This window comes from Chondrus crispus, genomic scaffold (assembly GCF_000350225.1).
Source record: "Chondrus crispus Stackhouse genomic scaffold, scaffold_54, whole genome shotgun sequence".
Lineage (NCBI taxonomy): Eukaryota > Rhodophyta > Florideophyceae > Gigartinales > Gigartinaceae > Chondrus > Chondrus crispus.
Window position 1 is genome coordinate 315,631 of NW_005178519.1, and position 70,624 is coordinate 386,254.

The 70,624-nt window shown below is 51.7% G+C and overlaps 7 protein-coding genes; 3 read left to right on the forward strand and 4 right to left on the reverse strand.

Moving 5' to 3' along the window:
• Window positions 1-23,362: 23,362 nt before the first annotated feature.
• CHC_T00006924001 (hypothetical protein) lies at window positions 23,363-23,638 on the reverse strand. Its single transcript, XM_005710204.1, has one exon. It carries the CDS (start codon window positions 23,636-23,638, stop codon window positions 23,363-23,365), a length of 276 nt encoding a protein of 91 aa, XP_005710261.1.
• A 19-nt stretch (window positions 23,639-23,657) lies between these two features.
• CHC_T00009291001 (Sel1-repeat containing protein) lies at window positions 23,658-25,203 on the forward strand. XM_005710205.1 is given in 2 exon segments: window positions 23,658-24,734; window positions 24,735-25,203. 1 exon segment carries the CDS (start codon window positions 23,658-23,660, stop codon window positions 24,732-24,734), a length of 1,077 nt encoding a protein of 358 aa, XP_005710262.1. The 3' UTR covers window positions 24,735-25,203.
• A 443-nt stretch (window positions 25,204-25,646) lies between these two features.
• Window positions 25,647-25,850, forward strand: CHC_T00006925001 (hypothetical protein). Its single transcript, XM_005710206.1, has one exon. It carries the CDS (start codon window positions 25,647-25,649, stop codon window positions 25,848-25,850), a length of 204 nt encoding a protein of 67 aa, XP_005710263.1.
• Window positions 25,851-26,045: 195 nt separating this feature from the next.
• CHC_T00006926001 (hypothetical protein) lies at window positions 26,046-30,473 on the reverse strand. XM_005710207.1 is given in 5 exon segments: window positions 26,046-26,572; window positions 26,573-28,222; window positions 28,379-29,592; window positions 29,779-30,419; window positions 30,457-30,473. 4 exon segments carry the CDS (start codon window positions 30,471-30,473, stop codon window positions 26,573-26,575), a joined length of 3,522 nt encoding a protein of 1,173 aa, XP_005710264.1. The 3' UTR covers window positions 26,046-26,572.
• Window positions 30,474-30,608: 135 nt separating this feature from the next.
• On the forward strand, window positions 30,609-30,893 carry CHC_T00006927001 (hypothetical protein). The gene has a single exon (XM_005710208.1). The coding sequence runs from the start codon at window positions 30,609-30,611 to the stop codon at window positions 30,891-30,893; it is 285 nt and encodes a 94-aa protein (XP_005710265.1).
• Window positions 30,894-33,725: 2,832 nt separating this feature from the next.
• CHC_T00006928001 (hypothetical protein) lies at window positions 33,726-33,926 on the reverse strand. Its single transcript, XM_005710209.1, has one exon. The coding sequence runs from the start codon at window positions 33,924-33,926 to the stop codon at window positions 33,726-33,728; it is 201 nt and encodes a 66-aa protein (XP_005710266.1).
• Window positions 33,927-40,907: 6,981 nt separating this feature from the next.
• CHC_T00008921001 (Crossover junction endonuclease mus81) lies at window positions 40,908-41,369 on the reverse strand. Its single transcript, XM_005710210.1, has one exon. It carries the CDS (start codon window positions 41,367-41,369, stop codon window positions 40,908-40,910), a length of 462 nt encoding a protein of 153 aa, XP_005710267.1.
• Window positions 41,370-70,624: the final 29,255 nt, after the last annotated feature.

The following is a 70,624-nucleotide window of genomic DNA, read 5'->3' on the forward strand; positions in this document are numbered from 1 at the left end:
TCCCTTTCTATCCCTAATTCTACCTATTTTTCCCTTATCTTGTGTTGGTGTCATCGGCCTCGGTTGCGACCGAACCGGTGTAGGTGTTTCGAGCCATCGGGCGACACAGTTGACGTAGCGCTGCTACTGTGACCCATTTTCCGACGGAGATTGTTGCAACGACGTCTCCCTCGAAGGGCTCCGTCGTAGTACGAGCCAGTGTTGGTACCATCGGTGTCGGTTGCGACCGAACCGGTGTAGGTGTTTCGAGCCATCGGGCGGCACGGTTGACGTAGCGCTGCTACTTTAACTTCATCCCGTCGGGCTGCGTTGCGACGCCCCCGTCGAAGGCCTTGTCGCGTCACAAGGTGTCGAAGAAGCTCAACGAGCATTGGCCTTACAACCCAGTGGAACCGGGGTACCTACGTACGCGCCCCACCCCACACTCGTCGAGCAGATCTCTTTGCAAGTCTCTACCACACCGATCCCGGGCCGGGCTGTTTCTCTGTGCCCCCCCTATCAGGGATCTGAGCTACTACGAGTCGCAAGCTCGTTTAAACGGAGAAGGGAGCGTCGGACACTCCGTAGCGCTGTGCCATCGGCAGTTCTTCTTTTTGTTGCTGTTGTTGTTTTTGCTGGACCATCGGACCGCGGTCTCTGCCCAACAGGCGCATTGCACTACAACTACAGCCATATGCTTCCTCCAAAAATACAGTCTCACGTCGATTTCTCGAAAACACACCGTGCTTCGATCCCTTCTCGCCAAGGGACTCTGAGGTAAGACCGCCTTTCTCCTCTCGCTTCCATTTTCCTCATTTTTTTTGTGTGTGAGGGGCCTACCGTGTTCACCTCCCTTCCCTCGTCACTCAGTAGAATATCATCGCCTCTTCAATGTCCTCCTCGGACGTCTCATAGACTTGCTGACCGGCCTCCGCGGTGCGGGGTCGCGTCCCTAACCTCTCAAAAATAAAATAAAATAGAACAACACAAAAGCAATCACAAATAAAATAAAAACGAAACCGAACAGTTATGAAGGTAAGTGTGAAAAAGGTGGATTGTCCAGTCCATGTCCCCGTTCTTCCAGCGTTCTTTCTTTGCTTGGCACACCGTTACGCGACTTCTAACCTGAGTATCTCATCACGACGCTCATCTTACTCGTGCGCGCGCTGCTTCTACTTTCGGGTGGCTGTCTGAAGGCCCCTCACCTGGTTCGTTCCATCTCATAGTTCCCCTTTTCCTGACCCTCAGGTCGGCTCGCTCTGCCCAGTGCGGATTACCGCACTAACACTGACATGTGAAATTCTTGATTACCACTATCCTGGTTGCGCTTGCGCGACCTGCGCGGGCAAGGATAATCTTTTCCGTCGGAAATATGTGACGGCCGCGCTGCGGGGCAATTGCTCAATGGGTTCCCACGTTGCGTCCTTGAGGGTATACCCATACAATCTCACTTTGAGAATTAATTTCTCCCTGTCGTAGCCGTGGTCCACGATCTTGTCGATCACATACTCCTGACTCCCGGCTCCTTCTTCCTGCGTGTCCAACTGTCCGTCCCCCTTCCGAAGAGCCAGCGACTCATCCTCATCCTGCTCTTCCGAACCTCCCATCTCTTGTAGATCGGGCGGGGTCCTCGTAGCTTCCTGATTTATCAACGGTCCGTCATCCATCCTATCCTTCGTTTGGGCGGCGGGTCCTTCTCGTTTTCATCCTGTGTTGAGAAATTGTAGCGCTTGTCGTAGCCCGACTATCGGCGTGTAGTCCATGGGACTAGGGGCTAATTCGACTCTATCTCACGACACGCGCTCTTCCTGGTCGCCGATGGCAATGACGACCGTATTCTCAGTTGACTCCTTCACTTGATATGGACCCGTGGCCACTTGTGCCAACTTTTGTTTCGGCTCGGTGGCCGTGCCTTGCTCTTTCCGAAGGAATACGTAGGATCCTGAAGGGATGTCATACTTCGACTTGCGGAGCCTTGCGTCGAAATTTCGCTTGTAGCGCGCTTGTTCTTTCCGCGAGCTCTTACCCGCGCCTTTCATCCGGCTTTCCAACCACGACTGCCATTTCAGGTAGTACGCTCGATTCGAGCTAAATCCTTCCAAACTTGGCTGCGCTTGTAACGCAATGCTTCTCGGCGCCCGAGCTAACACCAGCTCGAAGGGCGCGATGTTCGTAGTTCGATTAACTGGCGTGTTGTATGCGAACGTCACAGCGTCGCTAAATAGGTCCCAGTCCTTGGGATGCTCTCCAACATATTTTCGCAACGCGGAAGTCAGCGTGCGGTTAAACCTCTCAACTTGGCCGTTGGGTTGCGGGTGGTACGTAGTCGTGAACACATTGCGTATGCCGAGAATCCGACAGACGTTCTGAAAGAACCGGGCCGTGAACTGTGTTCCATTGTCGGACAGCAGCTTGGCCGGTGGTCCGTACACGAACACCCAATGATGAACGAAGGCTTGTGCGATGTGAGCAGCTGATATCTTCTTCAACGGTACGGTTCGTACCAGTTTCGAGTATCGATCGCTGATCACGAGAATATACCGATTTCCTCGTTTAGTTGTAATTAATTCGCCGAGGATGTCGATGGCGACAAACTCCAGCGGAGCTTTGGGCGTGAACAGCTTCATTTCCTTCGTGTTTCTTCTTAACTTCACCCTTTCCCGCGCGCATGCGGCGCAATTCTTCGCGACTGCGTAGCAGTCTAGGGCCATCGTAGGCCAATAAAAATATCTTCTCAATGTCTTGTAAAGTTTTCTGCCCCCCGGGTGCCCTGCCAATTTTGCGTAGTGGCTTAGCTCTAGGACGCGGTCCCTTAACGATTGTGGTATTACCACTTGTACAAACTCCGCCGCGGTACGGCATAGAATTCCTTCGAGTTCCTCGGTCTCCATGCTGAACGTTCTCACCTTTCCGGCGTCCATTTCCTCCTTGATGCGGTTGCAGAAGGGGTCGACGGCTTGCTCGCGAATGAGCTCCTCCGGAGTGACAGCTTGCAATTGATCGAGGCGTTCAGGGGCGGTCTCCCCCTGAAGAGCGAGGATGTCGTCTAACCCGTCAAAACTGTCCTCGTCCTCCACTGTTCCCTCGGCCGGTTCGGCCATAAAGCATGGAATTTCGTCGTCGATTTCGTCGACGGTTTCTCCAGCGGTCCGTAATCTTGACAGGGCATCAGCTTGGCTGTTCGCCTTGCCCTTCTTGTACTTGATTTCGAACTCAAATTCCGAGAGGCGGAGCCTCCATCGGATTAATCTCCCGCTGGGGTCGGTTACGTTCATCAACCACCTCAATGAGGCATGTTCGGTATGCACAATGAAGTGCTCGCCATAGAGATATGGTCTTAGAGTCTGTACGGCCCAAATTACCGCTAGACATTTTTTCTGATACAGAATAGTTTCTCTCGGCTGCGGCTAACGTTCTTGAAAAGAACCCGATGGGTTTACGTTGCGCATCCGGATGCGTTTGAAATAATGCAGCGCCGATTTGATATTCGCTTGCATCGGTGTCTACCGAGTAGGGTAGGTCCTTCTTCGGCAGCGCCAACACCGGTGGCGCCAAGATAGCGTCTTTGAGCTTATGAAAAGCTTTCTTGCACGGTTCGTCGAATCCTTCCAACTGGACCGGTTGTCCCTTCTTCAATAGTTGATTGAGCGGATGCGCGATTTTCGCATAATGCGGAACGAATCTGCGGTAGACATTACAAAGTCCGAAGAAGCTCCTGAGTTTGGTCTGCGTTTGAGGGTACCTCACTTGTTCCAATGCGGCGGTTCGCGCGGCGTCAACTTCCAATGTACCTGGCCGAACGACATGGCCCAGGTACTTGATCTTTTCGACGAAAAATTCGCCTTTTCCAATACAGACAGTATTTCGTCAACGTGGACGACGTGCTCCTCCCAGGATTTGCTGAAGATGATGATACCATCTAGATATACCAGACAGCATTTCCAGCGGAACGGAGAGAGCAGGATGTCCATAGCTCCCTGAAACGTCGCTGGCGCGTTGGTAAGCCCGAAGGGCATTCTTGAAAAACGGTAAAGACCTGAGTGGCACGAAAAACCTGTCTTGTCGCGGTCCGCTTCCGGAATGGGCATCTGCCAATACCCTGAAATCGCGTCCAACGCGGAAAAGACCTTGGTGTCTCCCAACGAGTCCAAACACTCATCCATGCGCGGCAAAGGGTACGTGTCCTTCACCGTTACCGCGTTTAACCGGCGGTAGTCTACGCATAAGCGCATCGATCCGTCCGGCTTGGGCACTAATAAAACGGGCGACGCCCATTCTGACTGCACCGGCTCGATGACTCCTGCTTCTAACATCTTCTGTAGTTCTGCGTCCTCGACCTCCCGAGCCTTTGGACCGGCTCGGTAGGGAGCTTGTGCAATTGTCCTTGTGTCCGGGGCCAGTTCAATCCGGTGGACCGTGGTGTTGATCTCACCAAGGGTCCCATCCCACATGCCGGAATATTTCTTTAGCATCCGACGGAATCTTTCGCGCAGCCGGTCCGGCACGTGGCTCAGGTCGAGCTCCTCCACGTCCGGCGGGGGATGCTCAATCCGCCGCTCCGGCTTCGTAGTTGCCGTCGCGGAGAGCCCTTCCTCCCGTTCCTCTTGCTGGTCCTCGCGATCTTGTTCCGACGGTTCGCATCTTCTCTCGCCCGTAGGCGGCGGGGTAGAATTAGTAAATTTTTCCTCATCCCTTCCTTGAATTCCAAGTACCTCACCAATGGTGGTATTGCTCTTCAATACAGCCCTCGGGTGCGGTAGTAGTTCCGCCACCACTTGGCCTTTTTGAACCCTGACAGGGTACTTCCTAAAATTCGCTACAAGCAATCTAAAAGGTTTGTCAGGCTCAACTTGAACTACACCGTTGATGCTTACCAGTCCGTGCTTGTCGTATAGGGGTGCGTAGGGTTGAACGACGACCAACCCAGTCCTCTTCGAGGTGCATTCGACCATGCGTTGCGTCCCTGGCCCAATAGCCGTGGCTCTTGCCACCTTCACCCTGGGGGAAACTCGCTCCCCTTTTGCATGAGTCTCGCCCTCTCCGGTAACCAAATGCTTCTTCGATCTTCTCGCCGAGAATCGCCTTACGATCGGAACCTCCGAGAAATCCGCCAACTCAACTGTCCTCTTTCGTGGGTAAATCGCCTCCACGAACCTATCCCAATAGTCCGCTCCTAGAATTAGGAGGACTGCAAGTTTTTCACAAACTATAAATTCTACTGAAGCCACGAAACGTCCAAGTCTCACAGGCATTTTGAGTGTACCTAGAGTTCGGAGTGGCCTGTTATTCGCATCACCGATGTCTTGGGTCGGTCCGAAGGACACAAGAGTCTCTATTCCTGCGGGAAGCTCTGATCTCCGGATGAGATTAGGTCCCGCACCGGTGTCCAACACGGACAGTACACGGCTCATCAATCCGACGGTCGGTCCAATGTCCGCGAAGACTTTGTAGTTTTTCCTGGCAAGGACCAAAATTTTCTCGGGACATTCCCCGCGCTTGACCCTGTACCAGGGGCGTCTGACTTGCTCCAGCGGATCGTCCTTGCCTCTTCGCAGAATCTTCTTGACCCCAATGGGTCCTTTCGAGTGATCGATGCTTCCAACTGTCTCCTCATCGTCGACTGCCTCCTTCGCTAAAAGCGGGGAACGGAACTGGGTCTCGGACATGGTTCGCCGGACACATGTCTCTCCTTTCGAATTTTTTGAGATTCCCCTCCTTAGTTTTCCTGTCGCTGCGGATTTCTTCTCCAGTCCGACGACGGCCCCGCGGCCGGCCTTCCTGACGTCCGGTTCGAACCTTCGGCAGAGGCACTCGGTGCGCTCGCCGCCTGCGATTCGAACCATTGTTTTACCTTCAGGTAACTTGTCGACGGAATTCCCAACCTCTCCATCGGGGAGAGCCTCTCGTAGTTCTTCAGAACTCGGTGCATCTCTCGGAACGAGAGCAAACACGTAGGCGCTCCGTGCCCCTTCTCGTAGCAATGGTAGCATACGAGGCCATGCTTCTTCTGAGGGTACGGCGACCTTGGCGGTCCTCGGGCCGTCGGCCGGCCCGTCCAGCCCGGTCTTCTGAGGGCCGTACCCTTGTCTTCCATCGGAATTCTTGGCGCTGGCTTGTGTCCGCGCCCTCGAAACGCCAACACGGGTTCCGCGACCTCTGTATACGAGTACGTCGTATACGTGGGCGTCTGTAGCGTAGAAATCCCACTAGCCCCGCGATCCTCGTCTCCATATCCCTCGGAGGGGTCATAAAAATCGCCCTCGGCGACCAGCGCTCCGGCGTATCCATTTTCTTCCTGACCAACCGTACTAGGTTCTCCGGACGCAGAAAGTGAGTCGGCCAAGTGGACCGCGCCGCGGGTTTTTCGCGTGCGGTGCGAAGGCTTCTGCTTCCCCCCGTCCTTAGCGTCGCTGGAGCTTGGATGGTGACTCTCCTAGTCTTCCTCTCCTTGGCGCGGCTCGCCGAGCCATGCGCCTTCGCGTAATTAACTAGTCTCAAAAACGAAACGTCCCAATTGTCTTGTCGGTATTGCGATACCATCGGCTTGATACTCGAATCGAGTCCTTCAATAAACATCGTCATTTGTTCTTCCATCGAATAAACGTTTCCACATCGATTGCTCGCGTTCGTCAGACGGGTAGAAAATTCCATCTCGTCTTCAGACGGTAGCTGCTGCACTTCCCTTAAAGCGAGTACGACTTGGCGGATGGCTTCATCGGTGGCGAAGCTTCGCAATAGCCACTGTACGGCCTCCAGCCAGACGGATATTTTCCCATGGTGGGACCCCGCCGTTTGTGACACCGAAGTATACTGTCTCAGGGCGATTCCGCTGAGGAACTCCGGTAGCAAACGGATCGCTTGGCCTTCGTTCATCTTCTGGGTGTCGAATTCTTGGACGATCTTAGTTAAAAATCTAGAACTAATGTGCCATCGTCTCCTGTGAACGTATTGTCTCTCTTCACCTTTGGTGGTATGTCTCTTCTGATCTTTCGCACGGCGGTCCGTCGCTTGCCCGAAAAACGTGTCTGCGGGTTCCGCAGGCGGTACGTCCTGTACGAAAGCAACTTCTTGAAGAGGTGGTTGGTCGGATTTAATTCCTCCAACTCCTCCCATCGCGGTCCGCGCCGCGTCGCGATGTCATCTGGCTCCGCTTCGTGGTCTCTCCGCAAGGCGGACGAAGTGACTCCGCCTCTTTTGGAGCTCTTCTTATTCGACGAAATTCCATTTCCGTTTGTCGATCTTCGGTCAGAATTTCTTGAATGGTTCGACGAGCCGTCGTCACCATTTTCTTCTGAAACATTCGACTCCGAATTTGAGTCGCAATTTTCGCGGTCGTCACTACAGTGACTTTTCTTCTTCTTTCGGCCGTTGGCCGACTTGGGGTTCTTCCGCTTGGAATCCAGGGTTCGGACTGACTTGTCATTCTTCGTTGGACTGTCGACTTCTTCTCCGTCGGAGAGCGATGGCGCGTCCAAACTTGGTTCGGCCCGGCCTGCAGATTGCTCAAGGTCCTTGAATCGCCGCGAAGCGCAGTAGAACCGGTCGTCGAGGCTGTTCTTTGTCTTGGCCAGCGTTTCCAGGGCCTGATTGGCGTCTCGCCGCGCTTCTTTCGCGGCGAACTTTAGCGAATCCAGCACTTCCGGATCTCGGCCTGAGGACGCATCGGTGCCTAAATTCTCAACGAGAACCACACGGGCTGTCAGCTCTTCAAGCGCAGCGTGAAACTCGGATTTTAGCAACTCCTGTTGCTTCTGAAAAATGCCCAGAAGTTCGTCGAGCTTGTTCTTCGTCTCCTGACGAATCTCCTCGCTTAATTTTTCGAACTTCTCTTCCAGGCCGTTTTTCTCAACGGCTGTCCCCGAAGGGGACGCTTCTGCAGCTGGATCAGTAGCCGAATTTCCTTGGCTTCGCGGACGAGGTCCTCGCGGAATCCTCGACTCTTGCGCTGATCCAGCCCTTCTGACCCCAGGACCGAGGTCCTTGGGTTGGCTTGATGCCATGGTCCGTTCTTAATAAACGAGACCTATCGAACTAATTTACCTATTTCCGACTTCTGTGTTCAGTTTCCAGATTCTAGGTCGGGAGACCACTTATGTAGTGCAATGTGCCTGTCAGGCCGAAACCAGGGTCCAACGGTCCAGCGACAACACAACCAACCAACAACAACCAACAAGAGTTGCCGACGGCACAGCCCTACGGAGTGTCCGATTCTCCCTTTCCCTTTAAGTGGGTTTGCGGCCCTTTCCAGCACAAGTCCCTGATAGGGGGGGCAAAAGGAAGAGGCCCGTCCCGGGACGAATGGTGGTAGAGTCTTGTACAGGCAGCTGCTCGGCGAGTTCGGGGCGGTAATTAGGAAGCCGGGCCCGATGGGTCGTAAATCCAATGCTCGCGGAGCGCCTGTTATACCTTATACCTTTGATAAGGTCTTCGACGGGGGCGTCGCAACGCAGCCCGACGGGAATTAGCAAACACGTAGCAGCGCTACATCTCCGTACTGCCCGATGGCAAAGTACCGACACCGGAACGGTCGCAACCTGTATCCAATGGAACCAACACTGTCCTGTATACACAACAGGACCTTCGAGGGAAACGTCGTTGCAACAGCCTCCGTCGGAATTAGCAAAGAAGTAGCAGTGCTACACCCACGTGTCGCCCGATGGCCAAGACACATACACCGGTCCGGTCGCAACCAAAGCCGATGGCACCAACACAAGATAAGGGAATAGAAATAGAGATAGAAATAGAAAAGGATAGGTGAAATAAAGGAAAAGGAAAAGGAACCCCCGAGCGCAAAGGATAACGTAATCTGTGGTAAAAGGGAGCGTCTTGGGAAAGACGGACTTCGACCAAGGCGATATTCAACTCTGGCAACTCGGGTTACCTTTACTGACTTGGTGGTCAGAGGGCTAAGGTATATATCGCCCCGCCGGAGCCAGTACAGTAGCTCCCGGCGCTAGATCCTAGATCTAATCTAGTGTCAGCAAAATTAATGCCAACTAATTAACTAAATAAAATAAAATAATTAAAAATTAAAACTGTGCAATTATTCACACGTGTGTCCCCCAACCCGGACTACTTTTCATATCCAAATATTTCCTTTCTTTTCACCCCCCTTTTCAGGTGCGTATTGCACTACACGCCCACTTGATGAGGAAGTCGGTCGTTCCGTCCCCCATCACGCGATGTTTCAGTAGCCGTTCGACGGCGTACTGTGTGCCCTCGGTGACCTTGTTGGCAAGGTCACCCGGGGTGGTAGTACTTGCGCGTGGCGCGCTGGTATGGGGAGGCGCATACACGCAGCGGTCTGCGGAGACGCGCTCGGTCACCCCATCACGATCGATCGTGATCGTGCGTCGGTCGTTGGCCAAGATGCGATATGGACCAACGGCCGGTGACGCGAGCTTATTCGACGTCTTTGCCCCGTCGGTGGGGTTGAGATACGCGTAGTCGCCGGGCTTGAGGCGCGCGTTGATCCTCCGAACGCGTTTATCGAAGTCGCGTTTGTAATGGGCCTACGTCCGACGCAGGCTTCCGTAGGCCTTCTGTATTTGTCGTGTCGAGGGTCTTGAGGAACTCTGCCCGCTGCGTCCCCTTATCCGGAAGGGGAGCGTCCCCGTCGGCTCTGCGGAGAGAGAACTCCGGCGGGGGTCTGCTAAGCACGAGCTCAAGAGGTGTCGTACGCGTGGTTCGGTGTACGTGGGAGTTGTACGCGTAAGTCAACGGTCCCACGTACACGTCCCAGTCATCTTGATGTTCGTTCACGTAGTTACGAAGCATCGACGCGATCGTGCGATTGTAACGTTCAACCTGCCCGTTCGTCTGGGGCTTGTACGCGGAGGTGTACATGTTCGTTATCCCCAGGACGGGGCACACACTCTGAAAGAACTTCGCGTTAAATTGCGGACCGTTGTCCGATAATAGCGAACGCCGCACGCCATACTTGAAGACCCACGCGTCGCAGAACGCGATCGCGACCGTATACGCCGTACTGGTTCGAAGCGCGACGACTTGTGTGAGCTTCGTGAAGCGGTCCGTTATGACCAGGAGGAATCGTTTCTCTGCCTTGGTCTTCGGGAGTGGTCCCAGGATGTCTATCGCGAGACTCTCCAGCGGACGCGTTGCGGGGAACAATCTCAATCAGTTGAGATGTTTCCGAGCTTAACGCGATTCATCGCGCAGGTCCGGCACCCTCGCACGGTAGATGCGACGTCCGCGGCCAGGTGTGGCCAATAATTGTCGCGACGGAGCGTTTGGTACATGCGGATCTGCCCGGGGTGTCCTGCGATGGCCGGGTTGTGGCAGAGCCGCAGCAAGCGAGCTAGTAAGGTCCGAGGCACCACCACCTGTACGATGTCAGGGTCGAAGGGGTGTCTGCGCTTCAGCACCCCTTGGTGGTCCTCGAAGAACGCGGAGTCCTTGGACTCAGACTGTCTTGCCATTACCGTTTGGTAGAAGTCGTCAACGCGTTCCTCGTCGGCTATCTCCTCCATCGTAAGAGGGGCCGGCAGGTCGTCTTGCGGTGGGGCGACCTGGGAGTCAGACGCGTCGGCTTCGGTGCCTTCTACGCGTTCGATATCGGTCACGTCAAACTCTTCGGTCTCCTCCCGCATCGTGTGGGGTCCTTCTAGAGCCGGGGCTTCGTCGTCGCCCCTCGGCTCGTCGCGTGCTCGAGCACACGTTCTTCTTTGCGTCTCGGTTTGCTTCCGCGTGGTGACGAGCACCTGGACGGTCTTGTAGTCACACTTCGCGGTGCAGACGTGATCCACGAGCTCGTCCGAAACGTCGCGTACTGCAGTGCCCTCGTCGAAAGTGGGAATGTCGTCATCCACCTCGACGACTGGTCGAGGGTCGTCGGCGACCCTCGGCGAGATGAGACGCGATAACGCGTCCGGAACCTGATGCACGCGTCCGGGGCGGTACTGAATGGTGAATTCGTATTCAGCCAGACGTAGCCGCCAACGTGTGAGTCTTCCGGAACTTTCGGTGAAGGACATGAGCCACCTTAACGCGTCATGATCTGTACAGACGGTGAACTTGATGCCTTCTACGTACGGCCGTAGTGTGCGGACGGCCCACACTACGGCGAAACACTCGCGTTAAGTCGCGCTGTAGTTCCTCTCGCTGACGTTCAGCGAGTACGACCAGTAGCCGGCGGGGCGCCAGTCGTTGGTCCCGTCGTGCTCCTGCAACAGCGTGCAGCCAAGCTGATACGCGCTCGCGTCCGTATCTATCATGTACGGTCTTCCATACCGCGGCAGCGCGAGTATAGGTGGGGCGATCATCCGCGACTTGAGCTCTTCGAACGCGTGTAGTTGCAACGCGGTGGATGGTCGAAGTCGGGTCGGCATCTTTACGCGTCATATCCGTCAGCGGACGCGCAATTTTCGCGAATCCCTTGACGAAGCGGCGGTCGACGTTGCACGCCCCGAGGAACGAGCGCACCTGCGTCAGCATCCTCGGGAACGTGAACGTGCCGAATGCGTCGGCCGCGGTCTCCGCGACGCTGAGCTTACCTGGGGATATAACGTGCCCCAGGTAATGGACCTTGGGCTGAAAGAAGCTACACTTCTTGAGCTTGAGGGAGATGCCGGCGCTCCCCAACAAGCTCAAGACAGTGTCGAGGTGTTTTGCGTTCTCCTCGTGCGTACGCGAAAAGACGATGACATCATCCAAATAGACGAGGCAGATCTGCCAACGGACGCCTGAGAGAATGATGTCGAGCGCGCGCTGAAAGGTGGCCGGTGCCCCCTTCAGCCCAAACGGCATCCGTAGGTGGCGAAAGGTCCCCATGTGCGTGGTGAACGTCGTCTTGTCGCGGTCCTCCGGCGCGACTGGTATCTGCCAGTAGCCGGAGTTGCATTCTAACGTCGTGAAGACTGCCGCGTCGCCCAGCGAATCTATACAATCGTCTATACGCGGCAGCGGATACGAATCCGCTAGCGTCTTCGCGTTCACGCGCCGGTAGTCCACACAGAACCGAAAGGTTCCGTCTTTCTTTGGAACTAGGACTACCGGAGAGGCCCACTCAGTGCTGGCGGGTTCGATGACTCCCGCATTCAGCATCTTGTAAACCTCTTTCGCGACCATTTCGCGCATCGCGGGCCCTTTCCGATAGGGCATCGAGCGGATGGGCTTCGTGCCTGGCTCGAGAGGGATACGTTGTTCCGTCGCTCGGATCGTTCCGAGCGTACCGTCCCACAAGCCCGAGCGCTTGCGTAGCATCTCGAGGAATTGTCCGCGTAACTTGTCATCGGTGATGTATGACAAATCCATTCCCTTTTCCCAATCCGTTGCGGGATTTTTGGGATCCTTATTTGGTACGCGTACAGTACCCTCCGTCTTCGGGGGCACTACGCGGATCGTGCTTCCGCGTTCGCGATCACCTCTTCGGCAGAGCTGGGTCGGCCAGCTCCTACCTCACCAACTTGGTCGTCCAAGTCGGTAAGGTGCAACGCGTGCGCGATCTCCTCCGCGACCCGGCGCTTGGGCGTCAGGATCGCGAGAGGGATTCGCTTCCCGTAGCCAACAACGGTGTGCTTTGGTAGCCGCCTTGTGCAACGCAAAAATTCACGACGACGGCCTCGAAGGTCTGGTGCGGTAGGACCTCGGCTACGCCGTTGGTCAACCTCACCCCGTGGCGGTGCTGAAGCGACGGCTTTGGTTCCAAGAAGACGAGCCCCTTCCCTGCGGTCGTTACGAGTACGTAAGCTTGTGACACCGCAGGGATGGTAACCCAGCGGGCAATACGGATCGCCTGCAGGGCTTCTTCGCGTACGTCAGCTCGGCTCATCTGACGGCCTTGTCGTTTGGTCGGGGGAGACGGCTCTCCCCTCTCCTCCACAATGGCAATGGAGCCACCTTGACGGAGGTCGAGCTTCTGCGCGTCGACATCGATACGACGCACGTGCGCGTCAATGAACACAATCCCAAGGAGAACGTGAACCCCGAGCTGGTCCGCGACGACGAACGGAACCCGAAACGTCGTGTTCCTGAGCCGGACGGCCAGCCGGACAACCGCGCTAAGCTTGAGCGGGTTGCTATTCGCGCCTGCCAGCCGTGGCAGAGGCGCGTAGCGTATTGCGTAACGCGTCCAGTCGGGAGGAAGGTCGGCCTTCCTCACCAGATTGTATCCCGAGCACGTATCAACGGCGATAGTGTGGGGCTTGAACGCGTTGTCCTCCGTGGCTATCGAGCCGAGGACATTATATATCTTTGACGTCATCAAGCAGATGACGCCGTCGACAACTTTCGGCGCGGTCCGATTGGCGAGGTCGTTTCGCCTGGGGCGTCGGCGGCGGCTCTTTCCGCGTTTACGCGTCCTTCTTCCTTGGTCGCGGGACGTCTGTTGTTCGTTGACGTCCGCACGACTAGTCGCGTCCTTGCGTGGTTCGCGGTCTTCCCGCAGCTTACAGCCCACGGGGGCTCTGGGGGTTTCTTCTCGGGCGTCGGGCATACGGAAGCCACGACGTCCCTTATTTCCTGCTCCGGAATCACGCGAGTCTCGGCGTCTTCGCGTGGGGTCGTGGGGGATATTATCGGTAAATATCCCCCGTGCCCTTGTCGGGCTCGCGGTGACGGGTCGATGGGATATGGACAAGACGGCTCACGGGACCGTGCGAACGTAACCGTCTTTACGCGTTTTTGAGCTACTGGAGCTATCGGAGCTAAGCGCGTCGCTACCGATAGCTGGCGCGCCTCCGCGTCCCACGACGAGTGGGGGCGCGGGAGTGGTCCATCTCGGTCTCGTGGCTTCGTCGAAGTATTCGGATACTTCGAGGCCTTGATTGACCACGTCCGGACGTTGTAGAATTTGCGGGGCCGCGGGTGCCGGATCTCCTTCGCGTCCCCCCCTGGGCAGGGCATGCGTATCCTCTGCCCAGTCCTGGAGGTACATTATCGCGTTCTGTACCCCCGGCGGGAGTGGGGAACGGTCCCGGTCTCCCCTTCCGTCTTGACGCGGATATCGCGTGTCCGCCTGGCGGAAGTCGCGTCTCCGGCGTTGGTCGAGTTCGTTACGACGGTACCCGCCACCGCGGAGAGCGAAGCGGGCGCCCGCACCCGCTCGACTCGGGTACCTTTGACGCGGAAATCGGTCTTCGCGAGCCCATTGCTGGAGGAGGTTGCGCATCCCAGGACGCGTCTCCAGTACTTGTAATTCCTGTACGCGGTGAACATCCGTTGCTCGGGCGACAGAAATGGACACGCGTACATGGCATGTCCGTACGTACGGCATAGCCAACAGACGTACGCGCTACCGTCTGTGGATGCGAAAGATGCCGCGTGACGCGTCTCCTCTTCGGTTAACTTGGGGACGCTTGCCAATATGTGATCCCCCTCTTGACGCGAAATGTCCAGCTCCTGCACCTTGTGGTCCGTACCACTTGGCAGGCGCGGAGTATGCGCGAACGCGGTGGCGAAGCTTCCAGTCGACCGCGTTGACGCCGATGTGGGAGGTCGACCTCCCCCTTGCTCCATGCCTCGCGCGATGAGGACAGGGTCGGCCTGCCACTCATCTTCTCCAATATGGAGGGCTTTCGCGGGTGAACTTGTCGTGTTCGACCTCGATGGTCGACCAGCTCTCCCTGCCAGTTTCGGATGCGGCAGGGGTAGGCCGCGACGTGCGCGGAATGTAGTACCTTTCGCCGTCGCTATACGGCGGATGCTTGAGAGGTCTGTCTTCTGCGATCCGAGCAGTCGTGGCACCGTCTCAGCCACGGCGACTCGGGTCGCCGGGGCTAGTCCGCGCACGAAATAATGCGCGAGTGTTTGTTCCGTGAACACTGCGGTGCCCCGGAACGCGGCGGACTCCAAACGATCCGCGTACGCGTTCTCCGTCTCGTGGGGATGCTGTCGCGCGGTCGCGACCGTATCATACGCTTCACCTAACAAGTCGTCCGTGAGGTAGCGTTTGATGAACTGGTGACGAGACCAGGCCAGCTTATGTCGTCGTGAAGCTGGCCAGCGCGTAGTCCGCGCATGGTGTAACTCGTATACAATCTTTCCGCATCGCGTTCAAGAAAATGCGCAAAGACGCGGACGGCAACACCTTCGGTTAGGTGTTGCGCGTTGAAGGTGATACGTATATCGTTCAGGAGCGGTAGTAACTGAATCGCGTCAGTGCCGTCGAAGCCGCGCATCGTGGGACGAATCCCACGACAGCGCTGGACGTACTTCGCGATCCGTCCGGCGTCTCCCGAGGTAACGAGCCTCGACGTATTTTCCAACCGATACATGCGGTAGTTCGCGACATCGCTGAACTCCTGTATCATGGTATGGACGGGCTCGACGTCGGGTGCCGCGGGTCCCAACGTCCCGAAAGGGGTGACGGGCAGCGTTCGGATATCGACCGGACCGGGATGCGCGGTGAGGTCCACCGGCTGGTAGCCGCCCCAGCGAGGATCGAAAGAGAGAATCGGTTCTCTTGATCCGCGGGCGGCTCCTCCACGGTCCTGGTCGTTCGCGTACGGTACGCGTCTCATCCCCCGTATGTCTCCGGCGACATACGGGAGGGCTTGGGTTTCGGATGCGACATTAGCGTCCATTGGTGGTCTTGGGCCATCTGCGTACCGACTGGATCCGGCACCAGTCGGTCGAAACTCCGGCGCGACTGACGCGATCAGGGGAACAGTGGCACCGGGCCCCCTCGTAGGGGCTCCAGGAGACCTGTTGGTCGGGTTCTGTTCCACCTCGCCAGCGCGTCTCCACGTTGAGTTGAGTTCCGCGGCCATATGGGCAAACGCGTGTATTTGCTCTGCAGACGGGAAGGGTTGTGCGTCACGTGGTCTTGATGGGGCCGACCTCTCAGGGCGGCCTTCCCTGTCCTCGACAGGGGAATCGAGACGCGAATCCTCAACGAGCGCTAGCCGACTCTGTAGCTGGTCGACTAATGCTCGGAGGTTCTCCAAAGATTGGGAGACGCGGTCAAACCTTCCTTCGCGAAGCGAGCGTAGCTCTTCCATACAGCGCGTATATACCGCGTCCGAGACGCCAATTCGAAGCAAGGTTCGGACGTCCTCGATGTATTCCGCGATCCTGTCATACATCGCGCGAGCGCGTCTTTCTGAAAACCCAGGCAACAGTTCGCGGTCGGTAGGACCTGCGGCGCCGCCGCGGAAGGGGGCGCGCAGCGCGCCTGACTCAGAGGCGCGGCGCGCGGTTGACTCCATATTCGCCGGTTCCGTCTGAATCGAGTTCGCAGTTCCTTCTTCCATTTCGACGCGCGCGGACGCGGATTCGAACGATATTCTTCTCGCGATAATCGCGTGACCTTCTAGGTCGGTACAATGAGTGTGGAGAGCCTGCAAATCTTCTCACGACCCATCCCGCAATCTCATTCATCTTTTGTTGAAGTTACGTATTTTTATTCCTTAGAGTTGCTGCACGAGACCTAATTTATACTACTTTGTATCTGCAGATACCATCTCAGTGCGGTCCAGATTATGTGAGGTAATCGGCCTCAATTCTGCTGAATTGAGGGAATCAACACTGTAACTTATTAGATAGGGTCATTAAAAACGGGTCCGATTATACCGAATCCACTCTATCTTCGCTGTCAACACAGTACAGTGATAACGTGTTACGCCTTACCTTCGTAGAACCAGGGAGGAAGAGTTGAGGTGTACAGGTGTATCCTCAACACTCCCCCTCATCCGAAACTCTTCTGTTTAGCCGATTCGCTTGAGGGTGCTGTCGCATGCCCATCATTCGAACCAAGTGCTTGTGCTCTTGAACAGGTAAGGACTTTGTAAAGATGTAATCAGCATTTTCCTTACTTGGTATGTAGTTTAGTACAACGGATCCATCTGCAACTTTCTCCTTACACAGGAAAAATTTGACAGCGATGTGTTTTGTTTTCTCGCTGGAGGTGTCCGTATATGCTAGGTTCAGTGCTCCTTCATTGTCTCCAAACAAGACTGTAGGAGGTATAGCTTTCTCTTGCTCAAAACATTCCCGTACAAGGCGCCGCATCCATATGGCCTCTCTCACTGCAAACGACATTGCCATAAATTCGGCCTCTAGGGTTGACTGGGCTGTTGTCGATTGCTTTTTGCTGCGCCAGCTTACTGCGCCACAGCCAAACTTGAACGCAAATCCGCTGACGCTTTTGCGATCTTCCTTGTTGGCTGCGAAATCTGAGTCCGTATATGCATGTAGACCGGCCGTATCACTCTTGACATACTGCACTCCCATAGTGCGAGTGTGCGCGAGGTACCTCAGGACCCTCTTTGCAGCTTGCAGATGCTGCTCGTCACAGTAGTCTAAAAATCTTGACAAGTAACCTGTGGCGAAAGAGATGTCAGGGCGAGTCGTGTTACTCAAGTACAGTAGCGATCCAACAAGTTTCCAGTACTCGGACTGCGTTGTTGACGGCTCTTGATTCTCATTGGATCGCACCTCTCGAGGTCGATGCTCGGCGGTAGGGGACTGGAGACTTGCCTGCATTGCTGCATCCCAAATGCCCGAAGCAAATGTTCCACCATGGGACGTGCATGCAGTTTTAAAACCCCCTTTTCTCTGCATCTTTCTATGACAATGCCGAGAAACTTGGAGATGTTTGGCTCGATGCGGATCTCAAAACGGCTACCGATCTGCTGGGCTACAGTTCTGAGTACTTCCATTCCTTTTCTAATCAGCAATATATCGTCCACGTACACAAGTATGAAAACGGTGGTTCCTCTTACAGTGAGAATGTACATTGTGCTATCCGCTTCTGAGCACCTTCCTCCAATAGAGATGAGGTAGGCGTCAATCATCTTGTGCTAGGCCCTGGATGCTTGTTTCAGTCCGTATAGGGCACGTAGAAGCCTATAGACGTAAGTAGGAAATTTAGAACTGACATATCCGGGAGGCTGTTCTAGATATATCTCCTCATCCAGTTCGCCGTTGAGGAATGCGGCTTTGACGTCTAGCTGCAGTAAGTCGAGGTCCTGTTGTGCCGCAAATGCTAACATGAATCGAACTGTACTGTACTTTGCCACTGGAGAGAATTCCTCTTCAAAGTCAATGCCGTACCTCTGGGTAAATCCCTTCGCCACAAGCCGAGCTCGCTTCCGACTTACATTGCCACGTGCGTCCGTTTTGTTCATGAAAACCCACTTCGACTTCACCGGTTTCTTTCCCTCTGGAAGCGGAACCAGTTTCCACGTTTGCTTCCCGAGCTGCGCAAACTCAGCGTCCATGGCTTTCTTCCAGTCATGTCGTTCACTGCACTGTACTGCCTGGTGGTACGAGAGGGGTGCTTGAGATCCATCATTTCCCATATGATGAAGAAGCGCAAACATCATTGTCGAATCATGCGGACTGTAGAAACGTGTCGGTTGTGTATCTCTCCCGGATCTGCGTGGTCCCGGGGGATGATATGTGACCTCTCCAGGAGTTCCAGGTACAGTATTTCCCTCCGTGTCTGCACCTATGTCGTCGGTGGTGTTGGAGGGAGACGTTGGTATTTCGACTTCAGTATCCGAGGTCTCGTCGTTTAGTGCGCTTTCGAATACTTGCGTGGACGTGTTGTCCTTCATCACGTGTGTGCAAGTTGCATCCTCTATAAAGTGTGCATCTCTTGTGACGATGACTTGCCTCGAACTGGGAATGAATGTCCTGTATCCATTACCTGCGGACACGCCAACGTAGAAGCCCTTTTTGTAGCATAAACACCCCCAGCGATAGGGGTGTATGCACAGTTCGACCGAGACCCTTGTCGATCGGGAGACGGGGGTGAAACGGGACACCAGCTAACGGCACCGAGCAGCGGGCCCGGGTACCGTGGTAGAGCGGGAACGGGGAGGACGCCGGTACGCCCGAGCGGTTCGACGCCTCGACGCCCCGGCGCGGTACTGGGTAACGATCCAGTACCGACGGGCGGTGGCGGAGCCGGCTCGTGGGCGTACCGCGCGCGTCCTCAACCCGCGCTCGGTGCCGCTTCTAAGGTAATTAGCGAGCGTTACCTTAGAATAAGGGGGAAGTTGGACCTTGACGGTCGGTGGGTGACAAGTCCGTGCTTGTCCTCCTCCACCCCGCCCGATCCGCTCCATATTTAATATACAAAACAATATATAACACTACAGTACCGAAGTACTGTAGTGGACTACTGTAGTGCAGATCGGACCGTACTGTAATACTGTCAGCCATCGTGGCTGACAGTACACGTGTGTGCGCGCGCTTCCGTCCCGCGCGGTACACGTGTGCCTGTGTGCACGCGTGCGCCCGGTACCCGAGGGGTACACGTGGCCACGCGCAGTAGTACTGTAGATCATCGGGCTATACAGCACTAGATCCCGTTGTTGATCTAATCTAACTAAAAAGCCCCAGGGGGGGTTATACTACACTTTTCAGCTCGAGGCGCAAATTTATCGGTGCGCCTTGGCTTCGGGATATGAACATATGCTACTGAACCGAATTTGCGAATGTGCCCGAGTTTAGGCTTTCTTCCAACCACGGCCTCGTAAGGAGTATTATCAGGAATACTGCAAGCTGACGTGTGTACGCGATTACGTAGGTAGTTTGCGTGATACACGTTCTCCAAGCGCATCCGTGTTTGGGAACGTTTCCAGTGGAGGCTAAGAGAGTTCGTGCCATGTCCATAACTGTTCGGTTTAGGCGCTCAGCTTTGCTGTTGGACTCTGGAGAGTAAGGGACACTGAACTCCTGCCCGATTTCTTTTTCGTACCAGTCGTTGAGCTTCCTACTAGCAAACTCCTTCGCATTGTCAGACCGAATGCGAGCGACGCGAAAATTCCTTTCTCTACAAGCGGGGCTGCGTTCGAGCTCTTTTACAGAGTCCTGTATGGCTTTGGGAGCCTCACCCTTAGTCCTTAGAAATTTGACAATAGAAAAGGCGGTACAGTCGTCGTAAACAAGCATGAAGTACCAGTGTCCGGCTAGTGAAGGCGTCGACATTGGTCCCACAAGGTCCATGTGCACGAGGGGTTGAGTCTGTTCTCGACTGGTGGATGAGGGTCGAGGTACGCGAGTTGACTTGGCCATCTTGCACGGTTCACAGTGTGAGAGTTTCTGCACTTGCTGAAGTGCTACTCCCTTGACCATTGGGAGTGTTTTCTCCATCGTCCTTTGCGAAATGTGCCCCATTCGAGCATGCCAATCATCGGAAGACAGTAGTGAACGCGGAGAGTGCGTCTTTTCCGGGCATATAGTTGCCTCATACAGCCCCCCTTGTTGGTGCTCAAAGCCTTGCACAAACACCTTCGACTCATCCCGGGGTGTCACTTGACAGATTCTGTTTTGGTTGTCATCTGTGTCGAACACCACTTTCAATTCTGCTTTTCGCATGCGACTTACAGAAAGTAAGTTGCATACCAGAGAAGGCACATAGAGCACGTCTTCCAGTCGAATCGTTTTAGTTTCTGCACCTACTGTACTTTGGCAGACAATTGATCCTGAGCCAAGCACAGCAGCGGGCTTTCCAGTGCCGACTGATACATTGCGTCCTTCATACGTTTTCAGTTTTTCAAACGCTGACCGATCATTGCACATGTGGGCTGATGCCCCTGAGTCTATGTACTGTACCACTTGTCCTTGAAAGTTCCTTCCAGAATTGTTCGAGAACATTTTACAGTAGACATGAACGAGACATCAAAATACGCGGCTTAGTTCTGCCTCGTGTCTTCGTTCGGCTTCTGAGACCTGCGCGGTGGACGACTCTGTCTGCGGATTTGGTAGTTCTTTCGACGGTTGGCTCGCTTTCCAGCTAGCTGCGGTCTGTAGGATGTGCTTTCGGGATTATAGTAGCATTTGGTCTTGTCATGACCACTGCGGCTACAAAACGTGAACTGTGCGCTGTTGTTCCTTACGTGTAGTGCAGCATTGCCCTGAAAACCAATCTTCCATTCTTGACCTTCGCACTTCTCAGCTTCTGCAGAGATGAGAAAAGCTACTGCCTCATGGTACGATTTACCAGTGGCCCGGATGATACCAGCAGAGATGTCAAACTGTGGTGACAATCCCCTGAGCAGTGCGCGGCGCTTCTCCATATCCGGTATGACGTGGCCGATGGAAGCCAGTTTATTCTCGAGGTCCTGTAGTCGATTCACAAATAGACTGATGCTTTCTTCTTGAAACATTTGTGCGTTCTGAAACTGTTGCAGGTACACATCTATTCTTGCCTCTGACACTGTGGCATTCATTTCTTTCAAAATGTCCCACATCTTCTTCGGGTCTCGTATGGAGATCAACGCGGCGCTGACAGAATTCTCGATAGAAAGGATAATATTGGTCAACGCCAAGTCACTTCTACGCTCGAATTTCGCGCGGTCAGTCGCATCAGAGGGTATCTGTTCTTCCCCTGTGACGATCTGCCATAATCCTTTCGCGCGCAAGACGAACTCGAGTTTGTGTGACCAAAGGAAGTAGTTGTTCGCGTTGAGCGGAGTGAAGCGGTACCTGGAAGTATCCACGGTCTCCTGTCGGGTGTTATCCATCTCGGTAGATACCCGAAGTGCGATATCAGAGATGTTCAGTAATGTGTGTAGCGTCTGGGCACCAAAACCTGTTGAAGTTGTGTATTTTTATTCCTTAGAGTTGCTGCACGAGACCTAATTTATACTACTTTGTATCTGCAGATACCATCTCAGTGCGTTCCAGATTATGTGAGGTAATCGGCCTCAATTCTGCTGAATTGAGGGAATCAACACTGTAACTTATTAGATAGGGTCATTAACTACGGGTCCGATTATACCGAATCCACTCTATCTTCGCTGTCAACACAGTACAGTGATAACGTGTTACGTCTTCCCTTCGTAGAACCAGGGAGGAAGAGTTGAGGTGTACAGGTGTATCCTCAACAATTTTGTGGGGTTTCCAAGTCCCTCACAAACTTGACAAGAAGGGACTCTCTGCGGCGTAATTCTACAGGAACCTTTTCGAAACCGGTGTCATGAATAATGACCTTTTCGGGATTGTACAAGTAGTGATCCACCCATGCCTGGTACATTTCCTGGATATCGAGAGGAGGGGGATGCTTTATCAAGTACTCTCTGTTTCACCAGATGACGATGCCGATAGACTGATATAAATGTGGCTTGCTCTTGATGTGGTCTTTAGAGAACAACACAGCTTCATTTTGAAACGGAAAGCATCCCGGCGGAGATGATATAAGCAATGTTCCTTCTGTTGTACTTTCCGCAAGACGACTCGTGACGTCGTATTTCTTACCAATTGGCAACACTGCACACCTACAGTACGGTTTAAGACGTTTCGTTCCTTCTTCAAACTTGTCCATAACTGTCTCAATGAGGTTAAATTCAAAAGGGGGGTTGGCGGCGCCCCCTTCAATATGAGTTTCGTTCTTTTCTCATGTTCCGACAGAGCCAAAAATTTCGTCCTTGGGATCCAAACTACAGTAGGACCGTAGTACACCGCTTTCGTTGAAACAATCAGCAAATAGCTCTGTTGAGACAGAACAAGAATGATACCACAACTTGTAGAGAGAGGGCGAGGCAATCCAAGTATTATTGATTACGTTCGAATTAAACTTTCTGGCCCCGGCATTTCCAATTTCAAGTCGAAATGAATCGCTGTGCTGTCCAGGCAACAACAGCTTGTTTACATTTCCTTTCTGTACGGCATCTGAAACGATATTGTGTTGGTAGTTTGCACCATCTTCTTGGGTTTCTACTGTTCCGTATCGATTCCAAAATCGGGAGGATATTGTCCGTGAGATGAGGAAAGTGCGACTCTGACCTCCATCGCAGACTGCTAGTTTAACTTCGTAAAATGGATGGAGGGCCCTATATCCCCTTATAGAAAGCTCAGTGATTGAAACTGTACAATGATGAGGCATTGCATATAGAAGAAAATTTTGATCGATGCCTGAAAAACAAAGAGGAATATCTCAATACGCGTGTTTTCAATCTGATCCCCACCATGCGGAGCGGCAAAGGACGCCGATAGAAGCTTTTCTGGCAACACAACAGCACGGAAATGCGAATAATGAGGAATGTGGAATGCGTATAACGTAAGTTGACAGCGGTTCTGGGGGATGCTGATGAAGTGTGGATGGCGCTGGTGGCATGGCCAGAAGGCCTATCCAAAGTACATGGTCAAAGTCAGGAAGTCATTATTCGTATTACCTCGGGGTTTGGTCGCCTGGAAAGACAAAACGAGGGAATGGCGTTGAGAGGTTTTGCCAGTTCCCATTCAGATGCGCTCTCAGGGATGTCATCTTTGGGACGAATGCATGTGATGCGTGCACAAGACCGTTACAAAGCTCAAAAAATGAATAATTATTATGCATTCAGGTATGGCATTTTGACATAGCATATGAGTTTTGCATCATTTTATTTCGAAATCACCGAGATATCACCGACTTAGGCCTGTGCAAAACCAACACCCTCGGCATCTGGATCCCCGCTCGCTGATCATCCTAGCATCACACTGAGCAACACACTTCAAGGCAGCAAGGTGTGGTAGTCTTCAAACTCGATATTTGACGCACCTGTGTGTCAGGTGGCGAGCGATATTTAGCCTGGCGCTTGTCTACTCGGGCTGCGCCGTTTTTGAATCCTGGACGGCGACAATCAAGCTCTGTCAAAGCCATGGCCGACCTACCCGAAACAGTGCCGGAGGGCTTGCCCGAAAAAGCTGTGAGAGCTGCTGAGCTGGAGAAGCGCGCGAGTCCTATGCAACTCAATGACGGGCACGACATGGTCAACCTCGGCAACCGCATGAGGGACGGAGGCGGAGGAGTTGAGAAAGATGCGACAAGAGCTGTCAAACTATACGAGAGGGCGATTGAGGATCACGGTCATATCGCCGCGATGGTGAGCCTCGGCAAACTACTGGAAAAGGGCGCGGAGGGAGTCAACACGAATGCAGTCCGCGCTGCAGAGTTGTATGAAAACGCGATCGACAAAAATGACGTCAGCGCGATGGTGGCGCTCGGCTTGCTGTTGGAGAAGGGCGCGGAGGGGGTCGAGACGAACGCGGCTCGCGCAGTGCAGTTGTACGAACGTGCGATCGAAGAAGACTTGTGTGTTGACGCGATGTACAACCTTGGCAACCTCATGAGAGAAGGAGGCGACGAAGTTGAGAAGGATGAAGCGCGGGCTGCCAAACTATACGAGCGGGCGATTGAGGATCACGGTCATATCGCCGCGATGGTGAGCCTCGGCAAACTACTGGAAAAGGGCGCGGAGGGAGTCAACACAAATGCAGTCCGCGCTGCAGAGTTGTACGAAAACGCGATCGACAAAAATGACGTCAGCGCGATGGTGGCGCTCGGCTTGCTGTTGGAGAAGGGCGCGGAGGGGGTCGAGACGAACGCGGCTCGCGCAGTGCAGTTGTACGAGCTTGCGATCGACAGAAGGGATGATGACCATGCATTGGAGAATCTCGGTCTGCTTCTGCACCACGGCGCGGAAGGAGTCGAAATGGACGAGGTCCGTGCTGTGGGGCTGTACGAGCGTGCGATCGAGAAATCGCGCAGCGGTAACGCTAAGGTCAATCTGGCTGATCTACTGAGGATAGGAGGAGACGGAGTTGCAGACGACGATGCGCGGGCTATGAAGCTGCTTGAGAGTGCGATTGAGGAAGACGGTAACGCTGACGCGATGGCGCATCTCGGAACCGCAATGCAGTACGGAACGTCCGGGGTGCGCCGTAACATAGGGCAGGCGGCACGGCTGTACACCATGGCGATTGAGAAAGACGGGAACAACGCAGTGGCTCTGCGCAACCTGGAAGTCCTGCAAAGGGGCGGGCTGGGTGGCAGGACCGGGGCCGTGAGACGACTCCATGGGTGATTTCGTCCCCAACATCAAATGCCTTCACGGGTCCGGAAGCACGTGCTGGGGGTTGAATCAGAGACGCGCGGGCACTCCCGGTAAGTGAGAAGAAGCGAGCGTGGAAGAAACGAGCATGGATGAAGTGAGAGTGGCAGGTGCAAAAGGGGACGTTTGCATAGTTGCGTGGAGAAGTCGGGGCTGGATCCAAGGCAACTGGAATAATTAACAACCGTGGCACACGTGTAAATAAGTATCATACAGTAGACTACTGTACAGTAGGCCGCCTTTCATGCAAATACCTCTCGCACAGGAAATGAGTTTGATACTTACAGTAGAAGTACTGTGCAATTGGAACTGATTGAGAATACCAGTACAGTGGGATACACGCAATAGTGCCACCCCTTGCCACATCCCAGAAGGTGCTAATAGCGGAGAGTGAAACGGAGGAAATATGCCCTCTAATGCTTACCTAGATACGCTTTAGTCACAGATAATCGCCCAGCACTGCTTGCCTCTCTCGTGATCTGCTTCCCTGAGCCCGTGCATTGAGAAATGCTTTCCTCGCGCATCGTAAGAGCATCTCCAGCGCTGCAGCTAAATCTATTCCAATTAGGACGCGTGTCAGTTTTCTAGCTGGTCGCTGTCTTTGGGCACCCCATGTTCCAAATTGTTTGCAATGCGCTATGCCGAATGCGCTGCTCGTCTCCATCGCGCGCACTCGTTAACCCGCAGGACGACATGGACTCTCTGGACGACTTTGGCGCCCTAAAACCGATGGCGCCGCACATTTTCTTGAGTTCATTGAACAGCTCAACAGACTAGCTTTGGAAAGGGGTAAGGCGATCCAAGGAGGTGTTGATCGCCATACTGAGGGACTTCGTCGTTTGCGGAATGCTGGAAACGCGGGAGACGTCCTGAATGTCCTGAAAGATGAACGAAGAGAAAAATCAGAACGACTGCGCGCACAACCAAAAGGCATCGATCGTCCCAGGCTCATCAAACAGCTTGCGCAAAAATGCTCTCTTCATTTACAACGCAAGGTTCGAATCAGTGCGTCTTTCGTGGCCCTCTCTGTGCCAAGTCTTGCGCCCTGGCTCTGGCCCTCGCCTTTGCCCTCCCCCAATTCTAAACTAACCTTGGAATCATTTCCTTGTTCCGTGCCCCTCCCTGTCCCAACCCCCTCCCGCCCTCGCCCTCTGGCCCTTTCGCACTCTCCCTCTTTTTCCCTTTCCACTGTGAAGAGTCATTTTGGAGTGCTTAAAGCATTGTGGGTCTGTTCTACATTAATAATACCAGACCTCAAGTCCACGTGTAAGACAAGTGAGATACTGTACGTGCAAGTGTGTACGGTACACAGTGAGAGGATTTTCTTCAGAGACCCCGCACCGTGCCTAATCAGACCCTCACAACGGATACGCGGCCTTTCCTTCACAGCTACACGCAGGGAAATAGATGCTGCCGGATCCTCCCCTTTTATCTATTATTCTACCCCCGCCCTTTCGATCCGGCCCCGTCTACAGTATTTCAAGCCTTCTTCCTTCAAACAAAGTCTAACGTTCAGAGCAGCACAGGGAAGCATGACAAAAGGGAAGGCCTTGCGGTTATTAAAGATTGAGACATCACACAATGACTACGCAGCCCACGGACGCCCATGACACCTCGGGCGGCGAATTTCTTTTTGAGGATGGCTGTCGTGGGGACTGCTCTACATCATCCTCACCATTCAGATCACTTCAGCAAGTCTCTACAGTAACAGTACATGTGCATACGCCTCATATTCTACGTACAGCAAGTTCGGAAAACCAGATGACTGCTTACGCATCTCGCTACGAGGGCAAACTGATGCGTCTTGGTGTTCATTCTTCGTCGGTCGCTTCAGTCAACTGGTTCTTAACCAGATTCGCATACTCTCCATTCGGAATGCGCAGCAGCTGTTCATGTTTTCCGCTTTCCACAATCCGACCCTTTGACACCACCGCTATCACATCGGCGTTCTTCACTGTAGACAACCGATGCGCGATGGCCACCGTCGTGCGTTCTGCTGCTGCCTTGTCCAACGCGTCTTGTACAACTCGCTCCGACACCGCATCGAGTGCAGAAGTTGCTTCGTCCAGTAGAAGGATTCGGGGCTCTCGCACGAGCGCTCGAGCGATTGCCACGCGCTGCCGTTGCCCGCCTGAAAGTCTTTCCCCCCGTGCGCCAACGACAGTGTCATATCCGTCTTCCAGCTCTGAAATGAATGAGTGAGCATTGGCAGCCTTCGCAGCTGCTATGATCGTGTCATCTGTCACCGGAGTCCCATCAGAGTGGTCCAGCCCGTAGGCAATATTGTCCCGTATACTCCTATTGAAAAGATCAGGCTCTTGGGAAACAAGACCCAAGTTGAATCGCAGGTGATTCAGGTTGTACTCTCGGATTTCAGTATCATCAATTCGAATAGTCCCTTCGCGAGGATCGTAGAATCGCTCCAAAAGGGCAATAGTCGTAGATTTTCCACATCCACTAGCTCCAACCAATGCTAACGTTTGGCCCTGAGATACTTCAATGGATGCCCCTCGAAGAACGTGAACGTCCGGACGCGACGGATACTCAAATCGCAACCCTTCTGCCGCCAGATGACCGGAAATTGAAGACACCTCTCCAGTCTTCTTACTTGGGTCAATGCCCGATTCACGATCCAAAAGGCGGAAGATTTTGGTAGCAGCAATTTTCGCCTTGCTCACATCACTGGCTTGACCACTGGCATTTCCAAGCATCATCCCGGCGAAGAGAAGTCCCGTGATCGCTGTCATAAGCTCGGGAAAATCGCAAAATCCATCGCGGACAAAGATCGAGCCAATCCAAAAGCTCACAGCCCAGAGTGCTTGAGATAGAAACTCGGAGATACCGAACATTATCCCGGCAACCATTGCTGACTTGCGCCCATTCCTAATTGGAATCTCAAGTGCTGCGTTATACTTTCGCATGAAGACATCCTGCACACCCACGGATGTAACGGTATCAAAGTTATTCACTGCCTCGGACGCAATAGTACCCGCCTCTGCGTACATCTTCTCCGAATCAGCGTCAAAACCTGTCATCAGTTTCATTTGCAATGCACCACAAATAGCCATAATCGGGAAAACGCCCGTTACCACGAGGGCTACGCGCCAGCACGCTTCATATGCTATAGCAAACCCAGTAACAATTGTGCTCAAAGCGAACGACATGAGACCCAATGTATCCCCAGTTACACCCTTCACCAGCGAGGCCTCAGTGGCAAGTCGTGTTGTGAGGGCGCCCACTGAGTTCTTCCTCTCATCGAAAAATCCCATTTCCTGTCTCAAGATTGCTCTGAAACTTCTCCGCCTCAGTTTCAATGTCAGTCGCTCTCCACTAATTCCCAATCCAGACAGCTGACAGAAGTAGCCGAAGAAAGAACCACCCCCAATCGCAACGAAGTAGAGACACCACTTCCGAATCTCCCCTGGAGTGTTATCTGCCGGTCGCATTATGACAAAAATGACCTGGAGTGTGGACAATACGAAGTGTAACGTAACCACATGCAGAAGACATAAACACGGTTAGCAACAAGAACAATGGAACATCGCAAAAACAGACGAGACGAGAATCAGGATAACCCAAAGCACGCCGAGAACAAATCATTATCCGTTCGATCTTACCCTTGAGAAGACAATAGACATGACTGGAAAGGCGGAACCGGCAACCGCCGCTCCAACGACTCCGATCAAGATCCAATACCACTCAGCTCGGTTGAACGCAAAGGCACGCATTAGAATACCTTTGTCGACATCCGCTTCACTTTCTCTTTCCTCATCAGATTCACCGATAGGTTTGTCATGTCGAGTCTTGGAAACTGAGTCCTTAAAGACAAGGGCCTCTTCCCTAAACTCAGATTCATCAGCGGGGGTTTGTTGGATCTTTTCAACGTTCTTCGCTTCAATCTTCTGGTGTTCAACAAGCGTACGGTATGCTCCGTTGTCAATGTCAATAAGACCTTCATGAGTACCGGCCTCCACGACGGTCCCCTTGTCGATGACAGATATCACGTCTGCGTTTCTCACGGTGCTCAACCTGTGCGCAATCATGATTGTCGTGCGTCCAGCAGATGCCTTTTCTAACGCCTCTTGCACGATACGCTCTGATTGAGCGTCAAGAGCAGCAGTGGACTCGTCCAGAATCAATATCTTCGGGTTTCGAATGAGGGCTCGCGCTATGCAAATTCTTTGCTTCTGCCCACCACTGAGCATTGCCCCACGTTCACCGAGCATTGTGTCGTACTGCTCCGGCAACTTCATGATGAAGTCGTTGGCGTTCGCCATTTTCGCTGCACGCACAATATCTTCGTGTGTAGGTTCCCTGCGCTGCATGACTGTCTTCCCCTCGATTTTGTCAACTGCAATATCCAGTCCGGCACCAAGCGCTATGTTCTCACTGATCGTCATTGCGAACAACGTCGGCATTTGGCCCACATATCCCATCTGGCTGCGCAGCCAGCGGACGTTTAAGTTGCGAACGTTTACGCCATCCAAGGTAACTTCACCTTGCTGCACATCGTAAAACCTCTCAACCAGACGCACTGTGGTACTTTTGCCGCATCCGCTCGATCCGACAAGCGCATGAGCTGTGCCTGGAGGGACATCAAGGTTGAAGTTGTTCAGGACAAACTCTTTCATAGCATCATCTTCCAAGTCGTCGATGATACGTGAGGCATAGTTGAAAAAGACGTTCTTAAACTCAATGCGACCCCTAAAGTCATTGATAACTTCACCTTCATCTTCCGTCAGGGGGTTTATCTCAGACGGTCGGTCAATAACCTCATACACGCGTGGGGCAGCCCCACGAGCTACCGCGAAAGCCTGGAATGATGGAGCGGCTTCATCGCAGAAAAAAAACAAAACAAAAACAAAAACAAGGACAACAAACGGCGAAAATTCGTCTTATCGAAAACGCAGGAGGTTAGGCAATCTTCGCATGCGCGCAAACGTAATTCTTACCCGCATTCTTCGATTCGTGTGACCATCAGCAAGAAAGGAGAAGAGGAAGAAAAGGCAGAACTCACCTTGCCCGATCGAAACACAAGCGATAAAAACGGAAAAAAAAGTGGTGAGAACATCCCCCGGATCCAATTTCATTTCTCTTACTCTCCACGCACCGAACACAAACGCAACCGCATACGTAGAGAATATAATGAAAAAGGTAACGCCCATGCCTAACCCGCTGATAACGGCCTTCTTCACGTCAGCCTTGTACGCGATCTGCAACTCCTTCTCATACCTCCTCGCCTCGCTCTCCTGGCCACCGTACGCGGTAACAGAGCGAATGAGGTTGATAGTCTCATTAGCGACAGCGCCAGCTGCACCGTAGGCTCCCAAGCCATCGCCTGTAGAAGCGGAAGCCATCTTTGCAAAGGCCCCACCGGCCAAGACGAGCAGGGGGGCGACGGAGAGTATGACGAGTGTGAGCAGGGGGCCATACACAAAGGCAACGATGACGCCAATGACAAACATGGACGTAAACTGAATTGCACTGGTAACTTTATCTCCAATGCCCGCCTGGATCAAATTGACATCACCCGCTACTCGTGCGGTAAGCTCTCCACCATCGTTCTGATCGACCCAGGTGTAATCTTGAGACATTAGGCTTTCAAAAAACTTCCTTCTGAGTCTCGCACAAACGCGATGTGCTACCATGAGTTGCAACCTGACCTGAAAGAGGGACGTGACAAAAGCGATGCCACCAATGATAAGAAACCATTTCGCGAGACTGCCAACCTCGTCAGTGATCTCCCCGATAAGAAGTGGATCGACGTTTCTGCCCGGCTCCAGGTCACCGAATTTGTCAATGATGCCACCGAAAAGGATGGTGAAAACGGGGAGCAAACCCCCGTGAATGGCGGCGCAAATACAGGCGACGGCCATTAAAATACGCTCGTTGCGCGTAGCGAAGCGGAAGAGGGCCGTGAACTTGACGGGCGGCGGTTTGTTATCGTCTCCAGAGCCATTGTTCTCACTGCTCTCGACGGGGGTCTTTTTGAAGCGAGCGAAGAAGCCTTTCTTGGGAGGGTTAAGGTTGTCTTCTTGGGTGCCCGTGCCTGTCCTGGTGGAGGGATCAGTGGCGGGGGGCCCAGCTTGGTCTGCCATGGTGAGTGGCGGGGAACCACGGGCGGGCCGTTAGAACAAACTGGGGTAGAGGTGCGGGCGAAGACCAGAGTCTGCGGTGTGTATTGGCGTCAAGGGAGGAGGACGTCTGAATCGGATGGGAAGATGTGTTAGGAGAAGGGGATGCGGAATAAACTGATGAATACAGAGACCTGTACCGTAAGACTAAATACATTGCCGCAAAATATCTTTTTTCAAGTTACGTTCTGTTGTAAACGGACTTGCAAATTTTAATGGAAAAAGACAATAATGCACTGCGCCATACAGTACCGCACTGTACCACAGGTCGGATCTACTGTCCATCCTGTCCAACCAGCGAGCCGCGAGAGCCTGCCTTGCAAAAGGCCGCATTGAGGAACATCCATGGCATTTGTAACCATTGGCTCCCGCTCTCATATCTCAACCTCAGGTTTTTCACGCATCTATTTTTCCCCATCCCAAAACGTTACGGCTGGTGTCCCTTGACATTCGCTCCACTCACAAACACAACAACCTTCTACGTAAAGCTGGGAAAATCGCGTACACATATGAGAATGGTGCTGCAAGCCAACGTGCCTACGTATAAATTTACCGGGTACAGTATACGTAGGCACGTTGGGTCGGTATACTATACCGCTCCGAGCAATCAATTGGCGAAAATAGCTTTTCCGGGCAGCCCGTGAACGTTCAGAGAGGAATTGCAAGCCCCAACTATTGCACAGTACAAAGGGTACCCTTGGTACAGTATACCCTTCAAGGGTAGCTGTTGCGCCAGATGACGATAAACAAACCTGGATCAAAGGCATTTTAAGGGTACCGTTGAATGGTACCCTTGGGTACTGTACCGTTGCTGTAAAGCGGGAGACGGAACCGTTGCTGTGCATCAATATACTGTATTCTACAGGGTACAGTACCTTTAAAAACACGGTGCATACAGTACTGTAGCAATAAAATTGCGCAGGTTAGGTATACTGTACTGTATCATCATGCGCTGGCAGTTGAAAACGTTTGCATTGCCTGAATTATCCTTATGCAGCAATCCCCCGCTGCGGGGTTTTCAATCCACCTTGGCATTTGTAACTTACAAATGCCGAGGTGGATTGAAAAGGTTGCAGAAGTTTTTTTTCAGAATTAGTGTTGGTTGTTAACAAGTTGTTAACCCAGGATTCGACTGACCAGCGAAGCGAGATACAGACTACCTCTTACGCAATACTGTACAATGTTACAAAAGTTCGCAACGCACTCCAACGCACGGTGGTTTGCAATGCAAGCCACCGTGCGCTGGAGTACATGGACACGTGTGTTTCCCTGGCTGTTGCCCAGCGGAATCGTGACGTCGATGCTTGTTGACATCAACAACTCACCATTTCCGGTTGACGTGTTCGAGATCGAGTCTACGTTTCCGGAGCAGTGCCGTACTTTACAGTAATGTATCTTACAGTACTGTTGAGGAATGACTGAGAGAGATACAGTACTGGTACCTTGCTGGAGGTCTGTCCGCAAAACACGTGGTGGGATTTTTCAAACTCGGGTTTACTTTAAATTTACGTCCAGCGAGTTTGTGGGCAAATGGAAAAAAACAACGCGTTATTTTACGGACAACGTTACTGATTGACCGTTACTGATTGAGATCAACCTTTGTAAAATCCCGATTTGGTCAAAACAATTCGCGATTTTAGGATTTCAGGAAGCCCCCAATAACTATAGTTAATGTTAACTTAGATATTGGGGGCTTCCTGAAAGATCGTCTGTTAACATTAACAGGCGACCTTTTTTTCGGGTCACGCAAGTTTGCACTGAGGATGACCAATGACCACAAAGGTCAGACCATTATACAGTATGAACAGGCTCCTGACAAACCGTATGCTTCAATGGGTTTATTCTGAGAGTCTCAGACTTGACCAATTCTTGTGCGACAACAGCTCCTTTCTCCCCGAAGATCTGGACGTCCATCCATTTGAGAGTGGCTCTGGAGTAGTTGTCTGCCTTGTGTCCGCTTGACTAATGAAGAAAAGTAACTGCAATTCAGGATCCTCTAACCGATGGACGTCGTCGAGCAACAGAGTAGTCTCTCGTGCTTTCGCATCACACAGAACATTTTCGCTTCTTAGCTGGCAAGACCACGCCAGCGACATAAATACGATCTCGTATACGCTGTACTACCGTAGTGTAGGAGAGGTTCCCAATGTCAAGCTGCAGAATACCCACGCATTCCCTTGGCAGTACGCCACACTATTCTATGAGAAATAATAAAGCATCTCAAGCATATATGGTATTCTCGCAGCAGGATATTAGCACGGATGTTGTTTCTGTTGAGCAAACACTCCTGAACAAATTACATGACCTTCAAATGCTTCCGTCCCGATTGTCTACTATATTGATTAACTGTGCAAACGACTACTCCAATAGCTTTTCTTAGCTAACATCACGCAAAGATGGAGATCTGTACCAGCCTTCCGTGCCGCACACAGACTTCCGGTCTGAAAGCGCTGTCAGACAAGCATTGCTGAACATCTTTCAAGACTAGAATCTCACAGCAAATCCTATGAATATCATTTCTATTCGTTTCCTTTGGTTCACATTAGAGATAACATTTTGGTACGTGTCGGCTTCTCAGGCTGCATCCATCGTGCAAATGAACGGTTATGGAATAAGTGCAAACGAACACATGTAGAACCTGATAAGCATGTGAGAACTAGTGACATACACCTTGACTTCAGTTTGACCGGCTTCATTTGTCCGACTCATCGCTCTTTCCTTAACCTTTCACTGGAGCGGTGAGCTCCATTGACCCACCAGCCGCCTCACTTGCGTTTCACACTAAGCAAAACCACTCTTCGCCCATATTTATTTTCGAGGCTACTCTCCATCACGGTCGTACAATTCCGCTCTCGCATCCGTGCAAGGGGGAGTCAGAATTTCTTCTGGATTTGGAACTCGCAATGAACGCGCAATCGGACCTGTCAGGTGGTGCTGAATCCCTTGCAATGTTCGAGGTGGCAATGCCGTCGGAGATATCAAGTCTTCTCAATTTTTTGGTTCTTGACGTTGTGTTCTTGCCATTCATCATTTACATGTCTGGAAAACTCGCAGGGTACGTAAACACTGACATGCTTGAAAAGCGGGGCGTCATCACAATGAAAGAATTCGGAATACCGTTGATAGGAGGTGGCATGGTGATGGCTTCGGGGTGGCGTCGCACCTTGCTCATTTTGCTACGATTTTCAGTTCTTGTAGCCGTCGCTGTGAGCAACTTCGGTCTCGAAGGGCGAAACAGTATTGGGCTCGTCACCAGAGCTGGCGATGTTCGAGTACCAGGGCTTCTTTCGGACGCGACAAATACTATTACGGGCGTTGTACTGCCCCAGGCCCGTTGCTACAAGAAGATAGATGAAATTACAACCGTCTACGGATCAGTCATTGATGGTAAGTGCTACAAGGACATACCAGATTACACCGTAGTCCGTTCCAGGACGTTTCACAAGTCTCTTAATGCCTCTGCGAGAAATTGCGTACCGTCTTACAATTGTGATAACAAACCATACCCGACAACAACGTACCGTTGTGATAGGTCAGACATAGTCTGCCATGGAGTGCCGAAGCGTGCGGGCTGCAGCAACCAAGACGGTATGCAAAAGGATGCCTTCGGTTCTCTTGAATGCCGGTCGGTATCGTATGGCCCACAAGATGATTATGCATTCTTTTCCGTGTCCACGGAAGATGTTGCAATGCCAGAAACTTCTGGCCCCCTGAAGGACTGTTTCGCACTTGACGTGAAACGTGCGGACGTCGAGAGATGGAATGAGACATATCCAAGAATCACTACCATGGTCCCAAAAGCGATCTATGCATCAGCATACGGGGCTTCAAAAGAAGTTCAGGTCACAATTCCACGTGATGGTCTCCCTCTCCCCGTGACTGGTGTTCGTATAAGGTGGGTCATGTCAACTGCATGGGTTGTTAGTGTGGCGTTGGTATTCAGTATGTGGGTCCTCTTCTATATCTACCAAGGCCATGAGGAGATGCTCCATGATGAGCGCGGTTTAGTTCAAGAAATGAGAAAAAGATTAAGCTCGAGTGAAAATCTAAGAATGATTGACATCAAGGCATAGTTTCTTTCACAGGAAGAGCACGAAATAAAGGTCGGTATGTGCCATCATATCAGAAAGCATACACCTGCGCCTCGAAGAAATAGAAAAATTGTCATGAAGAGGGCAAATTCCCTAAAAATGTATGGATCGACGCTCGACGTCGCCGCCGAAAGCCGCAGAAGTTTCGACTAGTGACAAATGCAGTCGTTGTCACGAGCGATGCACACCAAAGGTAAATTGACGTAAATCTATGTGACATCACGCTCCCTGCCACCTTCCAACATGGCCAGGTGAGTATGGAGTTTGCTCTCCTTCAAAGTTATATGGGAATTCTCATACCGTAATTATTATTGTACTGCCTTTTATTTAGAGAATAGCAAAGCACATAACTTCTATTCAAACCTCGATGAATGACTGAGCACGCCAAAGGGAGACTGAATTCATAAACGTGGATTGTTCAAGGGTCGGGGCACCTAATTCTGGAAACCAGTTTCCGGTTTCCAAAAACACTGTAGTTGCTTTTGAGAGACGAAAATGGTGATAATGAGACAAAGGAAAGGAGTTAAAGCTGAAGGTGGCCCACAGTATCGTTTGTGCGAAGACCTCGGATTTGTTATCTTAATTAGTGGAAAATCACATGGATTAAGCAGCAACGTCTGACCCTCACTTATCTCAGAATTGCAAAAGATTCATTCATTTATGCGGTTTTGAATATGTTCATAGATGAGCCTTATTGCGTTCTCCCGTGTTGCACTTTTCATACATGCTGGTTCATTCACACTAGTGTCCATCCGACCAAGCGTTATCATAACATACAGATCCGCGAATTTTATTTCTTTCAAGTTTGACGTCCACGGTTTCTATTTTTCTTTGGAAGGATGACTCGTTCTAAAATTATTGCCGAGGTTGGAACCGAATAGAAGGCACTCAAGGTCATGTTTCTATGCCACTGGTATAAATTTAGCTTAAAGAAAAATGCGTGCTGTAAGCTGACTTCTTCTTTTGAACACCTTTATGTGCACGTTGGTTTTCGCTAGAATCGACAGGCAAGTGCTGTACCTGTCGAGATGGCCTTCTGGTTGCAAAAAACATAAGTGAAGAGCCCGTTGCGCTGTCTAGAAAAAATAAAAAACTTTTGTTCTCATATGAGGACTAACGGTCCGATAGACACTAGTCGGGTATTAATCAATTGAGGTTGGCCTGGATGAGAACTGCGGATCACAGCAATCGCAGTATTTTCGGGAACGCTACTGCCATTCCGTGGACACTACTGTGTTCCTCTGCCGCAGTTCAGTCTTCATTATTTGAACCTCCGCAGCAGTTCAAATAATGAAGTGACCCATGAGTCTGTCGCACAACACTTGGTATTGCAACGGCCATCAATCTGAGGAAACGACATGATGCTGGCATGATGTGTTAAGGTTTCTACATCTTTACATGATCCTTGTGTGCTGGAACCAGGAGTATTACGAGAACATAGGCAGAATTGCAGTTGGACAGCAGGACCAGGAGGTAGAAGATCGAGATTAATCTGGAAGCCAAATCTAGAATGGAAATGTCTAATTGGCTGAGAGATTCCTTTGCATTGCTGTGTGATGCATATGCATTTATGTTCAGTTTCTACAGAACTGGACCTGCGGGTTCTTTGTCGTCGCTATGGATAGAAGTATGTGTTGTTCTAGACAACCTGTATGCGTTGCGCTATTCTCAAACCCGAGTGGGAATCCGGGAAGCTACAGATTTAGTATAAAGAGTACTGTAGTCGATCGACTTTTCAACAAAAATATATATTAAGTCATCTATTGTGTCAAGTGAAACCCATTTATTTGTCTCTGAATCCCACTTCGTATCTTGATATCTCTGGTGAGTGTATAGATATTACGTGCGAACATAGGAGTTCCAAGACACGGCTTCTCAGCTCATGCAATACAGTATATGCTGAAGCTAAACTCGAAAATTTAGGTGCATCAGCAGAACGTTTGTCTCGAAGGGTATGGCGGTGTATCTCTTTTGATGAAGACGGAATCAAAAAATTTGATCTTCCTGGAATAACTGGAGCTTCTCTCTCCCCATTTTTTACTCAAAAAAAATAGTACTCCCGACCTCTCCCCCTGGTAAATCATTATCACCATCACGCATTCGCAGTATTTGCACAGGCTTTCCAAGGAGTTTGAGGAGGCCGTTTTCATCATGCGCAACTGCCTTAGAGCCTACCCAGCAATATTGGAAAATAACGTAGGCTGTTAAGGCTAAGCATACAACGGCAGTCACAGAGGCTGGGGCAATCCATAAGAGGCTGATATCAGTGACAACTCTTGGTTCTTCCAAAAGAGTGACGTTCTGCATACGCTTTACCCCATATGCGGCGGCAAAGATTGATAATGTCGCTTGGTCTACTGCATTGTTCCATATTTCGAATGTTTCGTCCCAATGTGCTACGACTTCACGTTTCGCCAGGAATTCTCTACATTGATTCAATTGTGCCTGCGAGTCCGAAGCAATATTGCCTGATTCGCAAATGTACCCGCCCCCTTTTTCATCATCGTAGATGATTCCAAAACACGACTGAGGAATGATGCCCTGAGCATCAGCACAATCTTTGTCTTTGGATACACCGTCGCAGTAGAGATCAACTTTCTCACATTTGAATACTGTTCTTTCGCAATTCTTTGCTGTCATTGTGCAAAGATCCATAGGGACGGCTCGTTCAATACGAGTTGCGGACAACTCGTAGATAATAACGTAGTCCTTTATCTCTGGGAAGCACTTGTTGTCGATCACAGAGCCCATGACGAACCGATCTCCTTGAACTACATTGCATTCCTTGTAGTCGCGAAGAATAGTGAGGATGTTTTCTTCGTCCACTTTCAAAGGTCCCGGCACACGAATAATAGCTTCGCGCCTCACTGGATTCGGTATTGTTCGTCCCTCTATACCGAGATTTGCCACTGCCACAAAGATGACAACGGCCAGACGAACTCCGATGAGGCATCTTCGCCACCATCCAGGAGACATGACCATGCCACCACCAATGACAGGAAAGTTGTACTCAACCAGGTTGACAGTGCTCCCTTCGCTGATGGCCTTCTCATTGAAAAATCCTGCAAGTTTGCTTGACAAAAATAAGGCGTAAGAAAGGAGAATTATGTCTAAGAAAAAAAAATTAACAACATTCACAACTTCAGAGGGGACTCCAACTCGGATCATGCCAGTCTGCGCAAACCAAAAAGCCTAGTATTGAAGTGCAGAATGCGAGGGTTGTGGTCGATGAGGCCAATGCATCTGGAACTTGCCGATATCTTGGGGGGATATGAGCTCACTCATTAAATCTAGAAGAGAGCGGCGAAAATGAGGCTGATGAAATGTTAGGCTCCATTCTTTGTACAGTATTGGCTGCAAATATAACTGTAAATATTACCTCAGATGTGTGGTGGAAAGCTGACGCACAGGGAAGGAATGCACCTGTAGCAGCTCTCCTTGTTAATACAGTAATATGCTACGCGAGGCATGCAGACTTCGTAGAAACAAACGCATATCGACTTCAGATATTTCTATGTTGGAGAAATTATATGAGAGATAAAATAGATTTAAAGACGCGAAAGTGTCAGAAGGAAGCTGAGGGAGCACGGCCTGTCCGATAATAATTAAATGGGAGAAGAGTAAAAGCATGCCGCTGGTGCAGTTTTATTGAGTACCATGTGACCCCAGCATCTGGCAAAGTCAAGTGTAACTCTCCACTCTGTCTCATACGGTGAACCCTTATGCTAGAACTGTATTCTCGCGATAACTGCAACCGTTTGTTGGACGACCCTTTCATGGAGATATCGCCTGTGGTTCTCATGGTTTTAACACCGTTGGCCAGAAGTTGAGAGAAGCCCAAATGCGCTGTAGTTTCTCTTTTGCCTCTAGAGGAAAGTCTCAGGAGTGCGGATTACCACACTACAAATTTTCGCACGAGGATAGAATAGTCTTTGCAACTGCCTGAATGATGTTGCGTATCTCAAAATGATCAACCGGAAAAAATGCCATTATTTGCGCATTGTCGCGATTACCGAATAACGCGAATAGTGCGGTCAGAGCTGCTATCATGGAAATGCGTCCTTCAATAAGGTTCTCCGTAAAGCCACGAAATCGCGTGTTTTCGGGGCGTCTTTTGGCGGCGTCTTCGCTCATATTTTCTAAACGCATAATTTTCAGACAACTCGTTTGGCAAAACTCACATCAAACCGAAAACTGGGGGCATGTGAGTTTTCCACGAGTTTCGCATCCGCCTGATCACAGCAGTGCCGGATCGACCCGTCTTGAAGGAAAACAAAGTGGGGTTTCCGCTCTTTTCATCAGCACAAACGAGTCTCAGACTGCACGGGTCGTATCGATATGCGTCATGGACGCCCCTATCGCTTCATCTGCGCAGATTCCATCAACGGATCAAAGCGCCACATGATCTGCCACAAATGCCTCCGAAGCAACCGCGAAAGATAGATGAGTAGAAGTTTCTAAAAAGCGGTCCTCTCCAATTGGACCCCCCCAGCCTGTCAAGAAGACGAATCACACTGCACTTTCGACTAATAACCTTTCTATCCTTGTGGCGAGCTACAATATTGGCTTCAGCGAGTATTCGCGCAGGTGCACGTGATCCGTCGGGCGGCACCCCGATGTACAGTGCCTCCTACGATATAGTGCTATAGCGTGACATTGTGGTTCCACCCAGATAAGGCAGCACCCCAATAGGGCACTGCCAATAGGGCGGCTCGTAGTCAGAACCAAATAAAGCCGCTGTCGCCTCCGCCCCAACACGTCTGTATTTCTGATAGTCTAAACTTTCCCATACGAAGCCCATGCAAAACCAATGCATGCATGGCGATTTACCCATACTTGCACGAGCAGAAATTTCCCAAGTGTTTCCTATGCGGAGAAATGCGCCATGATTGCGTGGACGTGCATGGCCTGGTTCATGGGCTTGCATTGGTAATTTGCATGGGCCTCCATGGGTTTGCATTGGCCATGTGCATGGGATTGCATTGGGAATCTGCATGGGCTTGCATGGGATTTTCCATGGGCTTGCATTGGACACCTGTATGGGCTTGCATAGGATTTTGCATGGGATCACATTGGGAATGTGCATCGTCTGTCTCTTCGGAAATGAATGCGGCCTTCCAAAACGTCTAGTCCGGGCCCTAGTATTTACCCGTGAAAAACTTGACTTTTTGATTGTCAAGTGAACGTCCGACTAGACCCGGACATTCACTTACACTTACATTGTGGATGTCTAAGGCTGGTTTGACTGCACGTGAACTATACATAAGGAATGTCCAAGTCTAGTGTTACTGGATATGAGCTAGTAATTATGGATGTCCAAGTTCGCTAATTAAACCAGTCAAGACGATGAGATTCTGGTGGGAAACAGCGATATTGTAGCATACGAGTGACAAAAGTGCGGTATGACCAGTTTGCTGTTTCCATGTAATGATCCGCTCACCAGTTCATCGGGCTGTCCGAAAAGTCTCCACAGTGAAAGGGCGCTACACTGTACATGACATCCAATGCAACAGTGATTGGAGTCGAATATTTTCATTCAGCGGTAGTGCTCTCAAGACTAGAGCACTGCAGAACCATGCCATGGAGCGCCTTTTCTGTAGATTCTCAAGCACTTGGTGTCGTTTCATAGCGCTGCTTCTACTTCCAACTCACTTGCTGTGAAAAGCTTTGTCAAGGTCCGCCCTGCCTTTTTGTTGATGCCGTCCTCTCCCGCAAACACATTCTCTCTGGCTGCCTCATTCTGCACGCTTCGAAACCTTTCGTACATAGGCGTTTCACATCCGCTTTTCACGATTCCCACAGCCTTGTACTTCCCAACGTGCTTAACTTGGCGCAGGTGAAGCATGAACAGCTGTCCGAGCATTATCCCTCTTGTTAGGTCCGTCATCCGTTCGTTTCAGTCTTGAGACAAGCTCCGCCCCTCAATCGTCAATGCCAATGGCCGCTCCGAAAACTGCATGCATAGAGGTTTGTAAATTTACGAATAGAACGACAGTGTCGTCTAGGCTCTTCGTCTTTTTCGAGTAGAAATCATCGCATACCTCGATCTCCGCTCTGCGCTTCTCAAATGACGCTTTGTTTCTCAGCAACGTATTCTGCTTCACGTCACCCTCCAGCAAGAATATCCGACGTGGTATCTGGGCCTGTCTCATCTTGAACGCCTCCCTTCTCTCTCGTCCGTCACGCATAGAAGCGTGGAAGTCCTCCAATGTTTTCCGTTCAATGATGTAGTCTAGAATAACCTCAATTCCACCGGGATACTGTGCGACGAACCTCACATCACCACATGGTAGTTGTCGCACTTCGCAGTCGATTCCTTGAGCAAGGTGTTGACCCTTTGTCGTATCAAGTATATCTCCCGATCCCTTTCGCACGCGCTCCATTGAGACGACCACAAGCACAACTCGACATTCCGGAACTCCAACTCCAGAGCCTTGAGAGCCTGTATCACGGGATATTTTTGCGTCTAACCCAGGCGCCGCCTCATGCGCAGACGGCGTGGTTCAAACGTGTTTGTCTTTTCTGGTAGCACTGACGGCATTTTTGTTTCTCCTGGCATGGACGGATATCAATGACCATCCTACTCATGCTCTTGTCGCCACAATGTGTAATCACTAGTCATGAGGCGCTGGGGAGTCTTGTCGTAGAGCCCTCTTCCAGAGGGAGATCTTAAGGCCTCGGATTCGTCGATTATACTAGAGGAAACACCTTCAACTCTCGCCTTCACGTTGGCGCGTGGTGTGTCTTCGTCATATATTTAGACCACTTCATCCTGTATCAGTGGCTGTGGCTTTCCCATGTCGTTCCCCATAGACATATTCTCAATACCAATTGACTAGTTGTCATCTGATGCAGGTAGAGATCGCTGTGTTTCCCGCTGTTGTTTAGCTCTCGGACTTCTCGAAGGGTCATAAAGTTGCGGGTCATTGCCACCTGCATCACTGTCTTCCTCTAGAGAGATAACGGGAATCGCCTCTTCGAGACAGGGCCATTTCTGAGACGATGATTCGTATGATTTTTGGGCAGATCTGTTGCGAGGAAGTTCATTACAGGATCCTGCATATTACACATCTTCCGATACGTTGTTATACCAACCTCCTTGGAGCGAAGAAGTTGTGCGCCTGAGGGGGCCTGGTGTAGTTGCTACACCTGGGTCGAGATAACTTTTTGACGGTGCACGCTCGTTTATCTCACACGAAAGTGCTGTGATCTTCCGGTGGCCATTCAAGTCATATCTCCACAGAGCCACTTTTTCCAGTAGCACCATTTTCGAAAGGGCGTATCTGAATCTTTCGCACATCTTCACTTCGTGCGATCTCTTTCCATTTCTTCTCCCACAGCCCTTCAGTCAGCGTCCCGTAGAGCTTTTCCGTCTTTTTGGGAAAATGTTCCTTCTCGAACAGGTCTCCCAGAATCGAGAACAGAAGCGCCGCTGGGAACCTGCTCTTTGTTCGGTACTAATGTAGCCTCCTGCCGTGGCTGGAGGTTCTCCTGGGAGTCCCGGGGTTTGTCTGGACATGAACCGTCTGCCCCGGTAATGGTGTGCACAGACCAGCAGTTCTGAATTCTGATCTGACCTTTGGTTGCGATCCACTCAGTGACATTTTGGACGAGCTAAAATTCCTCGCGTGAAGTGATTCTTAAGGGATAGTGCTCGAGAGAGCGGAAAGCGCGACTTAGGACACGGGAGGTGTTGAGTGAGTCGGAGTACTCGTGGCTTAACTCACGGAGAACAGTGAGCGGACCCGCATCCAGTTCGCAGAGCAGGAGAAGGTGAGGCATCACATGGCCCCCCCGACACGGCACGAGCTTGAAGTGCAGAGTGGGTTGTGAGGTTGCGAAGTCAGGTGATGTGAAGGCATTGGGCGAGAAGGAAGGTGAAAGGACAGGAGATAAAGTTGTCCGTCAAGTCACCAAAACGCGTGTTTCGGCGGCGTGTTTCCACGGCGTGTTTCGAGTTTCGACGGCGTGTTTGCTCATATTTTCTACTACAAAATAGCAAAAATTTCAAACAACGCGTTTGGCAAGACTCACAATCTTTCCCAAAACTGGGGCATGTGATTTTTTATGAGTTTCACATCCGCCTGATTACAGCAGTGCCAGGTCGACCCATCTGGAAGGAAAACGAATTGGGGCTCCCGTTTTTTCATCAGCACAAACGAGTATCAGACTGCACGGGTCCTATCGATATGCGTTATGGACGCCCCTATCGCTTCATCGCAATGGCTCGATAGCATCAAGTGTACATTTTCATCCTGAACGACACGCGATGGCTTTTGTTTGGCTATTCAGGAATTACTTTTCAAAGCGTGGACCGCGACAAACTCTTTTCAAGTTCAAGTTTCAGCTCTACCCGCTCGTCTGCAAGTCGATCAGTCGCCCCTCTGAAATCATCTCGAATTGTAAGCTGTCCTGACTCATCGTTGCTTTAGCCTCCTTTTCAAGAGAATTGGCACATCGCTCTTCGGCATCCTCAACCCTCTTTTGCAATTAAATTCTTCTTTGTTCGACAGCAGAGTCTTCTGCTGCCTCCAACTGCTCAATAGCTATTTGCAAATTTTCCTCCACTTTGTGATGAGTTTCAGCCAAGAATTCACTCTCTCTTGTGCTATTTTCAGCTACATCACATGACTCTCTTAGTCTTGCACATTCGTTTCTAGTGACTCAACCTGCTTTATTAGCTCTCATAGTTCAGAACTTAAACGTTCCACATCACGCTTTCTTGCTTGAGTTGATTCTACTTTGAGAACTCTCAACCTGCAATGTGATTCCTCGAGGTCTTCCTCTAGGTTTGTCACCTGGTCTGCACGAGCCAGCCTCTTCTCCGCGATCAACTTTGCCGGTGCGACGGCAGCGACGCGCGTGTGGGGCAGGCGCACCGCGGGCGTGTGGCACGTCCACGCGGACGACGGAGTCGTGGGCGCAGCTGTCGCCGTGCGGGTGGAGACGCTTCTGCAGCGCGAGCTGACGTCCGGAAGTAGTGAAAAGCGGAACAGGAGGTTACGAAGAGGGGGGAGGCTGGGCTGCAGGAGTTGCAGCGCCCCCTGGTGGCAGAGGAGCGTCGGATATTAAATGCTGGGGCGGGCAATGCCTCGACTGCAGCCACGTGTAAAATTGCGCAGGGGAAGAATTTTATTGAAATGCAAGGGTGGGCGGTGGGCCGATACAGAAAAGTTCATTTATTTCTCTAACATTATACTCTGTCTTTATTTTCACTAATCAAGGGGGGGCCGATGCACAGGGAGGCCGATGCACAGGGGGGCCGGTACTGTAGCACGAAATCGTCGGATATATACTTCTGGCACCGCCAGAAAGGTCGGTAGTCGTGCGCACGCAAAGGCGGGGCGATGGAGAAGGGGTTTCAGCAGGCGTGGTGCGCTTCGGTACCACTCCCCTGCTACCCTTTTCTTTTGGTCGCGAGTTCAATTCTGCATGAATACTAATAATAACTAAATAATTTGTTGAATTTTTAATAATGTTTAGATTAAAACATAATTTGTAGACTTGCACAATTTTAATTTTTGGCAGTGTCCCGCTGGCAAATCTCATGAAGATTCGAACGTTGAGACGTTCTTTGGGCAGCACACGGATCAACAAAACGGACTTGGCAGTGAGCGGAGCAGCTCAAGACCCAACGATCGATTTTACAAGTCTGCAGACAATGGGGCTGCGAAAGGGGCGTCAACCAAGTCTTCTCGAAACGGTGCGCAAGCTGAGACTTCCTTCGTACTGTAGACTACCCCCTTTTCACTACAAAACAGAAATTCTGGGTTGGTTCATCCCGCACGAACTGTAAACACTCTCAAAACGCGCCTGGGTTTAAACAAAATTACCATTTACTACTCTAGTCCTCATAAATTACTCAACATGACTCTTCTACGGGACTTCTGAAGAACTGTCAACGGGAGACCGACGAGTCCTCCATGTAGGGCAAGGGTGCTGGGATAGCGGTTGTAGGTACTGACTGCACTGAGGGTTGCGGCGCAGCATCAGATCAGATATCGATAAAACGGATTGTACTGCACTTTCGGGCCAAAACTAAAACTTGGATTGAATCCGCCATGCGTAGCCCATGAACACCCATTCACACCAATGCCTGCATGAGCTCGCATTGAACATATCTGAATTGGTTTGGACATCATTACCCCATGCATACATAGACTGTTGCATGGACGGTTCTATGGAACATGTTTGGCAAAACTAAAACTTGGATTGAATCCGCCATGCGGAGCCCATGAACACCCATGCACACCAGTGCCTGCATGAGCTCGCATTGAACATATCTGAATTGGTTTGGCCACCATTGCCCCATGCAGACATAGACTGGTGCATGGACGGTTCCATGGAACATGTTTGGTATTGCATAGGACCAGGCCTAAGCAAATCCCCATGGAAAAGTTATGATAACCGCTCCAATTGTGAGCATGGGCTTGCATGGTCTCTGCATAGGAAATTTTAGAAAATCAGAAATACAGACGCAGTGGTCGGAGGCATCGGACTCTTTCTGGCACCACAGGTTATGGGCACCTCACACACCACTGCCACCCAATCCGCGGCATAAGACCATCCATCCCCACCGCGATAAACCCGAGCACACTAACACACGACTACTTTCCCAAACCCCAAGCACGCGAAACAAACAAAATGACCGATCAACCCAACTCGTCACAAGGACCCCTACCCCGTCTCAACAGTGTAGTATAGTGGCGGTCGCCAGCTATGAGCTAGCTCGAGGAAGAGGTAACAACCAATAGCGGGCGTCCGGCGGTAGATCGGGACTGTGGTAGAGCAAAGGGGAAGTACGTCGGCCGACTGTAAAAGCACGACGTACTGGTCCGAAATGGGACCAGCACTGGAAGCGGTGGTGTAAGAACACACAAAACAGGGGGAACTCGAGCCTAGAGACTATTGTCAGACACGGGCGGAGCGCCGAGTAGCGGAAACTCCTAGAGGGAACGAGCAACGCAGATGTTAATAGTGCCGCCAAGGCTAGAGGCATGTCGTAGCCCGCGAATTGACAATCGTCACAATGTAGGGAGAGAGAAATAGGTCGTGCCACAGTAATACGCCCAGCCTAGAGTTTAGTCCTAGCCCACGTAGTCTCAACGACAGATAGAAAAGCATAATATGGAAAACAGTAGAAACGTCGAGCGACAGAGGAACGCCTAGGCTAAAGGCTAGTCTTAGCCCGCGTGGTCGCAACGACAGAGGAAAAAGGAAACAATAGAAACGTCGAGCGACAGTAATACGCCGAGGTGAGAGGCTAGTCTTAACCCGCGTAGTCGCAACGACGGAGGAAACGAGAAGTAAATGGTAAAAGCAATAGAGCCAGGGAAACGTCGAAAGACAGATGCCGACAATGTCGCCTAAGTCAGAGGCTTGTCTTGACCCGCGGTGTCGCACCGTCGAAGGAAATCCGTTCCCAAAAGATCCTTGGCTGTTTACTGCCATTGCCCGGCGCCGTCGCTTAAATAAGCGAGGTCGTGGGGTCTTGGACATTGTCCATCCTACTGTACTACTGTACTGTTGCGGCTAGTCCAAGCCGCATACCTCACCGATCGCGGACGCAGCAGGATCTGAAAGTAGTCCTCGAGTTTACCTCCCGCTCGCCTGTAGCTTCCTCGATACCTTTCCTACATGCGCGTCGCGTCTATCTTATACTACCGATACCCGCCGCCCTTGGCGGCCGTTCCGTCCCCCAAGTCCCGTGCCGGCACCAGCTGCCACCCCCCGAGACTCGGGCCGTTGCCTCAGCCCCTCCGTCGCGATCTCGTGGTCTTCTTAAGTCTCCTGTCCTCCCCGATCCCGCCGTTCTCCTTGGCACACCGCCGAGCCCAACTTTATGCCCACGTCCAACGTCTTGTCCGCGCTTCCGCCCGACACCTCCCTTGGTTCGGGCGGCTCCTCTCAGCGCCTTGTGTCAGCCTCCAGCCCAACGACACCACAGGGTCCAAACGTTCTCGTCCTCTCGCAACGTCCTCGCTTCCCCGCAACGTCCTCGCCTCCCCTAGATTCCCTCACCCGACAGTGTCGGGGTGTGCCGCGCATTGAACGCCAGGCCATAGGCTGCAGCTCTCACGTGTACCACCTGTCGCGTAGAACTCAAATTTGAATCCGCAACAGTACTCTATTGTGCAATGCACTGTAATATACCATTACTACTGTACCTTGTCATATACAACCTCCGGGCTGTAATGTATACAGTACGTCATCGGCCTGTAATGCTCACGTCTAGTTCGTCCGTCTGTAAGGCACACGTGTAGTCGCGCGCCTGTAAGGCACCCGCGGCGGCGGGTGCTGTACAAATAACAAATCTGGGCTGTGATACCACAACCAGCGGCAACTATACCAATTGGTATGACGCCCTCGAAATATATGCTTGCACAATGAACGCGGCACAACAACTGACAGCCGCAGCCACCCCAAGCAACGAACAGGCAGCCGACGAGGACAACCAAAAGAAAACAGATCAAATCAGGAAAGCAATCATGCAAAGCATATCCAACGAAGTAGTGAAAATGCTCCCACCCCACATCCCCCGATATGACCCAAGTACAATATGTCACATCATACGGTACACGGTCAACACGTCCACAACAGAGAGTCACGAAATCCTCGATGCTGAGGCCAGGAACCTCACGTACGAACCAGGACAGGATCTCAGAGACTACGTCGACAAGCATCGCGAACTAAGATAATGCATGCAAGTAGCACAGTACCCGAACATGAACGAAGAACGCGCAACTGTTCGGTACATGATCCAAGGGCTTGCCAAGCACACAGACATGGGCCAGCTAGCCCTGATCATGGCCGGGAACCCCGCACTAACGATCAACGCATTCACAAACCATGTTCAACAAGTGCAGATCATGCAGTCTCAGATCCCTGCACAGGCCATAAGCCCAACTCAAAGCACACAGGCAGCACCACGCAAAACCACACAACGTCCATTCACCAGACGCAAGCACACAGGCAAACCAAAATACCAGAAGCCTGCAAGATACCATGGGACGTGGTGCAGCATCCACGGCAGCGTCTCACACGCCACTGAGAAATGTTACGCGAGTAGACAACCATACAAAAGCGCACCAACCCACGCGAACGCAGCGCACACCGGCTCCAGCGACACAGACGAAGTACCTGACCCTCTGCACGAGTTGCAAGCCAGGTTAACAGCCCTCGAGACCCACATGCCTTACACCGGCGACACGTCTGAAAGTAAGAACAGTTACATACTAGACTCCGGTGCAAACCCTACCCATACCGCCAAACCCCACGCCCGTATGAGACCCAGCACCGGGACACTAACCACCACTGCCAACGGCCACCGCGCCCCTATCACGCACAAGGGAAACATCACCATCCAAGAGAAGAATAATCGAATCACGATACCGATGGTACACACTCCAGAAATTGAAGAAAACCTTCTCTCAGTCCGTGATCAGACCACGCATGGACAAGTCACGTTCTCAAGAAACAAAGCAACGCTCCACGACCCGATCAAGCTGCTAACACCAAAAATCACAGCACGCTTCCACAACGGGCAATACCGCCTCACACCGGATGCCACAACCAAAGAAGCGCCCACGTACCGCCGTAAAAACCAATCCACGAAACCACGTCCTAAACTCCTGCAGCCCACACCCAAACAAGCACCGCAGACCGCACCACGCGCCAACGACGAACTCACGCTCAACACAACGAGAAACGACACGTCCAACCTACGGAACGCCAAAGCGCCACCAACCGGAACAAGCAGACACGCCCCAGCGCAGCAACAAAAGCATGAATGGCATCTCAAATTAAATCATGCCAACCCCAAAACCATAGCGCTGATGTCAAAACACCAACTGCTCCCAGGCATTCCCCACGGGCTCCCCAACACAAGCATCACAATGACATGTAGTGGATGCATCGATGGAAAAACGGCCACCAGACCCCACCGCAGGACAGAGCACAAGCCCGGCAAAGGTCAAAGCCTATCCTCAGACGTATTCGATCCAATAAAACCCACGTCGAACCACAACGCCAACTATTTCATCACTGTAATAGACACGCGCACACGGTACATATGAGTATACTGCATCAACAATAGATCGCAGGTTCTCACGACAATAATCAACGCCATCGATCACGTAGCCGCATCCAACGGTCAACAACCCCAACTACCAGTCACCTACAACGCCAACGAATACCTGGCCAAACAAGTCCAACGGCAATTGCGTCGCAGGGGCATCACCTACCGCGCCACAACCCCCTACACCCCGCAAGAAAACGCTCTGGCAGAGCGCATAAATCGCACACTCATGGACAAAGTCAGAGCCACACTGTCACACAGCCAACTCCACGCTGTGCAATGGCAGGATGCTTTGCATGATGCAGTATTCAAATATAACATCACATACCACCACACAATCCAAAGCATACCACATACGGAGTGGTACAACGCCAAACCCAAACTCGCAAAAGTGCTGACATTCGGACAGCTCGGATTTACCCCCATCCTAAAGCCTCCAGTCCCCAAACTCCACAAAAAAGCGGAACAAGTCAGGTACATGTATGGATTTAGTGAGACACACATATGTGTCCAAAACATCCAGACAGGGCGATACACAAAAGTCCGAGCGAGCGACTTCAAGCCATACCAACGACAACGGGACCCGTGCATGACCAGCAATGTCGTATACAGTGCACACAAGAAACCCAATCGCAAAAACATTGCACGAACGATTCCCACCAAGATCGACCAGACCACGCCCGCCCCCAAGACGACCCGGCAAGCAAGAAAATTCCCGGACGCACACAAATGGAAACGGGCACACGATGACGAGCTCGATCAACTCGACAAATTGTCCGCCATCGACTGGACATCCACACCACCCCCCAGCGACCCAAAAAACATTCTCCCAACAACGATGACGTACCGATACAAACACAACGACACACCGGGCAACGTCACACGCAAAGCGATATGTTCCATCCGCGGAGACCTCATGCGTCCGCACATACACTACGACGCAGATCGGACAGCCACGTATATGGCAGATCGTACCACGATCCGATCCCTATTTGCGATTGCAGCATCCATGAACATAGTCGTTGAGCACTTTGACATAGCAGGCGCCTACCTCCACGAAAACTACAGACACAACAAAAAGGTTTTCGTGTGGCAACCCGCACGCTTCGACGGTACATACAAACACAAAACCCGTCACGGCGAACTCAAGGGCAATGTACATGGCACACCAGCAGCATCCAACATATACAGCACAGAACTGCATACCCACCTCAAAAAACACGGGTACACGCAGCTGCGGTCGGACACATCGCTGTTCGTGAAAAAGGACAAAGGAAACACCATCCTCGTAGGCATCAGCATGGACGATTTACTGCCCGTCGCCACGCACCGCACCCTGATCGACGACCTATACAACGTGCTCAGAGCCAAATACAAGGTCAAACGGCTCGGACGACCCGACAAATATTTTAACTGGACCATACAGTACTCAAAAGCCGGCATACACGTCGCCCAACCGCAGCATGTCGACAGTGTCGTGAAGATGCTCACGCAGGCCCAATGCAACCCCAAAAGCACACCGTACCTGGACGGTGTCAAAGGCGACCCACGAACCCCCACAGACACCACACGCGAAGATATAGCGGTAATATACAGAAAAGCAGTCGGTGAAATTCCGTACATCACCGACAGTACAAGACCGGATATCGCGTACGCAGCCACCACCCTCGCACGAGCACTGAAGGCACCGACGCAACGACACTGGAAACTCCACCACAGACTCGCACAGTACATCCACACCACGAGGACTCAAGGCATACTCATGCCCAGAGGCAACCGCCCCAACGTCACCATTCAAGCTATTCAGATGCATATTTTGCCAACGACGAAATCTCGCGCAAGTCAATATCAGGAATGGTCACACTCCTCAATGGCTCCCCCGTTCAATGGCTTGCACGTCAACAACCCATTGTTGCGAAGAGCACGTGTGAAGCCGAGTATATAGCAGCGGCAGAAAGAACCACGCTGACACTTTGGCTCACTAATATGCTAAAAGAAACCACCCTCAACACAAGCGAACCCACACTGTACATGGACAATACAGCGGCAGAACAGATGGCCAGAAACAGAGGAGCCACACGACGACGCAAATGTATAGACATATGATATCATTTCCTCCATGTAACTGTGCAAACAGGCAAAATCAAGGTAACGCGCATACCCACAGAAGAGCAAAAAGCCGACATATTCACTAAAGCGCTCAAAACGATGCTATACACAAAACACAAACAAAGCATCCAAATACAACCCCCCCCCCCCCACACAGAGCAGACCTCGCGTCGGGGGGAGTGTGGTTCCACCCAGAACCCAGAAGGACGCTCGGTCTGTCTGAGCCTCTGCGGTTTCACCCAGATAAGGCAGCACCCCAATAGGGCACTGCCAATACGGCGGCTCGTAGTCAGAACCAAATAAAGCCGCCGTCGCCTCCGCTCCAACAGTGGTCGGAGGCATCGGACTCTTTCTGGCACCACAGACATACCTCTAGCTATGGCACAATTAGAGGGATGGAACTATATAAAGGAGGCTCATATACATATATATTTGGGACAAACCATACTGCTAAAAGCCTGTAAAACACAACTAAAAACGTAGAACTTCAATCCTTTGAGTACAAGGTCTTCACTACAATACGTCAGTTCTCGTCCAAAGACTGTGAAAAATTGACGAATGAGGGGGTTTTGCGCTTTGCGCCGGTCATTAAATTTCCAGAAAGAAATGCACATTTAATTAAGTGTGCAAGAAAGGCGATGATAAGTGCAAAGACTATGTCATTGCGCAAACAAAAAGGAACTATAAAAATTACCAGTCCTCGCTGGGCTGGCGACAAAGCTGGTCCGCAACAACACCGGCCCCAAACCCTCTACGGGCAGCGAACTGGCGCTTTTCCCGGTAATTCTTCGGTATGCGTCTCCGCCGTTCGCTCTGTGAGGATCCAATCTTGTATCAGCGATTAGTCCCTTGCTGGTACAAGATTGCATCTGCAGCTCGCAGTGGCTTGCGGCTAATGTGGTAGTTGGTGAGGCCGAGGCACAGCCTAGGGACTGCATCTTGATTATGCTCAGCCCACTTCCATTTTCCGGATAACACGTTCCAGACCCCACAGAGGCGACTGAAAAAGTCCTCAACAATTATTCGGTCGCTAGATATGTGGTGATTTTCAGCGACTTTGGCTGGCGTCAGAATACCTCGAGAGGGCTTTCGCGTGGGTTGATTAACACGACAGAGCTCCTGACCTCCTTGGTACCCTTTTTCTGTCAGCACGGCCCCGTGATTAGGGTAACGCTCGCTGGGAGGACCTTCATCGAAAATGTCGGATTCTGCAGAAGTCTTTCTCAGATGCCTGCGATGGAAATATTGCATCTGCTGGAATTTCACAATATTGGAGAAAGATCTTGGTTCGTGAAGGATAGCTCCTAGAGCCATACCACATGGAAGCACTGAAATTTCGACTTTATAGCCAAATAATTTGTGCTTTCCAGAAAAGTACTTCTTACCCTCTTAAATGCTCCCAGAGGGCATGAAGCTCGATTGAAATGTCACGACCGTGGCAAAACGTGCCATGGGATGATTGCGAAAGCAACGGTCTTTCGCTTTCAAAAGGTCTACTGGCCACTTTCGGCCTTGATAGTCCACACTACTCTCGTAGACAGCCTCAGAAATTTAATGAACGAACTTCATGACCCTCTTGAAGCACGAAGCAGAAAGGCCAAGCATTCTGGCAAGGAAGCCCCAGTTTCCACCATGCTTGAGGACGGCCAACGTCATAAAAAGAACGTCCCTGGGCGTTTGCGCAGACTTCCGGCCCCGTCCAACGTCGAAGTTGGACTTTATGAATTGCTCGAATCCTGCCCATATTGCTGTAAATGCTTGCGGCCCAAAATTGGTCATTTCGATGATAGCACGAGCGCCATCCTGGTCATAGAACGCGTCGAAGACGAGGGCGTCGCTTCCGCTTCATCAGATTCAGCGGTTCGCCCTTTGCTGTTCTTTTCAAGCTCATTGCGTCGCTCGATTGCCACGGATGATAATTCCACGAGCGCCGCTGCAGCGTCTTCACGTGTAAGAGCTGCCATATTGGCAGGCAGGGTCGTGCACGGGTTTGATAGTGGTATGCCGGGCTTGTTCATTCTGCGGTAAGATTTGTGTGGCTCCTCTAGCGGCGAGAGTGCTTTATATTTGAAAGGGCAATGCCATATCGGAAATGACGTGGTCATTTCTGGGGTCGGTCTGGTAATTTGAAAAAGGCGCGCAGTTGTGGGAAGGCCACGTTGCCAATATTACCCGTTCTGAAATTGAACATGTAAATCATTTGTACAGTTCATGGTGTACTACGCAATCACTAGAGGGTTTCCCGGGACGGATTGTGGTATAACTACCTTCGTCCCAACCACTCGGAACGAGGGGGTTAGAGGTAAGGGAGCGCGCGACGCTGGGTTACCCACGCGCGGATAAAAACCATACGGATGGACTCGAAAAGAGGGAAGGCTCACGTGGCTGGTGACGCGCAGCCGGTCGGTGGCGTTATAACCGGACGGCCGGTCACGAGTTAGAAGCCCGAGCTAAAGAAAAACCGGAACAGTGTTAGCACTTAGCCGTAAAGGGAAGGAAGGCGAGTCTACCTCCTCTCTACTGGGACGGGCAGTTGTCCCCGGTCTTCACCCCTAAGTGGGACGCCAGGACACCTGTCCCTGTACAGTAGCTGCCACTTACTGTGTACTACACAGTAGCACAACCGTTGGCCACGATCCCGGCCAACGGTTGTGCCACGTGTTACCCGTGGCCGCGCACGCTGCTACCGGCTGTCCCACGTCAGACCCTTGGGCTACTACTGTACACGGCGGCGGGCGCGTGTACACTCGCTCGCTACAGTAGCACCCGCCCTCCCGCGCGGTTGTCATCTCCCCGGGGGGTTGTGGTACGGAATTGTACTACAGACCCCGTTCCTTACTTCGCGACACGTCCCCGTCGCGGCCGATGTCTCCAATGACCGGCTTGCAGGCGGCGCCCACCGTACGGAAGAGCCCGCGCAGACTGCGGGAGCGCGGTCGTGCTGCGGTCGACTCCAAAGGGGAGCCTATGGAGTTTTGGTATTTAACCGTGGCCGTTCTTCCGGTGCGGTGGCGGGTCTCCTCACGCTTCCCTTTTCCCCCACAACGCACCCCCCAACTCACCCCACAGCACACTCCACGACTCACTCCACAACCACCGCTATCCACGCTCTTCCTCACGCTTCTTCCCCCCTTTTTCCTCCAGCCAACCCGATGGCGGATCACCGCACGGAGCAGGGACAGCCCCCACGCGAGCGGCCTCCCTCGGCGCCACCCGCGCCGGCGCTTTCTTTCCATCCGGGGCGGTCTTTGCGCGCAGAGGACCAACCCGCTACCGGTCGCTCTGACCGTCTGGCGCAGCCCGCGAGTACCGGCGGCCTCCCAACTCGGGGTCCTTCTCCCGACGAGCGCGGGCCCTTGCCGCGCCCCCTAAGATCAGCCCCGGCTCCCCAGGTCGGAGAGTTGACCGCACTGAGGCGGTCTCCCGACTGGGCCGCAGCTGCGGGACACCCGGCAACCGAAGGAGGAACTCAGCCGGCGCGGCCTGATCCGTACGCAGTTACGCCCCCGGTGGCGGCGACGCCGCCGACAGGCTAGCTCCGCGCCGGGATGCGTTCCGTCCGGTCTCTGTTGCCAGGGACTGATTTGGACCACCGGACGTCACGTGGTGGTCGGAATCCCTCGCAGGGCAACCGCCGATGACCGTCGATGCCTACATCGGTACGGCTTTCCCCGACTCCGCCCGGTTTCAGGCCATCCCGAGGCGGAGGGGCATCCGCACGCCCTCCCCTCGTGGACGAGTTCGTCAAGAACACCGCTCGGCTGCGTGGAGGACTCGTTGGCTCCATGCACCGCATCGGGTTATGGCCGACTCCCGTTCGGATCTCCTGTACGTCCGCTGAGCCGGCGAGGAGCAATACCACGCGCAGTTGTTCGGTCTCTTCGAGCGGTTCGGCGGGGTTGTGGATCTCAGGCCTCACATCCAACTGGTGGCCTTCCACCGCCCGTTCGACCGGTGATACAGTGTGGCCGACCGCGCCCGGTGGGGTGAGAATTCCGCCAAGGAGAGCCGACTGCGGTGGCGCCGCGCGGATGCCTATTTCCACATGTGGCACACCACGGCATTCTTCGTGGTCTCCCTGTCGGCCCGGGGTCAGTTAAACCCCGCCCTCCCGGACGCATGGAGTAACCTCGAGGCCCCGGAGTACCTCTGTGTCCCCACGCCCAGCGTGCTGGCGTACGTCGCCGCACGCTGGATGCCGGTGGGTCCGTTCGGTCGGGAAGCCTCGGCGGGGACGCCCCGGCTGATCGATGCGATTATCCTTTCGGAGTGGGCCGTACTGGCCTTGCTGTGTTTTCTACACGCCGCACGGGACGGCCTTCCGTTTTTCACAAGGTGCCGGGACCCCCGCTTGGCAAGCCGGAATGCTAATGACCGCAGCGAGCGGGGCTCGCTCCTCCGGTTATCTCCGGGGCTTTTGCAGCTCATCCGGTCGGTCGGGGTGGCGACCATCCTCGAGGGTACGTCGTTCGACCCGGCTGGAGCCGAGGCCATCCTCGACTTCTCCGAGCCGTTGGACTGGTCCCTCCCCGAGCGGGGCGATTTGGTCTGGTACATTTGGGCCCGTGGGTGCTCCCTGCGGATGCTGCATTGGAATGGCACCTCGGCGGAGGCCGCCAACTAGTACGAGCCATTGCCGGACGCGGACACCGCGTCATTCGGCGCCGTCATTGCCTCGGGCGACGGGTGGGGCGCGGCGGTTACCTCCGCCAGGGCCCCCTTCGAGCCCTCAACCGAGTCGTTGCCGGTTACGGCCGCTCCGCTCTTGCCAATGCCGGGTACAACCGGCACCACGGAGGGTCCTCCAGTCGGTCCGCCGACGCCCCCCGAAGTGGACGTGCCGGTGGCTGCGGGTTCCCCACGAGCCATAGAGGAGGAGGTGCCCGTGACAACAGCTGCCCCGGTGGTGCCCCCTCCCGCCGGCCCTACCGTAGAGCCGGCGGCGGTAAGCCCGCCTGAGGTGGTACCCGTGTCTGCACCAAACGCCGCCGCATTCCTTGTCAGCGATATGACCGGGACGGGGACTCAGACCCCTTCGGTGGTAGCTGATGAAGACTCCAAGGGCGCACCGAATGGAGGGAATCTCGCTACGGTTCCGGACGCGCAGGCTGCCGTGCGCGCTCTGCAAGTGGAGTGCGGATATGCGGGTGTACCCGCGCAGCTCACCCTCGCAGCGGGTCTGACGTCCGCGCGAGCTTGGCTGGTTGAGGTGACCCAGCTCAAAGCGGGGTTGGCGGGCCTCCAGTTCGCTATCCGCCAGCGCGACACCGGCGAGGACCTTTTGCGGGGTGAGACGATGGCGCGTATCCGCTCCGCTCAGCACCAACTCGCAGTATTGATAAAGCAGGTGGCTGCCAAGAGACCGTACGGTTCGGTCGATGTCGACCTCGTGAGCACGACGCAGGGGACGGATCCCTCCGCCAAGCGCCAACGTCGCGACTAAGGCCGGTAACGGAGGCGGGGAGAGTAGCGAACCGCCTCCGGGGACCAAGTCTCTTCCTTTCAGTAAATTAGTCCTTCTTCTCCTGGCTCCCTCGTTGACCTTGTCGCTCGCGTGCGCGTTCTTCTTCTCCTGGCCCCTACGGTTTTCCCCGAATTTCATCCCTCCTAACCGATGTCGGTAGTCCGTCGGCTCCGCGGGTCGCGATAGATGAACCTGCTGTTTTCCCGACGTGGTCCCTGCGACGGTCGTTGCCCGTCCGCGGTCACCGCGGGGCGTCATCTCCGCGTAGAGGTGCGTACCCCCGGCGTGGGGGGAAAGTACCCCCTGCTGACGCATTTAAATACGGGCCCATCCCTTTGGAAATGGGGGGTTTCCAAATAATGGTGGTACTGTATCCCGCCTTGGTCGATGTAGGGCGGGGCCGTCCCCGTCCCCAAACCTCCCTGGCGGTCCATATGGGCCGTTTGTTCTACTTGGCACCCCCGGACGCGGGCGGACCCGGGGAGTGCAATACCGTCAACGGAGGGGGGCTACGATTTTTTACACCCTTCTAGGAAGGAAAACGTAGCCCCCCTTTGGGCTTAATTAAAAGCCGGCGATCGGAGTCACCTCCTTGCCATCCAGGGCCCTTGCGCGCCGGGTCAATCCGGCGCGGGCAGCGGTAGCGCGCGGTCGTACGCGCGCTCTTGCGGTGGCCGGTTACTGTAGTGCAATACACTCCTGACAAGGCGGGTGAAAAGAAGTGAAAAAGGAAACAAATTATATACTGTAGTCCGGGTTTGGGGGACACACGTGTGCGACGAAGCGCACGATTATTTTAATTATTTAATTTATTTACTAATTAGATCTAGAATCTAGAGCCGGGAGCTACTGTACTCGCCCCGGCGGGGCTCTATATAACTTAGCCCTTTGACCGACCAAGTCAATAAACCAACCCGAGTTGCCAGAGTCTGATATCGCCTTGGTTGAAGTTCGTCTTTTACAAGACACTCCCTTTAACTACAGATTACTTTATCATTTGCTTCTTCTGTTACAAACGCAAATGCAACAAATACTGTGGTACATCGAACCGAATACGGCCCATGTTTGCGCTGAATGCTTCTGAACGCTTTAGCACAGGACCAGCCATATCTAAAAGACTCAATAGAACTCTTACGCACCAAGGCGTCACTGCAAAAAGAGCCTACTGAGATTTGTGTACTTGGACCCTAACGAAGAGGGTTAACGGAAAGCTTAAGAGCAAGAAAACTGGGACTCACATTAGTCAATGGTGTAGCATCTGCCAAGAACCGATATGTGATCAGTGCTGGTCTACATGGCACATAGCCGAGGTTCTAAATTGTCTGCAGCCTACAACTGCCGAAAAAGGCGTTTGAAGCATCCTTCGCTCGCAACACGAGACGTAGACGGACACAGCTGCTTCAAGAAAATTAGAGTACTCGGTCTGAAACGTATCTGAGAGGTTACCAGTAGTTTGCTTTATATGCGGTAGTTGACTACCTCACCACATGATGGTGTCAATGTAGGATCAAATGTTTTTCGAAGGAAGCGTTTCGTAAATAGCTGCCTCTTCCTGCAGTAGGCTGTTCTTCCAGGAAGCTTCTTCGTCCTGTGTAGGCTTTACCGCCGAAAAAAGGCATTGACTCACCTTTGTAACCTCAGGGGGGTGCTGTCTACGGGTACTAGACGCGTGCTCATGTGCATCTTGGCGTAGAGCGTACTTTTCACGTTCGCGCAGTGAATATAGCAACGTGCCATGGCACGAAAAAAAGTGTCATTCTGCCAGGAACTTCGTCTCATGGCAAAACACTCCTGCACGGCACGTGACACGTTTTGGCACCATCGTTTCATGCATCATGCCCGTGCCATAGCAGAAATGAACAGAATGTCTCGAAATCACGCGCAAGCACGTGATTTACGAAAGTCACCACAAAATTTCGTGCCGTTCTTCGTTGCCTTCGTGCCAAATTGGACCGAATCACGAAGTCGGCCCAAAATGTGTTCAGGGAGGGAGGTGCACGGCGGTAACTACCGAGGAAGAGCTTCTCATTTCTATATCAGCGGAAGCAGCTCGACGTCAGTATTCTGCCCACTGCGTTTCATATCTAAACTAGCACCCGGACGAGACTTAGGCCAAAAAACGACCGGCCCCAAATTCATTTGGCACGAAACAGACGCACAGGATTAATAAGTATCAAAAATTACCAAATTGAAACTCGCGATAATATCTACAAACACCCCGTCGTTGTCAGATACTGCACCCTTTGTTTTGTAATTATTATGTCAGTTTCATCCCAGTTCAGGCATGAATGAACTCTTCGCTTGAGATACGTATGATGTGCACTCGCAGAGCGTTTGTCTAGCTTCATGTTCACGGACGCCAGTTCACAAGCACAAGACGCAGATGACACAATTCGAAACTGGATGTCACTTCTTGTCCCATTAGTGTCGCCATGACGCTTGTTATACAAGCGATTTTTAACTGAATGCGTGCTCATGTAGTATAGTAGTAATAATAGTAGTATTATTGTTGATTGAATCTATAGGCAGCTGAATGCTCTCTGTTCTCCTGCCGCCCCTGTGATGTATTTACTGTATGTACGGTACAAAACGTCCGAGGTTGTGCATGTTTCAGTACACTCTTTACCCCTTCTGTAAAGAAACTAGTCTGTATTTTACGCTCTTCCCATTTCTCGTAACATGTAGCACAAACACGCAATCCCCCCATCGTGTGCCTCGATTTTCTGTCTCAGTACCATACTGCTGGATTCTTCACCAGTACTTCGATTGATGCATAATATATTATGGTTGGTACCCAGCGCCACTAATTTCGAACAGTGCGGCGATACAATTTAGATTTTTATTGCGTGCTCAGAGACATTTATGTATTCATCTCTTCGAGTACTAGAAGAATTATATGTCAGAAGAGACAGTCAGAAAGGGGAAACAGTCCAACTGTTGTCGTCTCTTCTGCATCGTTGTTCGAGAGACATCTTCATGAAAAGGTGAAAGGTGGCTCTCCATTCCACCTTTCATACAGTATGCCATCCCATCCATACTATCAATCCGTAGTAGGACGCAACTCACTTCGCCAATTGAAACTGTCGGAATTATTTCGCGACACTGTCAGGTAGCACCTACCTTCCCGAAAATATTCGAAACCAACTAGTACAGGAAACTACGGGAATAGAAAAGAAACTTGAAAGACAAGCACACTGTCTTCGGACTGTGAGGATCTTTCTTCAGAAATGGTCAAGTTGGCAACGACCCGCTCACTCCATTAGATTTCGACCACCGTGAAACTCTAGTACGTGCTTCTCTAGGGCGCGGTCAGTGGCAGAGTACTAAATATCAATCAATCTACCAAGATGCGCAAACTGATATCAGATATAAGACATATGCGCCAAAATACAGTATCATTTGAGCGGCCATCGATTTTGCATTATCACGAAGCACCTAGCTGAAACATTAGGAATGTAGTGGCTCTGCAGTAGCGGTATAAGTAGGGAGGGTTGCTGATAGCTATTAAATGAATAAAAGACACACGACACACTAATCTTCAACCTTGCAGTCTTTCTTTTGTCGTTCTTACTTCTTGTGTCTTTTCTACATCTTCCCATAGCCTTCCCTTATGTTGTGGGCCCAGTAGCCCTGAACGATGACAGGTCAGAGTGACTACAGGAAGTTGTTGATCTCCCCGAAGTTGGACGGGAATAATTTTCATGTTTGGAAACAATGCATCACGCTGGTACTGCAAGAAGCAGAAGTCTGGGAGGGATGTTGTTGTTATTGGTATTGGAGTTGGATCTCCCACTGGCTGAACTGGTACGGCGTCGGACGCTGCTAGTGAAACACTCGTTTTGTCAAGGCCTAGGAAAGATGATGTCAAAGCTTGACGATTCATCACAAACGGTTTGACCAAACATGTGATTTTGACCATGGACTGTAAGACAGCCAAGGAAGTGTGGAATATGCTTGAAACTATCAATGAAAAGTCTGGGATTTCGAACAAGCTATTCTTTCTTCAAATTTTCTTTAAGATGAGGATGGATGGTTCTTTCAAGATGCTAGATCATATCTCAACAATGGAAACACTGGCTAGGCTGCTTGAGGCTGCTGGTTTGAAACTCAAGGAGGATGACATCATTATGGCTCATTTAAGCAGTTTGCCAGAGGAGGACAGTAAATTAGTCACTGCTTAGGAACTAGGGAATTTAATATGAGTCTCAAAGATGTGAAAGCAAAATTACTCCACGACGAGACAAAAAGGAAGACACTCTCGGAAACCTCAGGTAGTGTCAAAGGTGCTTCAAAAGCGCTACTGACTGTTCATTACCATGATGTTCACAGCCACGGCCATAAGGGACGTAACAAAAGGAGTCGTAGGAACAACCAATGCTCTTACTGTGGAAGGCTTGGATATTAGAAGAGAGATTGTAGGAAGTTTCTGTCTGGCAAGAAACGAGGAACTCTTCCTCAGAACACACAGTCTTTATCTAGTAGTGAGCCAGGTGATCAGGGTTACGGCGGAGTAGCCCGGTTACTTGTCGTACCTGAAAAGGAAAGTGGAGCACGAGGTCAGAAGAATCTTGGCTTTGAAGATTGCGGCCCGCACTGGATTGTTGACTCTAAGGCTTCTAATCCTCTCTGCAACGATCTCTCAGCGTCTAAAACATTGACTACGGTGACCCGAAGGATGTTGTGCTTGGTGACAACAGGGTTGTCAAGAGCAAGGGCGTCGGATCAGTTCATGTCATGGTGAAGCAGTGACACCACTACGCGACAATTCAAATCCAGAATGTGTGGTACGTTCCAGATCTAGCTTGTAACCTTCTAAACGTTGTTCAACTTTCCAAAAAGGGCCAGTGTGTTGGAATTAGGCAAGCAGGATGTCAGATCGCCGACACGGACGGAAAAGTAATTGCACAGGCTCAAAGAGTCGGAAACGTCTGGAGGCTAAACGCGTCTATTCTTCCGTAGCCTAAAGGCCAGGCTGTTGCCGCATTGGACATTACCGATCTACAGTTATGGAAAAGCGACATGGGCACGTTAACACGGAACCCGTGAAATTTCTCAATGCCCAACCATTGTTGTAGAACGTCAGTTGTTCTCAGCCAGTGTGCTCCTCTTGCGTTAAAGGGAAACAACACCTAGTTTCATTCCTTTCTAACAGTTCTGGTACGTCAGAGAATCTCGCACTAGTACACAGTGATATCTCTGGGCCAATGACAGCTTCGTCGAACGGAGGTGCACGGTACTTCGCTCTTTTCATAGACGACTTTCCCCGCTATGTTGTTGATTACTTCTTGAAAAAAACCGGAATCATCCAGTGCTTCCGAGATTTCAATGCTACGGCAGAAAATCAGTTTGGATGTCGTGCCAAAAGACTGAGGACCGAAAATGGAGGTGAGTACACTGGCAATGCCTTCGAGGCTGTCCTTAAAGATGCCGGTATTGTCCATGAAACGAGTGTAGCATACACCCTATAGAAGAAGGGTGTGGCAGAGCGCATGAACAGGACCGTTGTGGAAATGGCGCGTACAATGTTGCTCGAAAGCAAGTTGAATTTCTCGTTTTGGCCTGAGGCGGTGAACACTGCAGTATACATTAGGCACCGCTGCCCCAGCTCTTCTCTTCACAATGAAATGCTATTTGGAAGGGCTTACGGGCAGGTGCCTCGTCTAAATCCTGTACATACCTTTGGCACTTTATGCTACTGTAGGGTTCTGGGAAATTCTGGTGAAAAATGGAGGGAAAGATCTGAATAGTGTTTACAGATGGGATACAGTCCAACCTCAAAAGCTTACCGCCTATTCTCGTTGAAGAAACAACATATTACAGAGACTATTGATTTTGTTTTCGACGAGGGAAACGTTTACCAGGGCCACTACAGTAGCCAACCAGCTATCCGAGGCAACTCAGAAGGGAAGGTCTTCGTTGAGTGGGATGATGATAAATGACAACAGCCAGGCGCACCATCTGCGGATATGACGGATGACGAATTAATGGATTCTCTGACACATATCCGGGCTATTATTCAGCCTACTGAGAATCAGAGGCGCTATTCCACTCGAAACCGCACTGCACAAACTCGATTTGGTGCGACGCAGAACTTCGGGCATGAAAACTTTGTTCAGATCAACAAGCCTCTCTCACTATCCGCGGCAATGTTTGGGTGCAATCGGGCAGACCGGAAGTCTGCGATGGACTAAAAAAGACGTCTCTCCGAGAATATAAGACTTGGAAGCTGACCCCAGTACCCGCAGGTCGAACTGCTGTTGGGTGTAGGTGGTTGTACAAGATGAAGTAGAACGTAGATGGAACGGTTGACAGATTCGAAGCCAGACTTGTGGCAAAGGGCTAAGCACAGAAAGAGGGCATTGATTATTTCGAAACATTCGCGCCAGTCTGCAAGTTTACGTCACTTCGCTGGTTGCTGGCCATTGGCGCCATTCTCGATATGGAAATCCATCAGATGGATGTTAAGACACCTTTAATCGATGGTAAATTGTGACAGGAAGTCGGCATGCAGCAACCACCGGGCTATGAAAGCAGTGATCCCACTTTGGTATGTAAATTGCTAAAGGCAATTTACGGACTCAAGGAGGCCCCTCGCGCATGGAACGAAAAGGTATTCGACTTCCTTATGTCTATCGGCTTTAAGTCACTGGAGTCAGACCACGGGAATTTCGTTATGAACGATGGGACTTGCAGAGCTTTTATTTTGGTCTACGTTCATATTTTTTGTCATAATGGCACAGCACCTCGACATGATAGTCCAGATTAAGAATCAGTTGTCACTGGAATTTGAGATGAAGGCCATGGGAGAAATCGGACACTTTCTTAGATTGAATACCAGTGGAAATAGAGGGCATCGAACAATACCTATTTCGTAGTCGCACTATGTGCAACACATATCGAAAAGTTTTAGAGGGTTGAATCTAAACAAATGGCCACACTTCTGAACAAAAGCACCTCGCTCACTAAACCGAATTTTGTAAACTTCGATGCTGCACTGACCGCGAGATACCAGCAACTTTTGGGATCCGTGATGTATGCGATGCTTGGGAGAAGAGGCGACATGTGGCATGCAGTAGGGGTCCTGAGCCGTTTCATGTTTAGCCCTGACCACTCCCATTGGCCTGTAGTCAAGAGATTGCTACGTTATTTCATAGGGACCACGGATATGATTCTTGTTCTTGGTGGCACTATCTCAGCTCATGAGGAAAAAGAAATTAGGCCTGTTGGGTTCTACGATTCGGACTGGGGTTCGGATAAGAGCGACAGACGCTCAACAACCGGAAACATGTTTCAGGTTAATAGTTCAACAGTGAGTTGGCAGACCAAAAAGCAGCCCACAGTTGCATTATCGACGGTAAAAGCCGAGTATATATCACTGCTTTCTGCAGGTAAGGAGTGCATTTTGCTTCAACTTCTTCTTCATGAGCTTGGTTTTCCGCAGGGTGACGCATCTGTTATTTGGGAAGATAAACAGGGTTTCATAGCGTTGGCCAACAACTCAAAGTTTCATGAACGTTCCAAGCATATTGATGTGAAGCCACCACTTTGTTCATCAGCACATCGCCGACAGTGTCGTGAAGATAGAGTATATAGAATCAGAGAGGATACCTGCTGATGGTCTGACTAAGGCCTTGAGTTGCAAAAAGCATGAACAGTTCATTAAGGCGTTCGGTCTTCAAATGTAAGGAAGCTGCTGAAAAAAGTATTGCATCTGTCACGAGGGGAGGTGTTTGAAACTGTCTCCGTCTGAAACAAAAGAGGAGGAAATACACTGCTCACATGGAATCCACAAAAGTGAGTGGATATGGATAATGAGGCTTGCAATTATGGAGATCGAAATATGACAATTGAGGGCTGATGTCAGATACATGGTGTATGCGCCAAATGCAGTACCATTTGAGAGGCCATCGATTTTGCTTTATCATGAAGCACCTAGCTGAAACATTAGGAACAGAGTAGCTCTGCAGTATCGATGTAAATAGGGGTGGTTGCGGATAGTTGTCAACTGAAATGAAGACACACGACACACTACTCTTCAACCTTCCAGTTTTCTTTCTCATTCTTACTTCTTGTGTCTACTCTATATCTTCCCATAACCTTCTCATAGGTCCTTACATACTCTCCAAGCCTCGACCATTCTCTGCTGAAGAACCTCTTCTACTTCGGAAAATTTGACACACTCGCCCCGAATGCTTCATCTATCACAAATCGGACCGACGACCAGATTCAAGACTACATCCAATCGCTTGTTTCTCGCATGAGACCTACCACGATCGATCCTAATATCATCGACAAAGCCATCAATGGCTTCTCTGTGCCGATGCACATCGCCGACCCCGACGCAAGAATCAAAAGGTTTTGCCCTGACTCTTTCGATCACCTCGGGAGTTTCAGATGCGACGACTGCCGAGACGAGAATCCGAAGATGAGTGTCAAGCTTCTCACTCGTAGCATCCAGCCCGCAGTGCTAAAATCCGAAATGCACAAACATGTGCAGTACAAAACCGGTCTCCGAAAGAACGTAAAGTTCTTCATTAAGCTACTAAGCAAGGTGGCAGAAAATTGCCAGATCAACAGAAAGGACTTTAAACCAGATCCCAGAAGGGCTCCTCACCCGAAAGGCGCCAGAAACGTTACGACCAAGGACAAGCAATTCCACGCCGAAAACATTAAAACGGGAAAGCTCCCGCTCTGTCTGTGGCAGGGTCATGGCAGCAAAGTTATTCGACACTACCTCAAAGATCGCAAGAATTGCCTAAAAGACGGGAAGGATCGCCTCTTTAACGCCCACCGCTCGTCGTGAAACGAAACGGCTTTGCGCATCATATCTTCCGACTACAGCAGCAAATCCGCTTTCAGCCCTTTAATTGGCGGCAATTCCGCACGACGATCCGCGCTGATGGCGGTGCCGACGCAAACATTTTGGACCATCGCCTTTTCTCCAACCTCAAAGAGGCCGATGTCAAATTCAATTTGGAGGAGCTCCCGCGCACTCGCACTTTCAACATGGTCGCCAGTCTGCCGAATGGGCTTCCGACCGCTCTTATTTGCACCCGTGCTATTATCGTTGACACTGAGTTCCATATTCGATATGGCTCCACATTAACTTTACGCAGCACTAGCTGGCTCGTCACTGACCAAGCGGTTAGAGAGCCACTCCTTGGTCACCCGCTCCTCGAGGCGCTCGGATTGAACACACGCGAAATTCTCGCTGCCACTGCTGAGCGTCATGGCGGAGAGGTTGATGTCGCACCTCTTGCTCAGCTGAACCATCATGGACGCGTGGCCCGAGTTCTAGAGGGTAACCCTCATGCTGACGGCGGCGCCGGTGAGGCAGATCTGGAGGAGGACGAAGGATGGCTCGATCTAGGTCCTGGGAATAGCACCGTCAAAGCACGGCTCCTTGCCGATAAGCTCTCTGAAGCTCGTTGCAATGGGCTGTCTGAACACGGCCTGACCGCTCTACATTCCGTACTCCTCGAGTTCGGTGACGTCATCAAGCTCAAGCTCGACGGTAGAGAACCTACACGAATCGAACTGTTGAAAGTACGCCTGAAACAATATGCTACGCCCATCCGCGCGAAACAGCGGCGCTATCCGCCAGAGAAGAAGGAGCTTCTGAGGCGCTACGTTCGTGACTTTCTCAAGCTCTGATTTGCCACAAGTCCACGTCTCCAGAATGGGTTTTAGTCCTCCTAATCGGTCCCGAACGACTTCCAGCAATGTATCGTCTAACCACTGACTACCGCGCTGGCAACAATGCCACAAACCCGACTTTTTGGCTCATGCCGAACATCGAAGCCGAACTGGCCGAAACACGGGGTTTGAAGGCTTTCGCAGGTATTGACTTCTGCAGTGGCTATTGGCAAGCCCCTTTCGATCCGGATAGACAACCGCTTTTCGCATACATGAGACCGGAAGGGATCGCCATGCCTACACGTACGACGCAATGCGGTTGAAATTCTGCGGCAAACGTTCAGGAGAAAGTGGCACAGTCTTTTCAGGTGCTTCAACAAACTTCAAAATGTGACTCGACGACTTCATAGTTTTTGCGCCTGAAGAGGAGCACCCGTTGCGCATTCCACGTCGCTTCTCGAAATCTGTTGCTCTCGCCGGCTCATCGTATCGCTCCCAAAGTCTGATTTATTCCTGCTAGGTGATCTGGTGCGGCTGTGTTATCGATGCTAATGGAGTCCGCTTCAATCCTGCCAACTTATCTGGCCTCCAAAACTGCGAAGCTCCCCGCACTGTCTCCAAACTCTGCGAGTATGCCCATGGGGTCAGCTGGGTGGCCAACAGCGTGCCTAGGTTTGCGAAACGTGTGCTCTCATTGTGGGCCCTCCTTGAGGCCGCCTACCCCGAAGCAGGAGGTAGTGGAAAAAGAGAGCCATCGAAAAATTACAGCTCGAGCTGCTAGGCTGTAGCGACTCCCACCTCGCCTCTTTACCGGGCCTACAAAAGCAATTATGTGTCTCAACACAGCTGGTCCACCGGAACTCCGAAACCGTACTATGTATTCACACAGATGCATCCGATCTTCACTGGGCTGTTTTTGCAATGCAGCGTGCCCGCAAAGAACTCCTCCAAACAGTAGGAGAGCAAGCGCATGAGACCCTGGCCTTCCTGAGTGGTACTTTCTCAGAACGACAGGCTCACTGGTCAACGTACGAAATGGAACCTTTCTCCATTGTTCAAGCATTTGGAAATCTCGACTCCTTGTTCACCTGCGACTCTACTACTCGCATCTTTACCGACCATTGAAACCCCCTTTTTGCGTTCAACCCCGCCGCCATGGAACCATCGTTCGGTCGACACAAGGTGCTCAAAGTTGCTCGTTGGGCCCTCTACCTAACCGCCTTTACGTAACGCGTCGAACACGTCGGAGGGGCGGCCAACACTCGGCCATATACCATGGCCCGATGGATGCACGGGTATCGAAAGCTTCCTGCTATCCGTGGCGTTTTCTCTGCCCTTTCTATCCATAGCTTGACGCACCGGCTGCCGGAATCCTCTTTCGAGTGGTCCACTCTTTCAGAGCTCAGCACCTCACAACGCCAGGATCGCGGTTCCGTCCCACCTGCATGCAAAACCAACGCCTTAGGGCTTCTGCCGCTCGATGGAGCAGCGTGGATTCTTACCGACTGCGTCGATCTCAAGATACGCCTCCTCACCATCGCCCACGCCGGTGAGGTCGGCCACCGAGGCGCTGATTCCACATGGCACAATCTGCGAGTGCACTTCAGCTGGTCTGACCAACGCGCAGATGTACGTGCGTTTGTCTCGAACTGCCTTCTTTGTGTGCAGTCGAAAAGCGGTTAAAATATCACGCGCCCGCTAGCCACCACTGCACACGCCACCAGACCCAACGAAACCATTCACTTTGACTACCTTTTCTTAGGCCAAAGTTCCGCAGACCACAAGTATGTACTCATTGTCAAGTGTGATCTAATTTCGTATTGCGGGCTCTATCCCACTGCTGCCACCGCGCATCACGCCGAATCAGTTCTCGCCCTGTGGGCTCGCGTCTTCACAAATCTCAAAGTCTGGGTTTTGGACCCAGGATCGCACTTCAAGAATAAATTCCTTGAGGAGCTCACGTCCAAGCACCGGTCTCATCAACGACTCGTCGTTGCCTACTCTTCTTGGGCCAATGGGACCGTTGAGAACCTCATGCGCTCCTTGCTTTCCGCTGCCCGTGTGGTATAACTACCTTCAACCCGACCACATAGAATGCAGGAGGTCTGAGGTGTGGGAGCGCTCGCTAGTTAGATACCCACGCGAGGTAGTTACCGTACGGAAAGAACTCGTAAAGAGGAAAGGAACACGTGGCCGGTGACGCTCAGCCGGTCGGAGTTGCTATAATCGAACGGCCGGTCACGGGTTAGAAGCCCGAGCTAAAGGGAAAACCGGAACGGAGTTAGCAATTAGCCGTAGAGGGATGGGAGGCAAGTCTGCTTCCTCTTTACTGGGACAGGTAGGTGCTCCTGGTCTTAACCCTTAAGGGCATCTCCATTGGGTCAATGTATTTGATCAAAAAGGCAAATTTGGCAATTTGATCAATAGTGGTCACCCCCACTGGTGCACAAAAAATGCAAAAATTATAACCGCGACCAAAATTGTGGGGCAAATCGATGCGACTTGCTCCGATAGCACCACCTGTTCAGGCCGAAAAAGTATCCAAGTGCGATCGTGGCATTGGACAATTTTTTGGCGGCAACGCCAAAGACAGCGAACACTTTGTTTCCCGCCTTCCACCCCACCAAGTAGATACCGAGTTTCCTACTTCGAAGAATCATACGCTTCCTCGATCAAGACTATCATTCATGGCTACGTATATCTACGACAACGTTTCAGACATCGCGGTATCCAACCAAATAATGGAGAAGAAAACAACAACCCGAAGAGCCAGCTTTACGCCGCCAGAAAACGAGGCTATTTCCAAAGCATGGATTGGAACATCCTAGGATCCAATCGTAGGTTCAGAACAAAAGGGAAACGACTTCTTCACTAAGATTCAGCAGATCTACAATTCGAAGTTCAAGCCTGCAAAACGAGTAGATAGAACGACTGAGTCTGTTCGCACTAGGTGTAAGACTCTTCACATGTAATGCATGCTGTTCTCGAGTTGTCACGCATGTATTTGCCGTTCCAAGCCTACAGGCGTGGCTCTGGCCGATATGATAAAGGTGTCCACTGCCCTGTATAACGGTGTTCAGATTGATAATATAGCGAACGACAGCGGGAAGCCATTTAAGTTCGAAATAGCGTGGCGTGTACTTCGACACTACGCTAAGTTTTTATTGGTTCCGAAGACAGCAGATCGACAACTGCCCATGAGCCCACGTCTACGTCTCCAGAGAAGTCGGAAAAGAGCGGTTCCAGTATGATGGAAAATGGCGCTGATGTTGACGCCGGCTCAACATTGCACAAGGACAGACCAATGGGACGCAAAAGGGCTAAAAGTATGAAGAAGAGGGAGGAAGAGACAAATAAGAAGCTTCGCCTTGCTGCGGAGTCGGTCGAAGCGCAGAGGGAGCGCAACAAGGCGCTCAAAAGGCACTATGAAATCATGCTATTTACTCAAGCATCGGCTGGTTGTGACAACAACGATGCAGCAGAGTACTTCGGCATCATGCACGCACGCGCGCTAAGCGAACATCGCCGCGAAAACACAAATTCCGCACTGAGTGCCGGAGTCTTTCGGACACAAAAGAAGAGGAAGAAAGCGAAGAAACAAATTCCTTGCCACCACAGTAAATTAGCGCTCGCCGTGCAGTTCTCGCATGTATTGGCAAAGTCCGTGGGAACGGAGGCGTGCCGAGTAACGAGGCCGTCTGCCCCTACTCAGCTGACTTGCGCGGCGATACAGCTATTCCTGTCCGCGCCGTTCCCATTGGTGATTCATTACGAGCTCACGTGTTTTCAAAACTCCCCTTCGTTTCCCATCAACTTTGCTACTGCGCATATAGCACCAATTGACCCGGGTGGTGGGGTTGTTATCCCTCTTTCCACAGGAGATGCCCACATATGTGGCAGTCCATCCCCAACTCTGGCTTCCAGATATACAGTCGCGTCTTCCGTCTCCTCCTTCTCTATTCGATCATTATGTTGTGAAGAATGACACAACACTCCATCACGTACTTCATAGTTCGAGTGTACCAAATTTTAGATGGGGTGTCCAAAATGCGCTACTTTTCTTTCAACGCCCCAAATTCTCGCTGCGCATCCTTTCGCGCTGCTTCGTGGTATTTGGCCAAGAATTTTTCCTTCCTCGTCACTGGATGACTAAAAGTTTGTACGAAGCACGGCCACCTTGGGTACATCCCGTCAGCCAGCCACTACGGTATGTTGCGCGTCTCACCAAATATTTGGTACTCGATGTGAAGTAGATATGTGCCGGTGGGCTCGGCCAGGCGAGCCGTTGTGGCGGAGGGAGTCGAATGACGCAGGGATAGGGGCGAGTTGAAAAGTGGTCCATTTTGGGACGT

What these genes read in the sequence shown, in the direction of transcription:
- CHC_T00006924001 (XM_005710204.1), bottom strand. Translation starts at nt 23,638, where the DNA reads ATGTCGTGCCCGTCATTGAGTTGCATAGGACTCGCGCGCTTCTCCAGC.
- CHC_T00006925001 (XM_005710206.1), top strand. Translation starts at nt 25,647, where the DNA reads ATGAACGAAGAGAAAAATCAGAACGACTGCGCGCACAACCAAAAGGCA.
- CHC_T00006927001 (XM_005710208.1), top strand. Translation starts at nt 30,609, where the DNA reads ATGGCGGCGCAAATACAGGCGACGGCCATTAAAATACGCTCGTTGCGC.
- CHC_T00008921001 (XM_005710210.1), bottom strand. Translation starts at nt 41,369, where the DNA reads ATGGAGCGCGTGCGAAAGGGATCGGGAGATATACTTGATACGACAAAG.
- CHC_T00006928001 (XM_005710209.1), bottom strand. Translation starts at nt 33,926, where the DNA reads ATGATGAATGGCAAGAACACAACGTCAAGAACCAAAAAATTGAGAAGA.
- CHC_T00006926001 (XM_005710207.1), bottom strand. An exon ending in TTGTGTTTCGATCGGGCAAG is followed by an intron (nt 29,593 to 29,778) that starts GTGAGTTCTGCC and finishes TCTGCGATGAAG; the next exon opens with CCGCTCCATCATTCCAGGCT. An exon ending in TGTCTATTGTCTTCTCAAGG is followed by an intron (nt 28,223 to 28,378) that starts GTAAGATCGAAC and finishes TCCACACTCCAG; the next exon opens with GTCATTTTTGTCATAATGCG.
- CHC_T00009291001 (XM_005710205.1), top strand. Translation starts at nt 23,658, where the DNA reads ATGAGGGACGGAGGCGGAGGAGTTGAGAAAGATGCGACAAGAGCTGTC.